Here is a 70,919-nt window from a genome sequence, read left to right on the forward strand (position 1 = left end):
TTGTTACACGGAATCGACCCGTCGACGCAATCAGCCGTACGTGCAGAGCTACACGGTGGCATGGTAGCGATGGTGCGGAGGCCAAGGCTGCGCCAAGTCAACCACTAGCAGCTTCTAGTGCCGCTCTGGCACGTAGTACATTACATACATCGATCGGCAAAGTCAGCTTGTATATACACGCGCGTACGGCGCGTGGCAGCAGTAGCTGCCATTAGAGAGAACAAAATAATTCCAGAAGAAGATGCGTACGCTGCTATACAAACGGGACCCCGAAACCGCGAGTTTCAGACACGGATTTAAAATCCCCCAGTTCTTCTTCCGTGAGCTTCAAATCAACGATTTGCGCGATCGATCGAGTTGAATCAACGGCGGCGATTAAATAATCAGCTGGGGCGTTTCTTGAGCTGGAGTATTACGCTTGCCTATTGCAAGTTTTGCAACAGCAAGGGAAACTGTTTTAAACCGTCGAGTGGACGTCTCCTCGTCTACTGTATATAAAAATATGAAAAAAATTATATAGATAGATTAATATGTGATATATCACTACACAAATATGCAAGTTAAAATATGACTTCCATAATTCATAGCAAAAATAACAAATATATAATTGTGAGTACATGTATACTATTCATAATTTAATTTGTTATTTTTGTTATATACTGTAGAAGTCATTTTTTAATTTACATGTTTATGTAGTAATATATCACATATTGATCTATCTTCATAATTTTTTTATATTTTTTAATAACTATTTAGATAACATTGAGAAACCGACTAATACGAGAGATGTCCCTCCAGAGCTTAAATTCCACGCTCCAACACCGAGTGTACCGTAATGTACTTGCGTAAAATGTCTAATCAAGGCCGTATGTGAAGATCTGCGACGGTTAGGCCTTGTTTAGTTTCCAAATTTTTTTTCAAAAACATCACATCGAATTTTTGGACATCTAAATAAAACATTAAACATAGATGAACCATAAAACTAATTGCACAATTATGAAAAAAATCTTGAAACGAATCTTTTGAGCCTAATTAGTCCATGATTAGCCATAAGTGCTACAGTAACCAACATGTGCTAATGACGGATTACTTAGGCTCAAAAGATTCGTCTCGCGGTTTATAGGCTAGCCGTGAAATTCGTTTTTTCATTCGTGTCTGAAAACCCCTTCCGATATCCGGTCAAACGTTCGATGTGATGTTTTTTCTAAAAAATTTTGACAACTAAACGCCACCATAGTTTGATCAGCTTTTCTCGGCCAAATGCAGCAACCGAGCAACCAAACCTGACTTAGTCGCGAACGCATAAATGATCTCATAAATAGCGTGTCTGGGACGACGTACGTACGGCCGATTTCGATCGGTGCATGCTCAGAACTCGATCGTGTTCGTCCATGCTGCTGACAATTAGGCAATTATGGAACGCCAGTTAAAAATTAACTGTATTTCCCCACGCATGCAAGTTCTTTCCCTGATTAATTAACATACATGAGCATGCAGGACCACCTCCACTGATCATAAAGCCCACAATGGAAAATTTTGCACCTGTTTTAATTAGCTAAGCTCCACCATATGTACATGGTCCATGCATGCAATGCACATAATTAGCTTAGCTAGTCCTTTTTCCTGTGCCTCAAAAAGTTACAAAACATTTCTTAATTATGTGTATTCTAGCTAGCCAAGGTAAGTGGACCCATCAAGCTTGGGATCATGAACATGCAAGCATGTTTGGTAGATTGAGGCTAATTTGTGAAGGTAGACTTTGATCATCTACATGCATGTGGGATGCATGTGGGTGTAGATTGGATTTGTCTTATCGATGCTCTACCATATCGGGGAAGTAGTAATTTTTACTTATACTTATAAGATAAAATTTAAAACTTAAGTTTTGATGATTTTGATATTTTCCATCGTAGTTTAAATTTCAGTATTTGCTTTTAAACACTAAGAAGACGTATGTAAATATTTTACTCATAAATTATTCTTTAATTGTTAATAACTGGTTTCGCTTAAAAGTAAATTGGTGAGGCAGTTAGACATTACAAATAGATGTAACATTTTTGATAAAATGGTGTAACATCTTATTCCATTTGAGGAAAACAATGGATTTTTCTGTCTAATCGGAGTAAATGCAATCAGAAAGATGGTGATAAACTGGTGCATCACACAAAGCAGCTAACGTTTCAGACACGCCATGTTCTAGATCAAAATTGCTGCAAGAATCCCATGCCCCAATTCGACATATCCACAAACCGAATTCCATTTCCGGCACCTTTGTATAAACGACCGAACCGTTGCAAGCCCTTGTCTAAACGAGTCCTATCTGGTGTTTCCGTGAGGAAGTCTTGCACCTTCTCTCTTTCTATCTTCACTCTTCAGTCCACCCGGGGCTCAAATTTGTACATGGCTCTCTGCTTCCATTTCTTCGGCAACTGTCCAGCACTCCAGGCTCCAGCTCCAGCTCCAGCTGATCGTGAGTCGCAGCAGCAAAAAAGAAAGGGTGGTGACGAGGAAGAAAAAGGACACACAACAACACAAACGGATACAGATCACATGAACACTTTCTGCGTTTCTTATAACAAAACAGTACAGAGAACCTTCCATTATTCCATACCTTATAAAGTTGCCATATGTCTGAGTCATCCTACTACCAAGAGGCAACCAATTACCCGACCTATATATATAGCTACGTCCTGATATTGATCACAACCGTCCATTACGAAAATCGGGCGGCCTCACGTAACCAGATGCCTTTTTCGTCACAGCCTTATACAACTCGGTGCCTGTTCGGTTTGAGGAATTTCCTCTTGTTTTCGTATACTTCGTTCTAAAAACAGAATGACTTTTATATAAATTAATCACTAGGAACCTAGCATTTTGTTTTTCCTTGTGATCGAATAGGCGCTTAGGGGTTTGTTTAGAGGGGCTAAACTTTTTAGCTCCATGTCACATTGGGCATTAATTTGAAGTATTAAATATAGACTAATAAAAAAACTAATCTATTATATATAAAGTAATAGAAAAAGAAGCCTTCATGTTGCCTCTCAGGGGCTAAAAATTCTGAGATTAATCGAAAAAAATAAGAGAAGAAAGAAAAAAGGATCAGTCGGACTGAAGAAAAAATAGCAATAGCAATAAAAACAATCGGAGAGAGAAACCAATCGGACAGATCATATAAGGAACAAAAGAGAAGATATATTTTTTTATTCGAACAGCTATAAGAGAAAAAAGGCCCGATCAATAGCAATTAAAAAAGGGTTAATTGCATCCGTGCCACTGCAATTATGCCCGATTAGAAAAATACCATTACAACTTTATGAATCGCATATATGCCATTATAATTTATCCAAAATCAGTTGGATGCCATTGTCTACGTTACAATTGGCTTTGTACTCGGTTTCTGACTGTCAGATTTTTGTATTGCCGAAAATACCCTCAGATTGACCATATGGCTAACTGAGCTACTCGGGTGTGCTAGGCCACCGCAAAAAAATCCCCTTTCCCCATTGAAGAGCTTGGAGGGTGCAGCAGCGGAGGAGCAAGCCAGGCGGCGTGGTGGCGCTGGGGTCCACGACGACGTGCGGTCCAACGGCAGCGACGGCGGCGGTCGGACAACCTCCGGTGTTGTGGGTTAACCGAGTTATGAGGGAGAAATGTGAGGCGCAATCAGTGAAGAGTTCTTGGATCCGATGCGCGGCGGATGAACCTTGACAAACGAAAGCAATGGCGATTGTACAATAGAGAAGAAGAGATCAAGAACACTTGTTGATTATATATACGAACTGCATGTATACATGTTGGCTATGGAGGTGTATGCATGCGTGTCTAATTTTACGCGATCTCGTCACCGTACAGCACCGTGAAGGCTATGTCGGCCTCGTCCCTGGACCGTCCACGCCGTGGCCGCATGAACGGCAGCACCAACGACGCCGTGAACCACGCAGACAAGGACAGCCGGCGTGGGAGGCTGACTTTGCATGCTCGATCCATGGCTTGAACTTGCAGCCGCCTGCATGCTCACATTTGCCATCTTCGCCGGTCGTCGCACTTTCCGGTCACTGTCATGCCTTCACCCCTCACCGCCGGTCGCCGCCGTACTTTCGCCCATCACCGCTGGCTGCCGCCGTAGCTTCGTCCCTCACCATCGGCTAGGGTTCTTCCAATTGGGGATTTCGGCCGGCTAGGGTTCTTGAATTGGGGATTTTTGGTTGCTCTGTTTAGTTATGTCCAATTACCATCCTTTAATACTGTTTCAGGTGAGGGCTATTATGTCCATACGAATATACGGTATGCCAAAACCGAGTACAAACTTGATTCCAATGTAGATAGTGGCATCCAGCTAATTTTGGGCAAATTATAATGGCATATATATGATTCATGAAGTTGTAATGATATTTTTCTACTCGGGCATAATTGCTGTGGCATAGATACAATTAACCCATTAAAAAAACAATCGGACAGATTATATAGAAAAAAGATTTTTTTTAATCGGACAACTAAAGGAGAAAATAACTGTTTTTTAATCGGACAGGAAAATCCCTGTTAAACAATCACAAATTTCACCTCCAGACCAGTATGAGTATATGTTAAGCCCATGAATTAGCGCACGTAAAATCAAACAAAAACTCAACCATGTGAAGCCTATACGAAACAAAGACACGACAAGATGTTTATGTGCATTATAATGATCAGTCCACCGAATCTTATATATAAAATAATAGAAAAATAAGTCAACATGTCCACTTTTATGGGCTAGAAAATTTCATATTATTGAAATTAAAATAAAGAAAAACAATAAAAATGAGTCCATGCGTAATAAAGTTTAGAAAAATCTGAACCTCAGATTAAAATATTTAAAATAATTGATATTGGGGGAAGAATCCATCTATAAATTAATACAATTTTGGAAACATCTAAAATTTCGGTTAAAAAGAATCGGATAAGAAATACAATTTCAGAATTAAGAAAAATAATAAAAAAGAGTCCATACACAAATAATTCTCGGTTTAAAAAATTTAAAATAATTGATATTGAGGAAGAGTCCATCTAAAAGTACAATTTGGAAAGATCAAAAATTTTGTTTAAAAATTAGGAAATATTAAGAGAAAAAGTCAATATATAAATATAATTTAGAAATATCTAAAATTTAAATTATAAATTAAATATTATGTAGAAATGAGTTATGTACCAGTACAATTTAGAATACAGGTAAATAGAGTTCCATGTAAAAATATAATTTAAAATTTTAAAATCAAATACAATTAGAACCTAATTATTATGAAGATAAGATACCTATATAGCTACCATTTATAATGATGCTAGCCGCGCAGTATGCGCGGACCACCCTGCTAGTTTTATAAATGAGAGCTAATCCGCGAGACGAATTTTTTAAACCTAATTAATTCATAATTAGTAAATGTTTACTGTATTATTACATAAGCTAATCATGGATTAATTAGACTCATTAGATTCGTATCGTGGATTAGTCCAAGATTATGAATGAATTTTATTAATAGTTTATGTTTATTATTAAAAAAATTAATAGTTTATGTTTACTATTTATTTATAATTATGTGACTAGTAACAAAAATAACTCCGTAAAACGAACACCCCTCGCAACTAACACAGCTTTCACGTTGCCGAAGCCGAAAGTGGGGGGGGGGGGGGGGGGGGGGAGTGCGTTGCGGTGTGGGCATGTCACGTACGCGCGCGAACGCCGACACCGACGCCGACGCGCATACGAGCTGAGCTGACGGCCACTCGACGCCCTCTCCCCGCGCGCGGCTCGATCGCCCGGTGGATCGCGTCCTACGGGTGTGCGCGTGCAGTGTGTGTGTACGAGCTTTCCTAGATGAGGAGGCCACACGACGTACATACGGGACGCGACGCGACGCTGCAGCGCGCAGTCCCGCGCGCTGGGTGAGAGCGGAGGTTGGCGAAGACGAGGAGCAGAGCTAGTGGCTTCGTTCTTTTCCCGGGCTTTTCTCCCATTCATCCACACCCGGTCTCGCTGCGGTGGGATCGATCCTATTCTTAGGCCGCGGCCGGACCAAACCGGGACGGTTAAGCGAGGGCCGCACGTTCGCGCGCGGGGGGTGCTCTATGGCCGCGGCCGCAACGACGACGACGACGTCGTCCACCGCAACCACCTGCTCCTCGTCGTCGACCAGCCCCATCCAGCCGGCCGTGCCGCACCGGCGGCGGCTCAACGACATCGAGCGCGTCGACTACGCGCACGCGGCGGCGGACGACTGCGCCGGCGTCGTCGCGCTCGACGCCTCCGCGGACGACGGCGAGGGCGGGCACGGGCACGGGCCCGTCACGCCGCGCAGCGGGAGGGCGGCGCTGCTGTTGGCGCGCAGGAAGCGCGCGTGGGTCGTCGTGGGCGCCGTCGGGGCGGGAGGGCAGGCGTGGATGAGGGCCGTCGTGCTGTGCCTGCTCGTCCTCGTCGCGGTCGTCGGGTTCCTGGGATCGCACCGGCGAGGCGGCGGCGCGGGCTCTGTCGCCGGCGGCGGCGGCGGCGGCGGCGACGACGACGACGGCGGGAGGCTCGTCAAGAGGGTGGAGGTGGCCGATGCCGACGTGATGGGGTGGACGGAGGAGAACCTGACGGCTCTCACGCGCCGCCCGCCCGACCCGCCGGTGCGTACGTGCACTCCCCATTAATCACTCGATCAAGTCTCACTACTACTACTCCTACTTCACTTGATCATCTCTTTCATTACGATGATCATTTAGTCACTAATAACTAACTATGCATGCCCCCTCTTCCGACATAACCACACCTTCTCGACCTTATTTTTACTGGGCATTCAGTGAACTCTCTGAACTGAGTTCCTTTCTGATCAAATGGGAGTAGTGTTCTACAGAAAAACACATTTTTTTTTTCAGATATGTCCAAATCCAAATGGGGTCAGTAAATTAGTTGCAAAACCTTGGTCGATAGAAAAAGGAGATACGGAAGTGTGCTTTCATCTAGGACCTTTGAGGACATTGCTTGTATTTGTTGTTAGCGTTATTCAAACGGCACCAAAAACAAGCAGAAACTGTGTGACGTTAGTTGCAGAGTCTATAATCGATGCATCCCATTTATCTCTCGACATTTTTTTTTGCAAATGATTTTCTTGTTCTTTTCGGTGTTTATTTGTCTCTACATACAAGATACATCGCTTTAGTCTTTTTTTTTTCTGGTCGCTGTTGAGCAATAGTGGCCTCGCGTGCCAGTTGTCACTCGTAATTCATAAGTCGTAATGAGATGTTGGTGCGATGTTGATGCCGCCGAGGCTGATTTAGTAATTTGTAGTAATTGAAGTGATGCATTTCAATTCAAGGTGTAAACAGAAAATGTAGCGCATAAACAGAAAATGTTTTGGGTGGTAGATATTAATGCACAGCACATTTGTATTCTTTAAACTAACGCTAGTTTTATTACAAACTGAGTTTAGTTGACTAAAACGGATATAACTTTCCATAAGACATCTTAACATTGCGATGTCTTTTGCGGCTTGTGATTGATATTCTATTACTTTGTAAGATTCGTCTTTACCCAGTTGGCAATTCTCTTAGGCGATCGTTTTAAGTCAGAATATATATTTAGAACCCCTTACCTAGTAGTGGTAGGGACATCAAGATTTATGGTGTATTGGTTTAGGACGGAGCTGGCAGAGACTGTCAGAAAGCGATCTTGTGTTCATGTTCAGACAAGAAATTTCATTCCCGAATGCAAGACATCCATTCAAATGTCTGCTGTGCTGACTCACCTTTACTCAAGTTTCCTTTATAACATCGACAGATACCTGAGATATGGATGAAGCCAGACAGTGAGGGTTATAGCCAGTGCATTGAACGCCCAAAGAATCATCGCAGTAAGTTTCTCTCTGTAAATCTTTCACTCCAGTCTGTTCCAGCTCCAGTTCCAATCTCAATTCTCAAGTTGAGTATCCTTACTGCAGGGACTAACAATGCAACTGTTGGCTATCTAATTGTTGATGCAAACGGGGGGCTAAACCAGATGAGAATGGGGGTACGTATCTGTTTAAACAGTTTAACATGCAATGCTTTTCGGCTAACTCTTACTCCTTGGAAACTATTCTTACAGATAAGTGATATGGTTGCAGTGTCAAAGATCATGAATGCATCACTAGTAATTCCCACTCTAGATCATCAGTCATTCTGGACTGATCCAAGGTTTGTATCTTTTCTACTGAAGGTCATCCCTTAGGCCCTTATAAAAAAACCAAGGGAAACTGACCATTGGTCCTTGAATATAGTGATTTCAAAGATATATTCGATGTTGAGCACTTCAAGGAAATATTAAAGGAAGATATTGTAATTGTGGATTCCCTTCCACCAGCTTACAAAAGGGTGAAACCCTATATGAGAGCACCTACCTCTTGGTCCAGGGTAGGTGTTCAAAACATTTGTTCCTGTGATTGCACAGAAAAGAAATTCAGAAAACGTTTGAGTAGGCTAATGAATTGATAGCTCTATTTTGCAGGCCTCCTTTTACAGAGATTTTTCAAGGATACTAAAGAGGTACAAAGTAGTGAGGTTTACCCACACAGATTCACGTATAGTGAATAATGGTCTTGCCCCTTCCCTCCAACGTCTCCGTTGTCGTGCGAATTACAAAGCACTTCAATACAGGAAGGAAATAGAGGAGCTCGGTCACACCCTAGTAGATAGACTTAGAAATGGAACGGATCATTATATTGCACTTCATTTAAGGTACTGAAAACTCAAAACATTCGGAGACCACCTTACTGCATTTCCTGCAAAGAAACCGTTTACAGATCAGCAAGCATCCATTTTTCTTTCTTGATTGTTTTACAGATATGAGAAAGACATGTTGTCCTTCACTGGTTGCAATCACAACCTGACAATTTACGAGGCAGACGAACTTACGGACATGCGACTCAAAGTGAGGCACTGGAAGGAGAAGGAAATCAACAGTGAGGAGAAGAGACTCCAAGGCGGCTGTCCCATGACTCCTCGCGAAGCTGCAGTCTTCCTTAAAGCTATGGGGTATCCTTCCACCACAAAGATATACATTGTGGCTGGTGAAATATACGGTGCACATAGCATGGATGCGTTAAAAGTTGAATACCCAAACATCTACACACACTACAGTCTATCCACAGTAGATGAATTAGAACCGCTTGAGTTGTATCAAAACAGGCTAGCTGCGGTGGATTATATAGTAGCTCTTCAGAGTGATGTTTTTGTTTATACATATGATGGAAATATGGCCAGAGCAGTTCAGGGTCACAGAAGATTTGAAGGATTCCGGAAAACTATAAACCCTGATAGGTATGTATCTTCATATAATAGAAGTTTCTTTTCCTGGTTGCAGCCTTTCAATATATATTTTTCTATCTATAGGCTGAAGTTTGTGGAGCTCATTGACAAGATGGACGAAGGTTCTATAGACTGGAACGAATTTCAAACTGAGGTGAAGAAGCATCATGAAAACAGACTTGGAGGTCCATACGACAGATTACCAGGTGAAAGTCCAAGGCAAGAGGAATACTTCTACTCAAATCCTATCCCCGGGTGCCTCTGCAGAAAGGTACAAAAAAACAAGGTGAAATAGATTTATCTCAAAGGGAGATGATCCGGTCTTCAAGAGGGCATGAATTCTTCAAAGGAAAACAGCTTCAGCACCTGCAACATGGATGGAGACGACACTTCCTCACAAGTCACAGATTGCATCACAAGGAAGTCCAAGTAAACTGACAATTTATCCTAGGCTGGCTGACCTTACATGTAGTTCAGGGCATGGGGCCAAGATAAGTGCTGCGTTTTCAAAGATTTGTCCATCAAAGGGTGAAAGAAGAGATCCTGAAGTGCTAGAAGAATTAATGTATCATCAATTATAGGAACAGCCAGAATGAAAGCTCTTCATTGAGGCTGATTGTAGTTAGCCGACACACATTTCTCATGTTCTTGACGCTATCTGATTCGTTGTAGTGGACATCTTACCTCCAGATGGATTCATAACAGCGATGGAACAAGCCGCCTTCAGTATAAACGAAAGACAAACATACTTTAGTAGGTTAGGTCAGATCAATAAATATTTGTAAAGCTAGCAGAAATGCCAGTGATATGCCAGATACATCAAATTTAGCTTCCAGTAATGTGGTTTCTGTTGTAATCACATCTGCTATTCTTCAGGAGAAACTACACACTGAGATTCAGAAGTTAATTGGAAAGGATGCATGAAACAAACTGAACACCATCAAAGGAAGGTGGCCTCACCTCACCCATGAGACGTCCCCGAGGCAGGGGCTGAAGGTGAAGGCGGCGGCGGAGAGGACGGCATGAGGAGTCAGTACACGGGTGTGAGCGAGGCCAGTGAGGTTGGAATCCGGCACCGACCACGACGCTGCGGCGAGCTCGGAGGAGGCGAGGAAGCCAACTTGCCGGAGTCGGGTACCCTACGCCGGCGAGCTCGGCGGCGGCGCGGGCGCTCCTCTTGACACGGCGGAGACCGGAAGGCCGAAGAACCGGAGAAGACTCCTTTCTGGGCCAACCCATTTCTCTCAAGCAGGTAATACGGGCCGCGGGTAATCCACATTTTCGTTCTGGGCCAAATAATTTAGGTCCGTAGTTTCCTTTCCGGCCCACATGACATGGGCCGCACATAGTCCGCACCTATGATCCGGTGTAGAATTTTTTAAATTTTAAATTTTATTTAATAAATAATTTACAAAACTATATTTTCGTTTTGGGCGATGACCACGCGGTGACAATTTTACAGTTTGACCTCTTTGTAAGGGCAATAAGAGCGACAAGATGGTAAATTGCAAAACTATGCTCCTACAAGAGTTCGACTTCTAGTCTCGAGGATAAAAAAGAGTGAAGATAACTGCTTAGCTAAGATAATACTTATGATTAAATAATTAAATATGTTATATATATACGTATCAAACCACGATTCAATCGACCACTTCACGGTCTCACCGTTCTCGTGCAAGCATGGCAATTTTATAATTTGGAGGACGGCAAGGAGCCAAACTGTAAATTTACGATAATGCCATCGCCCGTCGCTGACCCACTCCACCTCCATGCCGTCTGTCACGTCATCTGGCCACAGGGGGCGGATGGCAGACGCGCGGCCCAGCTGGTTGGAGGCGAGGCGGCCCAGATGTCCACAGTAGGCTGATGGCATGGCAGACACGCAGCTCAGCTGGCTGGCGCAGGACGAACTGGCCCATAAAGGCGAAGTGGTCATAGTGGGCTAACGTACCATGGCGGGCTGCAGTAGGCCTAGTGGGCCAACGTACCAAGACATCCGCTTGGAATGTTAGGTTTCCCAGTCTCCCACCGGCCGTCCGGACGATCTCGCCCCCCGCGCTAGGGTTTGGGGAGCAGAGGCGACTCCCAGCCGCCGCCGTCAGGCACCTCCCAGCGGCCGCCGTTGGGTCCCCTCCCAGCGGCCGCCGTTGGGTCCCCTCCCAGCCGCAGCCGCCGTCGGGCCCAGTCTTAGTCACCGCTGCCGTTGGGCGCGCTCCCAGCCGCCATTGAGGTCCCCGTGGCAGCAGCAGGTACCCATCCTTTATCTTGTAGCGCTAATTTCTCCTCGCGACTCTTGCTGCTCTATGCAATGGATTTTGCGCTGTGGATTTGTGGGCATCATATTCGGTTGTCTCTGCAAGATGCCTGGACGGCATCAGCAACAGGGCAGAAAAAGCTTCAATAATTTTAGCAATTTTAGCGTACAACAAGCTCTTGTGGATACAAACTGTGATATTGTTGTCATTTAAGAATAAATGAATTGATTGGCTGGGATATGGTCTTGCATTTTGTACACTGGCTTTGGTCGCCTTGGAGTTCAGTCTTATGCTGAATTAGCAAGAATGAAAGGGTTGTCATGTGCTTGATTTGTCCTTCACAATCATGTCTGTCGGCCGACCAGACCAAGTTCACATTGATAAATTTTAAGCTTGATCAACTAATCACGAGTAGCTTTCAGTTAATACTACTAAAATGATCTGATTTGTTGGATTTGGGAGTGGGTACTTTTGGTATTGTTAGAGGTATCTGATCTGGTCTAGTTAAAGTTTTACCTAAATTTCTTGCACAACACACAGTAAATCAGTTCAGCAAATTATGCTAGTGATATGTTAGTATGAGCCATGAAATTTGGACTGCCTAATCAAACTGATTCTGATTCTCTCCGGATTCTGATTCAGGGAGAATTAGAACATAATCAGGAGCTCTACCAAACAGGCTCGAGGTATACTAGCGGTGATTCCTCCTCCCTCCTGTTCCCTTTTTTCTTCCCTGAGAGCAACAGTGATGTTACATCCATCTTAACTCATCCTTGCACTATGAGTCCAACGGTGAAGAAAGAAATTGGGGAATATGTAGTCTGAGATGCTCTGTTGTTCCTCAATTTTCTTACATTATTCGTCTATTTGCAGATTTATGATTCTTCATAATGCCTTTGGTTTATAAAGAGACTGGATATTTCACCCGTTGTTCATTTTCGTTTTCTTTCAAGTTCTGAAGTGTGAGAGCAACAATGATGTTACATCCATCTTAACTCATCCTTGCACTATGAGTCCAACGGTGAAGAAAGAAATTGGGGAATATGTAGTCTGAGATGCTCTGTTGTTCCTCAACTTTCTTACATTATTCTACTATTTGCGGCTTTATGATTTTTCATCATGCCTTTGGTTGATAAAGAGACTGGATATTTCACCTGTTGTTCATTTTCGTCTTCTTTCAAGTTCTGAAGTGTGAGGGCAACAATGATGTTAGATCCATACCCATCCTTGCACTATGAGGTTACCCATGAAGAAAACATTGGGGAATTTGTAGTCTGAGATGCTCTCCTGTTCGCGTTGTTCTTTAATTTGTTGATTTTTGGCTTTGGCTTTGGCTTTATGCTTCTTGGTTCCTCTTGTGGATACTGACTTCAGTGTCTTTCCATGGCTTGGTTGTTAGATGGGGAAGGCAAAGCGTGCGTCGATTTTTATCAGGCTTGTTTCAGCAGCTGGAACTGGGTTTTTCTATGTCAAACGCAAGAATCCTCGGCGGATCACAGAGAAGCTTGAATTTAGGAAGTACGATCCACGAGTGAACAAGCATGTTCTCTTTACAGAAGCAAAGATGAAGTGAGATGCACTGGGCTTCTGTCTTCTCCACAATGTACGGAGCTCAATAACCTGCAAGAATTTCGTTTAGGAATCTTTGTACTGTAAGAATGATATGCCACCCTGTTCTAGGGTACTACCAGATTTTAATGCAGACAATTTCAACAAGCATGAGTTCGATCATGATTAGCAATATGTTTTTGTTATGCCCGTGGGTTGTGTTTTCGGAGTGGACTGCAGCCCTTGAAACCAAAAGTTTCTGTTATTCTAATCTGCCAAATTCTAGTAAGGCAAAATCGTACGGAAACTTGGCTGAATCCATTCATTTGTAGTGTCTATTGACCTACAGCAGATTCACTCTACCTGGAAGTCAGCTTGAATTCGATCGCACGGAAACAGAAATGCTATTTGACCGCAATCCGCGCAGAAACAGAAATTCTTGCCTTGCCTTTACTTTCTAACGCTGGTTTGGAAGGCACTATATAAAATGCTGTGAATATCTTACAAAATTCTCTTCCAAGCTATAAATTCCTTTGAAGATCTTGTAAAATTCACCCGTTCCAGATAGTGCGAGCCTACGGTGTTGAACTTTGTTTAACCGTTCTAGATACTGTGATTCTACGGTGCTAAGCTTGAACCTTTCTATACGATACCGTATTACAGTGAATAATAACTTCCCCGCAATTTACCTGAGCTAGCGATATAGATGCTACCAATAGTCCTCATCTCTGGACTTTCACGGATTTGATACTGACTGGATTACCTCTGTTTGATATTATAAAATGATTAGGTTTTCCATAGATTCATAAATATGCTAATGAATAAGAAACATATATAAAACATATATATAGATTGATCTATGAACGAGAGAATTGATGCGATTAACCAGCATGCATGGATGTACCTCCATTTCCATCGTTTTACTGTGAAAATAAAGCACTGCATGCACGCAGCCAGGGTGTTCTTCCATGAGTTGCTAGCTCATGGTTAGTGCAACTGTATCCGGTGTTACGTAAAGGCCATGGCTGGTGGGCCGTTTGTCTTAACTTTTCTAGGCCGAAGTCTTCTTGTGTCGTCTCGGGCTTCTCCGGTCCGAAGCATCCAAGGAGCAAATGGGCATACGGGACAAAGCAAATTTGCAGCTGTGTCTGTAGACATTTCAATGGATCAGCAAGACAGTAACTTTTATAGCAACTAGTGTCTTTACACACGGTGGCACTCTGTAAGAAATACCAGCAGAATTTTCCAGGGAGAAGAAGCATTTGCAGTGGACCTAAGTCGCTTGTCAGGTCCAAGAGAGAGCCGACGGCAGCTGGCTGAGGCTGTAGCGAATGATTCCGACTTGAACGAAGGCCAAACTTGAGCCTTTCCTGTTGCCGGACGTGACACAGCCTGCTAAACTGGGCTTGGCCTTAGCTTCTGATTCCTTTCTGTAACAGCGACGGCCCTGTGACCTGGACCACGTTGCCTTACCTGTTTACGATGTGATTGTTCGGTACTTTTGTGAAAAAAAGTGGAAGAACATATTTATATAAAAATAATTTATAAATAATATTTTTATATATTTATTTTTAGTGACATAAAAGGTAATACTGAAAAATAAACTACGGTGAAAAAACCTTATAATCAACTCCAAATATAAGGTGAAAAATTTAAATTTTGACTTACAAGCATAAACAGAAACGAAAAGACGTGGTGTACCTGTTTCAACTGAAAACGCTAGTCATTCGTCTTTTCCCTTATGCTTATGTTTATAAGCTAAAATTTAAATTATCAAATTTAAATTTAGAGTTAATTTTATGGTTTTTTATCATAGTTTTTTTTGTCTTTGCTTTTAAATCATTAAGAACACATATATAAAAATTATTTTTAATTATTCTTAATCATTAAAAAGGGTTTTGTATGCTGGTAAAAGCAAAATAACGAGACTGTGAGCCTCTGCTACTATTTCACCCCAAAAAACCTACGAAGTTCTGCAAACAGGATAGCACTCTTTTGGGTAGGCTAGGTTGTTTTCTGTCCTCCTATTGTTTGAATGACATCTGATATAGTTTTTCATCTTTTAGTGTTTTTTTTATCTCTAGTGGTTGTTGGTCATGGTCAGATGTTGCAAAGTATCTAGCATGCGTCAGTAAATCTCATGATAAGTCTCCAAAGATTTATATTGAATTTCAATCGGAACTTCTCTTGACCCAATGACGCAAGAGCCACAAGGGACTGTCCGCGTAAATTGCAACTAATATATGGTACAATATACGAATAGATTGCTTCGTAGCACAAGTGCAAAATTGCAAAGTAAAGCTCATCTTATTCCAGGACATCTGAACACACTGTAATTCGAAATGGTGGGTACTAAACCGATTGTTAAAAGGCTGCTGCATTATCTACTTCACAATTTAGCAACTGAGACCATCGGCTATATACTCAATCTTTACAGGAATCCTGTTTTTATAACAGGCCTTGGACAACGACGATAAGGCCCTGTTTAGTTCCCAAAAAATTTCACCCAAAAACATCACATCGAATCTTTAGACATCTAAATAGAGTATTAAACATAGATGAAACGAAAACATAATTGCACAGTTATGTGAGAAATCAGACGAATCTTTTGATCCTAATTAGTCCATGATTAGCCATAAGTGCTACAGTAACCAATATGTGCTAATGACAGCTTAATTAGGCTCAAAAAATTCGTCTCGCGGTTTCTACCCGAGCTATGAAGTTCGTTTTTTCATTCGTGTCCAAAAACTACTTCCGACATTCAGTCAAACGTTCGATGTAACCATTCCTTAAAAAAATTTGCCATCTAAACATCACCTAAATTGGAAGCTGCCATATGCATATGCCACACACTGCCACTTCATGACACCTGCAAGGTAGCTAGCTAGCTAGCTCTGGATGAAATAAATCTAGAGGATTCCATGATCTCGCTCGCAGTCCTGCGCCGTCAGCACAGTTATAAATGTAAGGTCCTAGCTTGATCGTCTTCAACATGCCTTGCCTCCAGTTGGCATCAGCAGCTGCAACCTGCGTTGCAATCATGGTGCGAGTGAACCTGCAGCCTAATCCTCGCCATGATTCTAATGTCTCCTCGTCCCTTTGCCACGAAATGTTGCCCCTGTTTTTATCTGCTGCTCATCTTATTCATCATGTCCTTCGAGGCATTAACTTCTAACTACAAACATTTAATCCGAGTGTTCGACAATTGACATCCATGATTCCACAAATATATGGTCCTTACCAGTACATATTTACATGCATTTATCGTGCTTGATTATATTGAATTCTCGAATCTGCGTGCCTACCTTATCAGCCTTTGCATTAACTCGATCTCTGATTCTTTCACGCTTTAAGCAATGGCACTGCTACGAGCCTACGACATTCACAGTGCTTTTGCATCAATACTACTAAATGTGTTACAAGTACGTACTTGCTAGCAAATCTCTAGCCATTATAGACTGTATATATCTGTTGCTGGTACACCTCGTCAGCTCTTTCCGTTAATTTATAGCCTGCCATGGTTGCTGTCTGAATTTATGGAGGCGCAAGCTAGAGTTCCTCTTTTAGATCTGACGGCCCTGATGGAGCAACATAACTCGGAAGATTCTTCTTCTCTGCATACTGATAGTATTATATATATGGATAATTGCCATCTTGTTTGGCTACCTGCCATTAATTGGTTGCAAAAATTCCAATATTTGTCTGCTATCTGTACATATCAAGTGCAACAAATGTCTGAGAAAAGTGTGGTGAAGGTCACCAACCAAACCATCTGTAGTTACTGCACACAAATCATTAGAATCACTCTATCTATGCTTCTGTTGGACTAATTATTTGTTTGATATGTAGTGGGTAGGTTTCAATGCTCAGTGGAAATAGAAAGACTGAACATGCAGCTAACAGCCTAGGACTGAAAGAGTAGGTATCAAGTCTGGTTCAAAAGCATGCACTTGTTAGCTAGAAAGAACTTAACAATTAATCACACCTTGCTTATAGATTATATGTGACTTAATTGATGTTGTTAGTATGGTTGTAGCACAGTGTATGTCTTGTTCCTTTGTTAATTATTGCCATGGTGGGAGGGTTGACACCTAACCACTGTTACTCCCCTTTTCTCTTTCAGGGCTTCAAAGTTCAGAGAGAGGGTAGCATCATGATCATGTTGCTTTAGTCAGAAGAAAGTCACACACATCCCTACTGATCTTTGAGTTGAGAACTTAAGATACCATGCCTATGATCTTCTATACAAGCAAGTTGCATGTCCCTACTTATGGTCACTGGACGGTGGGCCATATGTTCATGGGACCCCACTGTCGGTGACATTATGTAAGGATAGAGAAATTAGAGAATTTTATGTATGTGCTCCTCAGGCCATGGACCATGCATGTATGGGGTCACGGATGGCTGAATGGAAACAGCACGAAAACATAAAATATTTTTAACTTTGCCGTTTGGATAGTAGCAGGGTTGGTGATACTTTGCGTTTGTGGTGGTTAAGCAGTTGACACGATGTTCCTGATCGTTTTCCTGCTTCCATTATTTCCCTAGATTCCTGCTACTATTGACACAATGTCTTTGCAGGTTTGCCCTCGTTTTAGCAGTTTCCTATTGTGCTTCCAGTTCCATGCATGTCACTGAACTAGTTATAGTCTGAATTTGATCAATATTTTTCTACTACCTTTTTTACGAAAACAGGAGCTTAGGCAGCGTTTAGATAGCAAATTTTTTTGCAAAAGATGTCATCTCACACGTTTGACCAGATGTCGAGAGCGGTTTTCGGATACAAATGCAAAAACAAATTATAGATTCCGCCAAGAAACTGTGAGACGAATCTTTTGAGCCTAATTAATCCGTCATTAGCATATGTTGGTACTGTAGCACTTATGGCTAATCATGGACTAATTAGGCTCAAAAGATTCGTCTTAAGATTTCTTCCGTAACTGTGCAATTAGTTTTTTGGTTCATCTAGGTTTAATGTTTTATTTAGGTGTCCAAAAATTTGATGTGATGTTTTTAGAAAAATATTTTGGGAACTAAACAAGGGCCTTATTTTCATAGGATATAAACAGGGTTATAGTCTTGCATAACAAGTGCATTGTTATTGAAAAACTTGCCTACGACACAAGTGAGCTGCCCTTTTGGCATTCCTGTCCTGAAATTTCCTTCAGATCTCCCGTCATCAGTGACAAGCATTTCTCCTGGCACTCTGGCAGTTTATATTATTACACGAACTGTCCTGACAAATTATGGCTCTTGTTTCGGTAATGGTAATTTTTCCCTGACTCCGAGCGAAGATAAACGTAGCATATCATTATAGTATTAGCTTAAAAAACACAATGATTCAGTTAACAAGACATATACATGACAAGGTGACAATTAAACACCAGAATTACTGCCAAACTTCCAATCAAATATATTGCGGAAGAGTATATTTACGGTACTCTGCTATTCTAATACCAGTTTCTCATCAGTATAAAGATCTCAAACGTTAATTTATAATTTCTAATATCGTAAAATATTCTACTCCGTAGTTGCCGTGGTATAAATAGTCTAAATTAGTTCAACTGCAACGAAGGCATAGCATCTTCTACAGTAAATGGGTAGCATGACCCAGCTCTCCCGCCCACATCCTCCCCAGTTCTCCCACCTCCCCACACCTAAAAAAATTCTAATTTCTCTGATTAACTTAAATTGAATGCATTTTTAACATTTTTTTATTTTAATGTTCCATTTTAAAAAAGTTTCTCCTTTTCTCCTTCACTTACTCAGCCAGAGCACCTTGTTTTTCTCGGCTGTAAAATGTGTTCGGTGATAATTATAACTACCTCAAATAATTTAAGTTCATGACAATAATGTGAACGTTCGTTTCAAGCAAAAATGTTGTCGTTTTTCCATTTAGTAAGGAGAATCGACTCACTGCATTGGAATGTGATTCTTCTTTCAAGTTCCTACTTAGGTTGTCAGTAGGTGTGTTTATTTGGTACTCCATCCGTTTCATAATGCAAGACTTTTTAGGCTTGTCTAGATTTATTGGAGGTTAATGAATCTAGATATATATATATAAATTATATACATTCCTTAATTGATGAATTTAGACAAGGCTAAAAAGTCTTACAATATGAAACGGAGGTAGCAATTGGTATAGCTCTAGTTGTCATTGGTCAAATCCATGTAATTTTTTTCATGTACGTAGGTTAAAGTAAGTTTACTCTATTTAATTAGTATTTGCTAAATAAATTTCTCATTTTTATCTTTAAAGGGCCATCTTTTCGGTTTTCGAGGAAAAAGTTAAATGACATATTTACGAACAGAAAATAATTTATGAATAAAACTTTTATATATGTATTTATAGCGATCTAAAAGCCAAGGCTGAGAAAAAATACGATGAAAAAAATCTTAAAATCAACTCCAGATTTAGAAATACTTCTCTTTTTTGAAGAGAACAATATAAAAAATCATGTACTCGTAATGTCTGAAAAACAATATTTTGATCTTTGTAGCACATGGAGAATTGTAATTGATGATTATGAACAACGCGAGAGATCTAAACACTATTATTTCTAGATCTAAACACTATTATTTATAGCAATAACTGCGTAAATAGGTTATAAATGAACATGACATACGAATGGTTAGGTTCAAAGCATGAGATGATTCAAAGGTATATGGTGTCTCGGTGCCTGTTGAGCTTTTGATTTCAACTATATACTTATTGTTGTGGAAATTTGTATGAATATAACGGAAGAAAATTAGTTGCTTGTGTGGTTAGCATATTGCTTCTGTCAGTTCTGTGGTAACTCTCTTCCAGAAATACTTGCATTGGTGACTAATTAAGTAGATTAGCTACACTAAATAGGTTGTTAATGTATATAATGTATGGATGCTTGTGATCAAGCTATGAGAGGGATCCATAGGCTATTATTCTGCTGCCTCCGTCTCATAATAATCTTATTTTTCGATTTCTGTGTCCAACGCTTTGACCATTCGTTTTATTTAAAAAATTTATATAAAAACTTTAAAAATTAGTCATGCATAAACTATTATTCATATTTTACCATCTGATAACAATGAAAATATTAATCACAAAAAATTGACATAAAAGAAAGAGTTAAAATATTGTATCTAGAAACTGAAAAATGAGCTTAATATGGAACATAGATAAGTTGTCTTAATGCATGTTAAGCTTTCGGTGACACCGTGCATCGTTGTGAGAATCTGTATGAATATAAGATAAGCAAATTGCTTGCTTATATGGTTAGCACAGTTATTACTGTTTATGAAATAAAGCTATTGTCAAGTGTAAACATGTGTGTATATTTGTATATATAATTACATAAGTGGATTGATAAGTCCCATCCAAAACTAATAATATTATTTGATAATTAACTATTAGATTGACTACACTAAGTAGGTTGATAGTATGGATGGTTGTGATCAGAGCATAGAGGGATCCAATGAATATTATTCTAAATGAGGTGGCTCAATACATGGTAAGTTTTTGATAACTACTATATGGGATATATAATTATATATCAGATTAGAAATTAAATAATTCAATTTAGTTTATATTGGTAAAGAGGGGCTGCAAATGCAACTCTTTATAAAAGCATTAGGGCCTTGTTCTTTAGTTAGTTAAGTAATCGGCACGACAAAACGCAGTGACAAATTAATATATAATTAATTAATTAATACTTATAAAAAAATAAAAAATATTGACATAGTTTTTAAAAGCAACTTTCGTATAGAAACTTTTTTTTAAAATAAACATATAGTTTAGCTGTCTAGGAACCATGCGTATAAAAAACAAGAGAATCTGACTTACTACACGGCTTATGAGTGTTTACCAATAAGAACCCAAAAAATCACTAAATCTATACATATATAAAAAGCATTTTATGATCCGTTTTGATCCAGAATTCTTTGCTCATTATTATTATTATTATTATTATTATTATTATTATTATTATTATTATTATTATTATTATTATTATTTGCGGGGAAGATGTACATTAATTAACTACAGGAAGTATCAAGTCATCAAGAGCACAAAAGGTTAAGGTAAACAGTAAACACTATTCCCTGAATGATTTCTGTTATGATTACGAATAATCTACCCAAAAACCCCCCATTCTCCTGATAGCAACACACCACCAGCAGCAACACCAATTTGGTTATAGGAAATTAGGAAGCAACAAGGTACGAGTAGCATAGTACAGCAGCTAGACCGCTAAACCCGGGCGAGTTATCCAGGGGGGCAACCACTCCCGCCGCTCGATCGAAGCCCGGCCACACCTGCTGCATTATTTGCGTGCAGTGCAAAGCTCTGTAGCAACTGAATCATGGCGGACTCCCCTTCCTGCCTGCCTCCCCTCCAAAGCCATCCTCTGCGTGCCCTAGTGGCGAACTGCCGATCCATCGAGCAATGTATGCAACTTTGGGGCACATAATTATACGATCATGTACTGATGTACTGAGTAAAAACCATGGCAACTTGGCATGGCCAGTACTTGACGACGTACTTACTCCTTTCTCCAAAAAAAACGGACTCCGGTGCATTTTACTGGTAGCAGAATTTAATTCATATCATTGATCTATTTTTATGAAACAGCTAGGATTAAATTATAATATCAACGATATTAGGTGTAGCAGAAATTTAAAAGGGTAATATCGTCCTTTTTATTGTAGTCTTTATTGTAAATAAAATAAAATTACGAAATACCGTTAATCAAGTAATTAACAAAGTAAAAAATACATTTTTTCTACTGGTAGTATAATACTATTAGTAAAATGTATTGGAGAGGTGCTAAAAAAATGCTTTGATCCTTTTGTTACTATCTTTTACACTCTGCTAAGTACAGGGGAATCTCCCCAATCTCTAATTATCTCTGCTTAAATGCATGCGTTAAGCTGCACCATGTGAGTCTGTGATGTATGACACTAACCTATACAAAAAATTGTGATGCAGTCATGCTGACAATCAATCAAAGCAGATGCGTTTTGTTGGGTTTCTTTTTCTCGTAAAGCTGGTAACCTCATTATCTGGGAAATAAGGCTGTCAATCTACTTCGTTGTTTGCTGGTTGAGTACAGATTGAGCATGCTTCACTGAAATCATGAACTGGTTCTTCCCGAAAGAAATCATGGAAGGCTTGCCATTCACTCATCCACACCGGAGCTTCTTTTCGATCGATGATAACAGCATGGGTCTCATGAACTTGTCTGACCGAACGATCTTAAATTATTGCTCTGTGATCCTCACAATTGAGTGCAGGAGAATTTGACAAACACAAGATTCTTTGTAACTGATCTTAATAATAGAATGGCTATTGGTCAAACATTTTCTCCTAACATTAGTAAGTCATTGATAATCTAGGAGGGCCAAGACATGATAGGCATCTGCCTTTCCCTTGACATTCTTCTGTTGTTGCCCACTCTTCCCTGCTCATTCTCATAAGTTAAGGATTCTGCATGATTTTTACACAACACGCTAAGAAACAAACATTCAAGTTTTCACCTGACAGGTAATTAACAAGTCCCATGGTAGGAAGGCCATGAATCATTTTCTTTTAATTTCTTAAACAACATTGTTAAACCTGTTGAACCAGTCTATAAAAAAATACTCCTATTTTGTTGATGCCAAACATGGATAGGAAATCTATCTATCTATCTATCTATCTATCTATCTATATATATATATATATATTATGTTTTTATCTGCAGAATATTTGGCAACTGGTCTGAGAAATTGACAGATCACGAGATTTTTTTTCTCTGTTCTAAAAAAGATTTTTTTTCTCTGCTTTGTTGAGTCGTCGGTGTTTGCCTACTCCACGCCACAACATCCATCATCCACAGCTACACCCTTCCTCTCTCCAGGACCCATCCGGCAATCACCATGGCCATACCGCCATAAGACGATGAGCTGAGCTGAGACCAACCCTCCTCTCTCACTCTCTCCTCCTCCTCTCCCCGACAAGCACAGGGCTCGTCTTTTCCTTTCTTCCTCCTACCTCACTCTTTCCCCCCTCTCGCTCACACTGTGCGCGCCTGTGTGGGTGTGGCCAGTACAATCCGTTCTCTTTATTCCCCCTCTCCCCTTGTCTTGTTGCGTGGCCTGCGGTTATGGATCAGGAAACCTCACGAGAACCCCGCCGCTTTGGCCGTCCGGTGCGGCGTTAGCGGGCTCCGGTCGCATTTGGATCGCCGCTCGCGATCGCATTGCGGCTGCGTTCTTTGATTATTTCCCTTTTTGTTGTTGTCCGTCGAGGTTTGTTCTTTGGAGGTGGGATTCGGAGTGGCGGCGTTCTTTTTGTTGGTCTTCGAGAAGGAGAAATTTCTCGTCTTGGTGAGGTGGGATTTGATCTCGGGCTGTCTGAGATGATATGATTGTTGGGATTTTGTTTGGTTTTGATTGAGTTGAGGTTTCTTTTATCTGGATTAGGGGCAATGGCGGCCGACGGCGGGCTGTCGGCGATCGCCGCCGAGGACGAAGACATCGAGCGCGGCGAGCGGCGGGGCGTGGGCTCGTCGGCGGAGCGCGACGAGGAGGAGGAGGGAAGCCAGTACTTCACCGACGCGGAGGACCACCAGTCTTGGGCCTCGCACTCGCGCCACAACTCCACCGCCACCGCCTACGAGGACTACATCTCCACCTGCGCCTCCGTCCGCGCGAGCTCCTTCGACGGCGAGGATGCCGGCGAGCACTGCAGGAAGTCGTCGTGCGTGTCGGAGTGCTCGCTGGACGACGTCGACCTAGAAGCCGGTCTGGCCGATATCGTCAAGGACAGCCCCGACAAAGCTGAGAAATGCTGCCGCATTTGCCACCTCGGCCTCGAGAGCGCGGCGGCGGAGTCCGGCGCCGGCATGACGCTCGGCTGCTCCTGCAAGGGCGACCTGTCCTACTCCCACAAGCAGTGCGCCGAGACCTGGTTCAAGATTAGAGGCAACAAGTAAGCTTCCACTCATTTAATTCGGTATAATCCACTCCAGTTCACTCTCAACTACTATTTGATTAGATGCAATGTTCGAACTGACGAACTCCATGTGTTAGCTCGGATAAATTGACGATCCAATTTAGTTTATTGGATAAGGCATCAGCGTAAGAGTGAAGTAACAAGATTTATTTCAGATATACTAGGGCATATGGGTGTATGAACACATGGTTAAGGAATCTTAATAGGTGGCTGTTTTTTTTTTCCTTTGCTTTCTTTAGGCGCACAAAGGTAAAGGAGCAAATGGTGAGGGAAAAAAGGCAAAGTAGTGGATTAATTAGTAGTGTTGTAGGTATCGGGAAGGTTGAGATCATTGGAGAGGATAAAGTTAGGATTCGTTCTTTCAATCTGCTTTTTTCACAGATTCTCTGCGGCATCTGCTTGCTCCTCTGAGTGTTGTGTTGACCAAATTTGTTTCTTGATAGATGGACATGGTCTAGTACTCTTGTGCACCAGTCTATGTGACATGCCTTTTTTTCGTTTGATTTGATGGTGCAAAGGAGGTGTGATTGTGTCATCTTCCATTCTAAAAATATTTGCTTTAATGAAATTGTAGTTAAGAAAGAAGAACCATAATGTAATCCACTTAGTTTCAGTAATAAAATTTCCAACGTATCAAGATATCCTATTATACACAGGGGATAGTTGTAGAGATATTTGGCCCTAATAACCATGGGCATAGTTGCCATCGAAGTGTAAATATGAACTGGCAATACAAACTAGTCTGCAAGACGAAGATTTCTCAGTGCTGGTGCTTTCTTTCTCGTAGAAATCGGCAGTGTAAACTGAGAGAGAAATCGGCAGTGTAAACTGAGACATATGTATCTGTTTTGTTCTCGACATTATTATTTACCTCTTTTAAAGAAAAAACATAATTGCTTAGATATACTTGCCTCAGCTTGATCACTAAAGATTTGTGCAAACTACTAGCGAGAACATTTGCCGACTAATGCAGTTTATGCTAATGAGTTTAGTTCAACCATATAGTTACACACTTACACTTCAGTTTGAACCAGATATTGTCAATACGTACCATTGAAACAGTAAACCTTGACAGCTAGCTTATTTTATAAAAGTTATTTTGATTCAATTTCTAGAGCTAAGTTTATCAAAATAAGTCAAAAAGTTCATAAAAAGAATATTTACTTATGTAACATCAACTTCACTAATATCAATTGCGTTGATCATTTTTTTCAGACCATGATATGTACCAATAGTGATCTATGAAATTCTGGTCACTGCACTCGTTTGCAATTCTTGGATCTTTTGGACAATTCGTCATTTTTAAGCTTTAGCCCCTATCCAATTTTCTGTTTGTGTTATAGACAAGCGCTGCGGTAGTTGCAAATATATCTAGACTTACTGAGGAAACTCAAGAAAATGGACCATATTTGTGCATATGAACATTGGTCAGGCTCTTATCTTTACTTGCCTGTGTATCAAGATTGCATTGATCGTACTTTTGCACTGCTGAAATGACTTATTTTTTAAAACCTTACTCCCTCTGTTTTATAATGTAAGACTTTCTAGTTTTGCCTAGATTAATATAGATAGTAATTAATATAAACATATATATAATTATATATAATCATCAAGGGATGAATCTAGCCAAGGCTAAAAAGCCTTACAATATGAAACGGATGTAGTACTTGATAAGTTGATATCCTTAATATTTTTTACAGCTGTAACACTCATTCGATGACACAGCTTGTCAGTAACCTTCTGCAAATTCAGTACAATAGAATTAAATGGCCCTCAATAATATCAATCTTACTTTTAAGTGCAAAGGTAGTAGCTTTGAATGCATTTAAACTAAATGATCTATCTTTGTGTTTGCCAGGATATGTGAAATCTGTAGCTCTACCGCATGCAATGTGCTAGGTCTTGGTGATTCAGAATCAGTTGAGCAATGGAATGAATCTAATAGCACAGTACCTGTGCTATCACCACCAGCTGAAACTCAGCGATTTTGGCAAGGGCATCGATTCCTAAATTTTCTTCTTGCTTGCATGGTTTTTGCCTTTGTCATCTCATGGCTCTTTCATTTCAATGTCCCGGGCTGAGCTTCAAAACATATGGTCCTCAATAAAAGCTCCAATGCCATTACTACAAACATGTGGGTGAGATTCAGCAAATCTGAAGAACAGGCTGAGATGAAGCGAAGTTATGAAGTGGTAAAAAAATATTAGGTGGGGCATGTTGATCTTAACTGTGTCAGTGGCAATTGTCTCACCTTTATCAGGACTCCATAAGAACATAAACCGGAAGGGCAAGTTCCTCCCGTTTCCATGATCTAGATGGAGGTTGAAACAGAGAATGAAAGATGTGTTGTTCCGTCGCTAATGCTGTCATGGTTTTCTGGAAAAGATTGTGTTGTAGCCATTCCCTAGCTTCTCAGGCAATTTTTCATTTATTCTGCTGATTTGGTGTAAGTGTTACCTTGCAAGAGAAATTTGTGCTTAGTTCGGAAGCAAGTCGCCAGAAAAAAAAAACATTATTGTCAAATGCCTGGGCTTATCTGCGCGCATGGAATTGTCAGTTTTGTGGAAATAATCCTGTAATGCCCTGTTGTTTGTTACAGCACATGGTACCATAACGTGGATATGGTTGACCACAGAATGACTTGTTGAGGTAACAAAAATGACCTGTTTGTGGCCACTAGTCGGGAATTCATGAGCTTGTAGTATAAGGTAGTCATCTCTCCGTCTCAAAATGTTAATATAAGTATGTATAAGGATTTCTAGATTGATCACAAATATTTTGTCTCATAAAGAATTTATTTTTTCATTTGTTCCAAAAGATTTCAACTTCTAACCAATTAGTATTGTATTAGAGTTTATGAAAGTGAGCAAACACATTAGAGTTCGTAAAAGTATGGAGTTTACAATAGTGAGAGATATTATAGACTTTTTAGCTTTGTATTGGTATGTGTGGATAGGAGAAACATGAAGTTCTTTTTTTAAAAAAAAAAGAGGTAGTACAAAGTTTAGATTAAATGATTTACTTTGTCATTTTGGTAAGTTATTTTTGGATTCTTATATTTCTTTTGCAAGCACTGGCGTTGCTTGGAATTATTGGAATAATGAGAATCATGGGAAACAATATAGAAATAATTATATTATGTTAAAAAATTTAATCCTATCAAAACTTATATATAAAAAGAGTGGAGTGCACCAGCGGTCCCTAAACTTATGTGTATGTGTCATCTAGGTCTCTGAACTCTCAAAATATAATTTTGGATCCTCGAACTTGTTCGGGGGTATCATATAGGTCTAAACGGACTCCAACTCGCTCCATCCGTTGACGGTGGCGCCTCATGAAGTGAAAAGATGGGTCGGCATGCATCGTCCATCCGACTAATTAAAAACACCGAAAATATGGATGGTCCCTCATGAAGTTCATCCATTGCTCCATCGTCGTCAGGCATCGCGGCCACTCTACCATTTCTACTCGATGATCACCAGTGGCCATCCATTGCTCCCTGACTCCATCCTACTAGTCACTAGTCAGGCGTCGTGGCCACTCTACCATGCATGACCCATACATGCATCCATTTCATCCGGACAAGGATATGAAGCGATTTTTAGAACGCGGAAATAGAAAAAAAAAACATGATTAGAATGTCATGGCACCTTAATTTAAAATAAAAAAAACCAGAAAACTACCCGGAGAACTGTTTAGATGGAGCAAAAGAAAAACACATGATCTAGAAGTGATAGGTAGACGCAAAGAAAAAATTCCAAAGGTTGGAGCTCATATTAGGAATCCTCAAAAATCCCCGTGAAACATGCCACTATGTAGGAATCTGAAAGGAATTATAAAGATCATATCCTCTGTTCTAAACAGTCTCACTGGGATTTTCTAATATAATTCAAGTCCTTAGAAAATTCTGTGTTTTCTTTTGCTCCAAAGTATATAATCGTTGGTTTTGGACTATACATTCATCTCTACATTGTCTTTAAAGCATATCATCATTAACCATTTACGTAAATTCATAATGGGGCACTCGCTTTATCCCGTAATAAGTTCATTTTTGAGCAACTATTGCATTGGAGTTTGTAAAAATAGAAAACATGTGTATTAAAACTAGATAAAGTGATGGGAATTACATTGAGATTTGATAAAATAGAGAATATCTAGACTTCTTTTGCTTTTGCAGTGGTATATGTATGATATGTGAAAAATAAAGTTATTTTAGTGCAGAGGACATCACCGAAAGTTTTACTTAATTTCTTGCTCCAACCATTGATTCACATGCCAGTTAAACAATACCGACTCTATTTCAAAATATAAATATTTCTAGATTGTTTAGAATAGATTAAGATCGATAATAAAAGATTAAAGATACATCTTAATGAATGAGGATACGAGGGTAGGTGGGATAAAATAGAAAGAATTTTAAATAAAAAAATATTATATGAGATATGTAGCATTGTTAATAGTGCTAGAAATGTTTAGTGCATCCACGATACGCATGAGAAAATAACCTTAAGCAATAGAAAAATCCTTATAGCCTACCTTTATGCATTTGAACGAGAGTGTACACCCAAATATTGCTATAGTGAACCTTGAGCTTAAAGCCACACCATAAGAAATAATAAATTAGGTTGTCTTTTCAATTGTATGCATATACTGATGATTGGTGCTTCTTTTGGGGCTCCAGCTAAGGCCTTGTTTAAGGACTTGTTTAGTTCCTAAAATTTTTTTCTAAAAACATTACATCAAATTTTTAGACACCTAAATAAAGCATTAAATATAGATGAATCAAAAAACTAATTACACAGTTATGGAAGAAATTTTGAGACAAATCTTTTGAGCCTAATTAGTCCATAATTAGCCATAAGTGCTACAGTAACCAACATGTGCTAATGACGGATTAATTAGGCTCAAAAGATTCGTCTCGTGGTTTCTAGGCTAGCCGTGAAATTCGTTTTTTCATTCGTGTCTGAAAACCCCTTCCGACATCCGGTCAAACATTTAACACGACACTTCTCCTAAAAATTTTCTCAATCTAAACATCACCTAAGACGAAGAAATGACTCTAAACACCATAATGTTTGTTATAGGTACAAAGACATCCATATGGGTCCCACCTTATATCTATTATAGGTTTTAAATTACATTTTAAAGAAACGGGGTGAGTAGTTGTAAAAGCAGATGAAACTGAAATTCTTATATCGAAATAAAAGAAGTGAAAAAGCTTGACACGTCGCCAATTCGCCATTCAACCCCAACAAACAGCCGAGTACTCATCATCGCGCTATCGCTCAACGGGAGACGGGCCTGCGCCTATACCGGCCGCACCCATACGTCGCCGCTCACGGGACGCCGCGCATGCGGCACGTGCTGTCCCGTGAGCGCGTCGACAAGGCGAAAAGCACGGGGCCAAGAAGCCGGCAAAGCTTCCGGGGTCCGGCACCGCCAAGAGACAGTTGCTCCAACGCCTCACGCGGTCACGCCATCTACATTCTACAAAAGCCATCGGCAAAAGGAACCGAAATGGTACAACTACAAACGAGACGAACGGCAAAGCATCAAACAGCTCATATGATTTTAAGCTGGCCAGTATGTACATCGCGATCTAATTTGATGAGCGTCGCAATGGAGGAGGGGGGGGGGGGTTAGAACAGGGAGAAACCGCGACTCCGACGAACGGCACCGAGATTCTGATTGTCTACGGAGGCTTTTGATTTAGAGCACCAAATCGTCCATTCATTTCGTTTCGTTTCATCTGCGATCATGCCTACGGTGGAAGAGTAGTAGAATCGACAGAGGATGCACTATGCAGATGGACCGGACCGGGCGGCTGTTTTCGATCACCCAGAGGATTCTCCTCGGGAGCGACGCGAAAGACAAACTCCCGGTGAAAAGCAGATGCCGCTCATGTACCACCACCATTGGCAGCGGCGTCGGAGAGCGTGCTGTGGGTGTGATTGATGTCTTCGTCGTGCCTGCCGTTCATCTGCGCGCGCTGTCGCTGAAATGATAGAAACAGACGCGTCAGAAAAAAAGTGCAAAGTGACAGGTGCAGCAAGGACAGTTTGTTCCAGTGTCTAGTAACAGTACTCCATCTAGATGGAGGTTTTGTTTAAAGTAACTAATCTAGGGCTGCGTTTACGGAGAGAGAGAGGTGGGTTAGTTATCTGGCACGGAAGAAATAGTAATAGATTAGTACATGATTAATTAATTATTAATTATTAAAAAATATAAAATAGATTAATATGATTTTTAAAACAACTTTTCTATAAAAAATTTTCATAAAAAATACACTGATTAACAATTCGGAAAGCGTACGCGTGAAAAAAGAGAAGAGTTAGATATCTCACTCGTGTGGCCGAACACGGCCTAGGTCCTCGTACGAGCCACGAGGTTAGTTGTAATCAATCTTAAGATTAAGCGCATCATAATCGCCCGTCCCATAAAAAACAATCTGATATGACATATTTAGTATCACATCTAGATTCATTTTTTAAGAGCAAGTTTGGGACTTGCTATATGGGAGTGGATTGTGCGAACTTGGCAAAGACGAGGGAGGAGAGATGTCAAACCATTGGAAATTGACTTTTTCTCAAATTGCCAAAAAAAAAATCAAGGATAGAGAGGAGACATGGCAATCTGTTTGAGTTGCTCTAAGGACTAAGGGAGTAGTGAATATGGGCAAGTTTTGGGAGTATTAGGGGGTTAAGGGTGTAGTGAATATGGACAAGTTTTGGGAGTATTAGGGGGTGATTGTTTGTCTTTTTTAAGAGCATATTTGCAATAAAAAAATAATTTATAAATAAAAGTTTTATAATATGTATTCTTTGCAATCTAAAAGATAAGATTGAAAAATAAAATTTAGTGAAAAATCCTGAAATTAACTCTAAATGTAAGGTTAAATTCCAATTTTGGCTTATAATCATAAGCGAAAAAACGGGGGTGTTAAGGTATAAGCACTTCAATACCCGATCAGTAGGATCGCCATGGTTCCCGTTTAACAGCTTATGGAACTCTTCCTTCAGTCTGCTGTCTTTCTCCTCCTTCAACCTGCCATCCTTTTCTCTGGTACTCAATGGAAGCAAAGGTACTCCATTTGTACGGTCCGGCATTTCTGCAGAGATATAAGCAAAGCTTGTTACAAGGTGATACCACAGAAATCTTCAGAGAAAGGTAAAGTACAAGTAACAAATGAAAACTGTACCTGCGAGTTTGCTGTCGACGAAGAATACAACTAAATTAACGGTATACCTGCATGGTAAAGGTATATTATAACAGAGGAGGTGGCCAAATAAACAAGTCAAAAAGAGTTTAACATACCAAGCAACAACAACATCCACGGAGTAGTGTTTGCGAGAAGCAATTATAAGAAGACTCTGTATTATAGCCATGAACCAAGCAAGGAGCTTAATAAACCTGAAAAAAGGTCCGCCAGTTGAAATTTAGTTCAGGTCTTGAGGAATACCCTTGGATACAGTTAATGATCAGGGTCTCATAACTTGACAGCGTTCAAACCAGAAAACATTAGTAAGGTCATACCTTTTTGAGCCATATTTGTGGTATGTTCGAACAAAAACAAGAGTAAAAATCATGTGAGATGAAAATATCAGATCACCACAGCCAAAAAGTATTCCACGAGGAACTGCAAAGAAAACACAAAATTCTGTACAATCAGGCTAAATTCCTTGCACTTTATCAAACCAACAAAAGAGACTTACAGTTAATCAGGAGCACTTCGAATACATTGTTGGGTGGTGGAAGAGTAGCCAACTTTGAGCCCTACAAAAGTAAGGCCATCGATGAGATCAGAAATGGTGATTGACAGGTTTACAAGTCCAAATGCAGTACAAGAGTGCATGCAGAATTTTTTTGCTAAAACTGAAACTAAAGGCACCTCACGACAATGGTAGTTTGGACCCGGAAGCTGGGTGGAGTAGAATGTAATAATCCTTAATACCTGAGAAGCCTGGACAAGCAAATATTCAGTTACTTTCCAGTGGCATGCGTAAGACCATATCAGTGGAGAAATAGGAAGAATGCACTCACAACTAGAAAAGCTAGGACCCGGCGCCAGATTAGGACAGTGTAGAATCGTTTGCTATGATAAATAAAAGGATGAAAAGTCCACTGCACATAAAGATACTTGTACGACTCAGCTTGATAAGTAGCAGCACAAAAATGGAATTGCATAAATGCGTGAAAGGAATAACTATATATAAACTTTAATATGCCATGGCCAAGAAGCATATTGACCACCATGTCCTCTCAAAAGAGAAAATGATAATTGATCAGACCTATTATTTATTTATTACTGCTTTGTAGGTATCTAGGTCTGAATGGTCTGTTTTTTCTTGGTTATACGAAATTATCAGTATTAATTAAACAGACAAATGAAAATGCTGCATATAACATGAGTAACAGTAGTCATGACATGTATGTCATAGAATACATACCAAAACAAAGGAGATGAAGATGGAAGAAAATATGCTCTCACTCAGATAACCTTTGTCTTGCCCAAGCTCCTAAAATAAGTAACAATTGGCTGTTATATATTGGTAGCAAATTAACCGATAGCTAAAAGGATAAGGAAATTACTTACTGGAAGGGCCATAAATCCAAGGTCCTGCAGAAGTGGACCAGGTCGATGCAAGTAATGCACTCCTCGAGCAGCCAGCCCGTGAACATACTAATTATAGGGAAAATATTTATGAATCTCCAAAGTAATCCATTAATCAACTGACAAACACAGAAGAATAAGTAACCCTATATAGCTACATGCAGAAAGGAGGACTGAACACAGGAAATTTCCATCGCAGTAAAAAATGAAAGATGTGAATAAACGACAAACAAATTGACCTGTCAGAACTAGTTTTTCCTGTATTTAAGTAGTGATGTACAGATAAAAATTAGGAATTGTGATATTCTAACAATACATCAACTTGTTGACTGAGACTGTCAACCATGATAATGTGAATGTGCAAGACATGAATCACAAGACTTGAGAACACATCTATCTCAGAATGGCAGTCTCATAAAAACACTAGTCTAAAAGTAAATGTTGGTATAAGATATTGGATTAGTGAGTTGATGGATCAGAAGACACCAGCTACCGTCAGAGAGGCTGCTAAACAACCCAAAACAGTTGGATTGAATAGCATTAAGACACAAACTTGTATTTTGGTAGATAAACTGGCTGGACCAAGAATGGTGCCATATTGTTTTTATTTTGGTAGATAAAGTTGGATTGAATGGCTGGACAAGGAACTATTTTGGAAGGTGAACTCAGTTGAAACAGAGAGACAGGCCATTTGGATCATTGCACAAATGTCTTACAGTAAGAGCATGCTCAAAGCATGCGTACCTATGCAGTTTGTCAATAGACCAGCCAAATTTTATGACACTAAAAGGAGAGTTTGGAGATAGCAATCACGGGAAAAATAGGGAGGAAACATTCACAATATGTAGAGCAATAATAATCTTAATTATTTTCCCATGCATGACATGATAATTAATGCGGTAAACTATTCAAAGAAACATAATCCATATTAATTTTGAAAAACAAGATAAATGACATGCTCCAGCATGTCCCGGGAAGAGAAGACGACATAGGCAAAAGTATTCATGAATAAAAAGGTATCGATCATCGACACAGAAAGCGACAATTCACCTCTATTATGCAGCATGTACCACATAAGAGTGTAGCTCCAGGTCAACAAGCATTTGAACAAAGTGTTTGCCCGCTAATTTATCTTGTACTACTCGCCAGTGAATTATTCCAGCAAATTATTCATGTCATGCATACAGCACGACTATTCCTCAGAGGTGTGTGGCATGTTATATCATTCTATTGGTATTTCAAAACCAAAAAGGCAATGTGTTCCCAGGGTATCTTTTCTTCAGAGGGCAGCCCTCTCTTGTTCTTTCCTGAACTCCTGGTCAACCCAGACAGAGTACAGAATGTGGTCCAATATACAACATAGAACGCATGACTAGCTGCAAATTTACCTATTTAAGATCTCGCCTAGTAGCATATTGGTTCCATCAAACAACCTAAGGCCCTATTTTAACACGGCTACACGAAACCCTAAAAACGGCAACATTAACAACAATAAAAAATGCAAATCGAGTTACAAGAGGGGGCAAATTTGGCCACCTCGCATTAACACGGCATTAAAAACCTGTTAACGCACACCACTAGCAATAACCACAGCACGCGCGAAATCAGTAATTCCACGCGCCCCACCGGAAACTAGGGCAGCAAACTGACGAGCTCACCTGAAACACAACTCCGGCGAGGAGCAGTCCCCACTTGTCGCGCAGAAGCGCCAGCTCCACCATCGTCTCCGTGGTCACCTTCCTCCATACCTACACGCTAACAATTTTTCTTTTTTGCAAATTCACACGACGCGATCGACGAAAACCACACCGAAGCAACACAAGAAACCATCCCCCAGAATCGAATCGAACCGAAAAGGAAGAGACCTTGGAAGCCTCCCGCGCTATGTAAATCGTCATGGCCGCACCCCGTGCGACCCCTGCTCCCGCCCCGGCCGCTGCAGCTCCTACTGGGCGACGCGATCACGTCCATGCTCCGATCCGCACATCACGCCTCGGCCCGCCGCATCCCCGCGCGGGATCGCCGCCCGCTCGGCCCCCCCAAACCGGATTACAGGACGCCGACAGCCAGAGCGAGCGGCGGACGGGCCACCCAATTTGGCTCCTCTCCGCCGCCGATGTGGATGGGTAAAGAGGACAGCGGGCAGCTCGCTCGCTCCTCCGCCTGGGGTTTTCCACGCCGCGGCGGCCACGCGTGGGAGGAAGCGACGCGGGCAAGGGCGGCGGCCGACGGCGTGAGCACCGAGACAGACTTGACTTGGGGGTGAGTTGTGGAGAGATCGAGAAAATGGAAGAGGAGAGGGGTGGATTAGTGAAAATGTTGGAGAGTCGAGGGGTTTTATGAAAGAGAAAGCTCGAGGAGAGGTTGGGGTGCGAAGGTCGTGCGGGGTTTTAAGCTAACTGAACCTTTCTTTGGCGAAAAAAAAAAATAACACCTCTCCTCGACTAATGGCGTGTTTAGTTTACAAAATAAAATTGCTGGGTCATGTTTGATCGAATATCAGAAAGTGTTTTTGGACATGAATAAAAAAATTACATAGTTTGCTTTAAAACCGCGAGACGAATCTTTTTAGTCTAATTATGCACTAATTAGGCTCAAATGATTCGTGTCACGATTTCTCTCCTAACTATATAATTAGTTTTTTCAGATATGTTTAATGCTTCATTTAGATGTCCAAAGATTCAATTTAATGTTTTGGGGCAAAAAATTTTTGAACGAAACTAGCCCTAACTTAAACACCATTGTTTGATCCAAGACTGATGATGGAAGTAAAGAAAATAGTTTTAGATTTTTGGTTTTTATACGTCTTTTTTAAGTATTCCAAAAAGTAAGACTGGGAAATAAAAACAATTGAAATATATGTATTAGTCTAGCATATAATTACTATATTATTATAAACTAGCTAGAAAAGTAATGTGTTTCTTTGTAGGCTCATAATTTAATACTGCATTCAGATAAAAAGAAAGATGCATAACTTGATGTTTAAATTAAAAAGGTGGTGATCCATCGATATAAGTGCACACAAAATGTAAATGAATATATAATTGAATGCAAATACAATTCTGATTATGGGCATACTAACTTCATTACAAAATATAAACATTTCTAAATTGTTTAGTATACAATAAAAAGATGTCAAGACATTTCATTTTAGTCATGTTAGTTGTTAATTTTTGAATTTTTAATTGATCTCTTTATAAGCATCTGATTGGCTCTAAAATAATTTAAATGATTGAAATTATGAGAATCAATGTAGAAATATTTATATTATGGTCAAAATTTGAATCATAAAATGATTATATTTGAGACGGAGAGACTAGAAGCTATGAGTTCTAAAAAAAAACAGAATTCATTTTTAAATATTTGTGGTAGGATTAAATAAACTAGTTAGGTGGCTCGCGCATTTGCGTGGCTAGTTAAATAAATGACAATGGTCATTACATAAATTTATTAGAAGCTAAAATACTGGGCATCAAATCTACATTAACATTGATCGATCCATGTTTATCATGTGTTTTGCAAAATCTAATTTATTCCTAGGAGATCCAACTAAATCTAATTCCATACACAAGAGAAATCATTAATTCTAATATTAAATTGTACCCCATCGGTTCTATATTAGTAGATATTTTGTCTATATCTGAATTATCGATGAATATATTATATATGTGTCCAAATTTATCGATATTCATATAAACCTAACCTAATCTAGGGACGGTAATAAAATTTAAACAGGGCTTATTATAAATTGGCGAGCTGTCAAACATGCCCTTGAATTTCCTGACCACGGCGTTCCATCCTGCCGTACATCGTATTTTCTAGCAACACCGTAAATGGAACTACGATAAACAGAATTATTTTTCGTCGATACCTTTCACAGTTCGGAGGATTCAAGATGCAAGTCTCCTGGTCCAGTGGAATCGGCAGTTGCACGAGGCCCCACGGCCACGGCGTTGTAGATAGAGGTCCAGATCGAACGCCCTGTCCTTGTTGCGGATACCGACCCAAGCGACGGAGTGGGCGGATCATGCTACGTGACAAGTCAGTGCTACCGTCCCACGACGAGACAGATAATTCGTGCTCGCGTATTCTTTTTCTTTTTCTAAAAAAATAACTGCTCGAGTATTCAATATCGTATCTACCACATGCAGTGATACCGTAGTTGTCATTGATACTGTATCTAGCGGCAGCTGCAGCAGACTGGGCAGCGATACTTCTACTTGTAGCTTGCATTAATACTGCATCGAATATAACTTATTACTCACACGTCCTTAAATATTTGATGTCGTTGATTATTTTATACATGTTTGAGTATTCGTCTTATTTATTTTTTTAAATACATAAAAGTATATTTAACAATAAATGAAATGTATAAAAATAATTAATAATTATGTATTTTTTAATAAGACGAATAGTCGAACGTGTATAAAAAGTCAACGACGTTAAACATTTAAGGACGGAGGAAGTATTTTTTATTGGATTATTGCTCGGTTTTTATGTGTGTGTTTTTCTAACATCTAAAGATATAGTTTTTTTTGCAGAAAAAATGTACCAAGAAGTTCATCATCTCACTTTTTAAAAGTATATTTTTAACTTTATAGTATTGAATTTTATCATTTATACCATTTAATATAGATTAAGGAATAAGATAATCTTTTATTATTTCACCTAGAAAAAAATGGTCCAAAGTCATGAGATTATTGGTAATTTGGTACTATAGTAGTCATTTTTGTTATGGAACTCGGAGCTTAATTACTATAGTAGTCTGCACGGAAATGATGGTGTTGCTTGCAGTACATACATGCATTTGTTGACTTTAAGCATGGATCATTTGAGTACATGATCTGCTAGTTGTGCAACATGCAGATGCAAAAGGGGTATAACGACCACTAGGAATCCTGGATCTCTCGCAAGAACAAGTGACATGTTAGGTTGTTCTCTGGCATGATGTTTGCACCCAGTGGAAAATCAGCTGTGACCTGTGACAGTTAGGACAGAGTTAGCTAGCTCGGTCAATTCTAAATGCCAGAGTTAACCATGTGACGTTGAACTACGGTGATGCCGGGGGCAAAAAGTCAGCTCTGATTCGTGCCAACAACCCCCGGACCTCTTCAATCTATCTCGCATGTTGCCATGTGTGACTGAAAAATGCATGGTTACATCTTGGTTCGTCAACAAGGGCGACACTGCAATCATGAGTTTTGTTGGGCGTGTCTGCGCAAGAACACCGGTATGTTCTCTTGATTGAAGTCAACAGGTTTTTGAGCTTTGACCATTCAGAGGATACCGTGTCCACTTGTATTATTTGCATTGTGTAGTAGGAGTAGTTCTTAGTATTATTTTTTTTAGCATTGGCAAAGGGTGAGCTCACAAGACACACAACTACATGAGAGTGCCGAATGCCCAGCCAGCACGCCACACTGCTTGAAACAAAGACAGTTCATTTTATTGATAGAGAAGAGGTAAACATCGATACAAGAACCGGTATTCTCGATCATTCATTCATCGTTTACGCTTTTTTCTAATAAATTAAAGCATGGGAAAGGGTATAACAGAACTGTTTTTCATGCTATGATGACAATGAAATATTATTAGATAAATGGAAGAGAAAAATAGAAAGAAGGGAAGGTCATCTTTTTGCATTTTACAAGCATAAACGAAATAACTTATTAATGATTAAAATATAATTATTGTTTTTTTATAGTTTAGTAAATTATAACTTTGTTAGGTAGCCTCTAGTTGAGTGGTTAGGTAGCTCTGTTAGCACCCCTTAGGCCAGTCTCATTGACGGTTTTATGAAGATGTCATACATATTAATTAGGTGACACGTCAGCATAAAAGAAAATATCTGCATGAAACTACAAGAAGAGAGAGGGAATTAGTTTTATGGCCATGAAACCTGTGGACACCATTACAAGTCCTCAGTAACGCAGTGAAACTTGTATCGAGAGGCTTGAGATGTTTCATGTAATCAAAACTTTCTGCATGCAATCAAACTTTCGGCAGTACCTAAATATTTTATTTAGCTTTGGAAATGGTACAATGAAACATTGTACTGTGAGTATCTATTTCATGCATCGTTTTATCGAGTTAGCTATTTTGAAAACTGTGCAGTGAAATTGAATATCGAGTCTGACCTTAGATCCTAGGTTCGACTCTACGTTGAATGCTTAATGCTCGGGTAGATTGCTTTAGAAAATGGAGTTTTTTTTTTTGAAATATTAGAAATGGAGTTGACGCCGTCCTCTCCATCCATGGCAGCATAACTAATATTTGGCCCTGAAAATATCCGTACAAAACTACAAATGCTGAAAACCAATATTTGTATAAGCACCCGTTTCCTTGGAAGAAAAAACCGAGAGGGAGACCTGGAAAAAAAATCTTGCCAGCCTGCCAGGTCATACATTCCAAGAAAAAAGAGGTAAGGATAAATCTGTGTTTACAAAACAACGGTCATGCATTCCAAGGAAAAAAAGTGAAGATAAATCTGTGTTTACAAAGCCTTCGTTTTTGTTAGGAGTACTTTGTCTTCAGGCCAGTTGGGCCTTCAGACAGTACTAGCAATCCTGTTCTCAACAAAAACGGGGCCCTCCTTCGCTCCTTCGATGGGCCTCAAGACAGGCCCGGCTATTCCCTACCAACAACATTCATACTTCCATAGCCTCATACGTCAGAACAAAACGACAGCCGTGCACACAGTATGCTGTGCCGTGCCGTGCCCGGCGGGGAATGCGTCCCCTGACAGGGAGGCGTGCATCCTGCTCTGTACTGTGCTGATGTGCAGTGGACCCGCACAGCATGAACCCATCACACCAAACGATCGTCGTTTGGGGTTTTTTCGCTCGCACGATGTCCACCATCAACGTAGAGACAAGAACAAACATCGCACTCCTACATGGAGGAGAAACAAGCGAGAGATCCTAAGAAAGAAAATACGAGAAAAAAAAAACTAGCACTGCTAAGACCGCAGGCTGAGGTAGATCAACATGGCCTGCTCCAATCGGGCCTGGGCCTCCAGCCTTATCAGGGCTTCAAATAACCACGAACTCCTCTCATTACTGTCTCCTCCCTTTTAAAAACCTAAAAACTCCATGAGATTAAAAAAAAAAAAACTCACGTACGTGCATCGCGCCGGGACTTCAACGTCAAGCTGCTCCTCCCTCCGACCCGAAAATGCATTTTCGTCGCGAAAGCGACGTCGCTTTTTATCGATCGTTAAGTGCGCACGACGCTAGTTCCAGCAAATTAAGAAGCCAATCCACGCTGCATGCCCTACGCACTCTACTCGATCACAAAACTTCGGCGAGGAATCGAGATAGCCGAGGCGTGAAGCAGACGCGATCCGGCCGCGGCGGGGCCAGTGGCCGTCCATCTCCCCCCCTCCGCGTCCGCGCGCGCGCCCGAAGCGAGACATGCGGGGCGCGTGGCCCGTCCGTGCGCGCGCGCGGAGAGTTTCTTATTAAAAAGCCGCGACATGCCGTCGGCGGCGGGCGTACGACAGCGACCTCCGGTGGCTTGTACTCCAGCGCCGCCACAGTTGGCCCCGCCGGGCGGCATGGCCGGGGGGTGGCGGTGGCGCGAGGAGGCCATTAATCAGTTGCGTGTTGGCGATACGTGGTGTGTTTTCTGCAGCAATGATCAATCCAACCCGGTGTGTGTCGAAAGTCATCTTTAAATAGGGGAGGGTGCCAGGCTCCGTGATTGTCTAGGAGCAGATTGCTGGATATGGAGCCCATATCCATGCCATGGTCCATGCATCGTTGATGATTAGAGCTGGCCCAACTTGTTACTAGTTGCAGCGTCCGTTCGACGGCAGCTTGGCTCGCGCTGGCGGCGTAGCGTGCCTTATAAATGTTGGTGCGGCTCGCCATGTTCCGCAATATAGTTTATCGAAACAAAAAAGTTAAGCACACGGAGAAACCCCATGTTCGGGAAGGCATAGCCAAGTGGTCTAGATCACACTGGCTGGAAAGGTGAGCCTCTCAGGAGTACACCCCATCAGCAGTAGGGCTCTGGAGTCTGGACAGGACAATAGTGAGTGCCGCTGGACCAGCTAGCCTGTCAGTTGTGTCACGGTCAAACCCCATCCTTGAGAAAAAGCTTAAAACAAACCCTTCCTGCACAGTATACCATAGCGCTAGTAGAGTAGAGCAGAGTACCTCGTTATGCACTAGTGACCACTGTCCTAGCTAAAGAAATCACCCTCTAGACCTCATATTGTGTCCTTAACAATTAACAAAATCTGTACTGGGTGTACAAAACAATATAGAACATGGACAATCGGGTTCACATGTATAGTCCCTAGTGTTTTGTGGTCGCGCGGTTATATTAACAAACTTACCCTAATAAGCTAGTCTGTGCTAGTGTCAATGACCGTCGGCTACCATCTTCAACACCGTCAACCCGGGTTCGCTAAACTGAACCAACGAAGAAGCCCGGTCGAGCAAATTATGACCTTTTGAAACATCTGCACCCCCATCTTTTTTCACTTCTGCGTCTGCTTATAGCAAAAATTTAATTTTTCAACTTTAAATTTATAGTTGGTTTAGCTATCAACAAGCTACATGTTTACTTAGATCAACGCTAATCAGAAGGCAGGCAATGCATAACCAATTTATTAGTTCTCAACCACACTTGAATTCAAATCCACTGGTGACTCAGTAATCATTTTCATTTTATGATACTTCTTGCAACTAGGCAAAAAATTGGTATCAGAGAGCAATGTAATTCTGCTTATATTAATGGGGGTGTTTTTCTTATATTAATGGGGGTGTTTGAGATAGCTAGATATTTGGATTGAATTATCATTTAGTTTTTTAGTTATTTATGGTATAAATGACTAAATTAACTACTCTAATTAAAATTAAAATCTTGTTTTAAGATGCTAGACGGTGAACTTTATATATATATATATATATATATATATATATATATATATATATCTTTTGTACGAAATATGTCATTTAGGAGCTTGAAATAGGTACTCATTTAGCGGCTTGAAAAATGCACCAGCGAAAATAAAAAAATCATAATTAGATTTAAACACAGTCAATAATCTAATCAAAAAGATCCAATAACCGAAAGCCATACAAGGAGAGAGACCCATTGCTGTTCCTATGCGCTCCCGTAGATTTTTTGGTCACCAAAGACAATAGCGTGGACCCCTGCAGGGTCCTCAAAGGGAAAGGCGCCAGAGTTAATTAACTGGTTGTCTTACTAGATCCTAGCTGTTCCTCTGCTGACAGTGGCGGTGTATCTCGGTCCCCTCTTGATCCTCGGTTTAGTCCTGACGAGGAGGAGACTAAAAAAAAAAAAAAACCCCCGGGCCACTGCACCTGCCGGTCCAACAGCTAGCAACAGCTAACCGCTGCCCCGCAAGCTTGTCATCACGCCCAGATCCAGGGACATTCTCTTTTCTCTTTGTCGGCGTCCACTCCATCGATCTACCCTACCCATGTTCATACACATTTGTCTCGCCTCGCCTGCACCAGCCACCAACGTGACACCTGAAAAATTCATACGATGAACGAAACCATCTAATGTGTAGTTGCTGAACAAAGTCTTAACAGATCCTCCTCCAGGATGGATACGTTTGAACAAAGTTGGATGGGCCGGCTTAATAATGTATGAATACACTGGGGGAATTAGTTGACAACAAAACAAAAGAATTAAGGATTAGTTCCGACCTGTTACGGGCGTTCAACTATATACTCCCTCCGTCCCAAAATAAACTAATTTTTTACTTTTTACCTTTAATTTTTGACTTTTCGTCTTATTCAATTTTTTTTGCGATTGATATTTTTGTTTTTATTAGATGATAAATCATGAATAGTACTTTACGTATAACTAATTTTTTTCTAATTTTTTTAAAAAAATTCAAATAAAACGAATAGTCAAACGTTGTTGGACACGTAAACCAAAAAAAAATTTGACAGAAGGAGTATGCACGTCGAAGCGACATTTGCAATAAGGTGGTTGTGATCTCCCCGGTGCCTGTCACTATACGTACGCACGTATGTTACGTACGTACGTACATGGTGTTGCCAAACGGCAGCGAATTTCACACCTGCTTTCGAAGTTTCAGCGGATGTTTGGTTATCGAGGCACTGGTGGGTAAACAACACCGAGCAGAAGAGAGCTCTACGTTCCAACGAACCATTGAACAAGTCGTTGTCGCTGAACAATGATATGCTATAATTGTTATCCAAAAGAAAATGAAAACGTCGGCCGATCGCGAGTGCGTGCTGAGGCAATCAATCATTCGTGCGAGTTCATTCAACTAAGCACAATCAGTGGCAAAGCTTGCTGCACAAATGGGGTCCCAGACGTACTACCGTCCTATGATTTGTTAAGGGCCTAATATCATAGAATCTAAGAGATACTACCTCCATCCCGAAATAAAATTATTTTTTAGTTTTTTAATATAATGTTTTGACTCTTCGTCTTATTTAAAATTTTTTGCGATTAATATTTTTATTCTAAATGATAAAATATGAATAGAAATTTATGTGTGACTATTTTTTTAAATTTTTTATAAATTTTTTAAATAAGACGAATAGCCAAACGTTGAATACGGGAAAACGAAAAATAAAATTATAATGAGACGAAGACAGTAGCAAATAGCCAAGAGTGCAGACTGAGCACTCTACCCTCCACTTGCCAGCTGAGGCAAGTTTCTGGTTAGAGGATTACAGATTACTGAAACTTCACCTTCAATTTAACAATTTGATATTTGTCACAGCCATTCATCCATGTGACGACCTAGCCAAAGAACAAATAATGAACGCCCACCGTCATCCTGATTAACAAAGCCAGAACTATAGGTCCGTGATACGGAGTACTTCTTTATATGCGCCCCCTATATCCAGAACATTTGATTACATCCGCACAAAGCAAGGTTCATGTACATAAAGATTGCAGAAGGATATGCATTGCACCGGACAGCAGCAGAGCATGTATCCTCCTCTCATGTCAATTCGCTCTGGAAGCTCGCTAACTGGATTGGGCCCCTACGTGACTCTCCGGGAGTTTTACTCCCACTTGTGCAAGGAGTGTGTAAACTCGCATCCAATATGGCCATGACGTAGTTGCAACAGGGCGTATCTTGCAGCCTCATCTTTAGGTTTATATTAAGTATAAATAAAATGGATTATTAACAATAAAAGAGAATTCGCTTGTAAATTTTTTATATACACGATTTTAGTTGTCTAAAAGTAAAGGCTGACCAATAAACGATGATAGCCAATTTTCAAAATTAACTTCAATTTTATGTTTTAAAATTTAAATATTAAATTATAAACAAATGTAAGTTAAAAGATGATGGTGTTGGACAACTCAGCCCTTCGATTGAGTCTAAAAGAATACTCCGTATGTGCAAGTGACCGGTATGTTGTACTAGTACCATACAGGCTATGACGCCAGATAGAATCCTCCTTAAGCTAGGCAGGCAGCAAGCATTTCTAAACTGATTGGTCGGAGCTGATTTAAAACAGATTACAGGGTGGTCCCGGAACGTTAGTAGTAGTCCTGGAGTAGTTTGGTTGCCAACCCAGTATGGCTATTCACCACACGGTGCAATGAGGATGGCAATTGGCAAGTAGTAGTAGCAGTAGTGGTAGACGGTGGTGGTGGCCCTCCTCGCCTCACCAGATGACCAGACTCACCTCGGCTCCTTTTCCCCCGGCTCGTCCCCAACGTGACGGGCACATGGCCGCGGGTTGCCCCCACACCGATCGATCGACCAGCTCACCCTCAGGTGCGTGCAACCACCTTTCCACCGATCACGACACACCCCCCATCCCGTCCGTCCGTTCGTCTCGGCGCAGGCGCAGCCCACACCGACATCGTCGTGCGCTCCACCCAGGCGCAACGCAACCCCGCCGCGCGCCCGCTGTGACCCGCGGTTTGATTAAAGAGGGACCGTGCGGGTGCGGCAGGGGTGGAATGGGATACCGTGCGGTTTACCCTAGCGGGAAAAAGAGACAAGATCATCGTAACACGGCCCGAGGCCGAGGCAGGGAGAGAGAGAGGGGGTCTACTTTCGGGGGTCGAGTCGGTGGAACCCGAGGAGGTAAGGCCGTGCGCTTTCTCTTGGAAACACGCCTTTTTTCCCGGCGATCGATGGATGTGCGCCATGCGACGCAACGCAGTGTGTGGGGGGATGGAAACACCGAGGGGTACCGCCAAAGAGACGAGAGCTTTGAGTCTTTGACCGGGTCAAGAGAGCAAAAGGACGCATGCGAACGAACAGAGTGAGAGCAGAATATAAACCGGCCATGAATACGCATGCAGTCCAGTCCAGTCCAGTCCAAGAGGAAGAAGGGATGATGACATGATCCATCCAAAAATGCTTTTATGGCGCCATTGGAACAGAGCGAAAGGGTGGCTCTCTTCTCCCGGCAAAACTGTTCCAAGGGCCAATAAAAACGGCAGAGCTCCCTCAGACGGGCGCGGTGATGGCTGCATCGGCCGGGCGAGCCACCCGTTCCAGCTAGACCCACGCTGGATTCATGCGAAAGAGCCAGCCAAGCGAACCCTGGGACTGGGAGGAGCGGACCGCCCAGATGCGTCGTTTTCTCGGTGAGCGCGCAGTGGACTAGCGGAGATGCAGTCAGATCCTGACCCACGGTCAGGCAGATTCCTAGGTGGCTAGTCGCCGCACAAACTGTTCATCCCATATGGACATATGTACTGTACTGTGCACCACTACACATAACCATTAGAGTAGCGGCAACCAAGAGATTAGAAAGAAACCGTATTAAGCAATAAAATACTCGCCATCATTCATATATTAAGGTTTGATGGTACAAGTACAACTGTTGATTAACAACACCCAGCCCAACTTTGCTGCTGCTGCTAAGCACCGAACGACTGCACCCCTAATAAGAATCTTATTGCGCCCAACCAAAACAAAAGGGTAGGGCACCTAACTAGAAGCTAGTACAAGAAAAATGGCAATAAATCCGTAGTTTCTTCTTTTTTTCTTCAGAAACGAATGCCCTTATTCATGGAGCCCACGGCAAGGCTTCTTTTGCAAGTAAAAGACTGCAAAAAGGAGGGAGAGGAGAGAGACCTTAGCTGGGTGTGCGCTGGGACTTCACTTCTTGGCAAGCACCCAAAGCAAGCAAAGCCACGGATGTAGAAATGGGTTTATTTTTGGCTCCCCAAGATGACCCATCCATAAACCACTTTGATACCTTGTCACTTCTTTCTTTGCAAGCTGCAGGCCGCTAACATTTCTTTCTCATTCCCCAAAAGAACCACTTATTATTATTCCTTCCAAACCACTCTGCCAAACCACCAAACTGAAGACATGGATTTCTTCTCTGTTCGTCGTCTCCATCTCCGCCGCTTTCCGTCCACACCAAAGAAACCAATATATCACCAATCAAACAAACAAACCTAACGCTGATGCTGCTACTGCCTCCTACTTCCTCTTTGGCTACTACTACAACCTAACAGACGAAGAATTATTACTAACTTTAATTAATAACATTAAGCTTGACGCAACGCCAGATGAAGGGGGCCGCCGGAATCTTGGTGGGATCATCCTCCGTCTTGTACAGCCGACAAAGAGCTCACGAACTGTGGCAGAGCGTCGGCGCCGGCGATGGCACGGGGGCACCAGCACGCCGCTTCTGACTCGCGAGCATGGCGTTGCTTCGACTAATCAAGGCATCTGTGGGAAAATAAGACGGCATAAGCTTTGCTTGCCATTTCCGTTTGGGGGAAGGCATGAATTGAGCAGGCTGCGTAGTTTACCGTGATCAAGAACGAATCCACCGGGGTAGCGAGGCTGGGCGCCGAGGTCGTCGAGGTTGAGATTGAGAGCTTGCACGACACGGGCGGGGACAAGAACAGTCGAGCAGCCTGCAAGTCGCGGAAAACACCAAAGGGGAAGAATATTGAGCCAAGGAACACAGGGGAATCCGCCGGCAAAAAAAGAAACGGCCAAAATGGCGTTTGCGAGGGACGCACCTGTCTTTTTCTTGGGCTCAGCCGGGGAGCCGGCTGGCCGGGGCAGGAAGACGCCTGTGCCGTTGCGCTCGCGCTTGGCACCGGGCGGGGCGAGGAAGACGGCGCGCATGCCGCCGGGCGCGGGTGCCGGCGCGTGGTGCTGCTGCTTCTGCAAGGGAGGCCACGCGGCCGGGCTCATGTCAATAGGCGCGGTGACTCCGCAGCCGGCGGTTTTCGCTGCTGCGTTCTGGCGCGCGCCCCACGCGGCGGCCGCGGCGAGATGCTGATCCCTCTGCAACTTCAGAAGCTGCTGCTGCTTGAGGAGATGAAACTGCAAACAGAAACACAGAAATGTCAGGGCAAGAGGAACAACACGGAAAGAGACGGTGCCACTGAAAATTTTCAGCAAGAGCAACGTACCTGTGCAGCTTGAATCTGCCGCTGGGTAAGCAAGTGGGCGAGCGGATGGTAGTAGGCGCCGGGCGGGACCTTGGTTGCCGTGGCCGGTGGAGGTACGGGAGGCGGCGGCGAAGCCTTGCGGGCAGGAGCGGCGAAGCCACCGTTGGCGGGGAAACCGTATGGATTGTTCGGCACCGGGATACTGTTGGCAACACGCATCCGGGCCACCTGACCCGCCGCCTCGTAGAGCATGTCCCACGGGTCGGCCGGCTTCTGCTCCAGCGGCGACGACGGCGGCGAGCTCACCTGAGACGCCCCGCCGTTGGGACTCTCCTGGCCAGACTTGGGCAGCCCGCACAGCGTCGACTGCGGCGAACCAACCGTCACCTCCGCCTGTAAACAAGAAACCAATTAGACACCCCGATACATGCACACACAACAACCACGCAAAGAACCAAGAAATCAAACCACCTTGGGAGGAGGGCGGCGCTCGTCGTCGTCTCCGAGAAGCCCAGCAAGGCGGCGCGACAGGCCGGCCAAGCAATCCTCCTCATCGCTCTCGCTCCTCGCGGCCACCGCCGCCTTCTCCTCCTCGGAGAAGAAGTCGTCATCAAGAAACTCATCCGGCAGCCAGAACTCCTCACCGCCGTCCGACCACTCCGTCGCCATTCCCTTCCAACACTTGCAACAATCCCCACCTCCCGGAGAGTTATAGCGAGCCGGTTTGGTGGGCGAAAACCTGCCGCCTGAGGACGAGAAGAAGTAGTCGTGACAGCTTCGACCGTACGGACAGCAGCCACAACCAGCTATCCGGCTGGTCCCCCACGCAAAGGAGGTGGCGGAGGGCGAGAACGAAGCCGAGCGCGCCGCAAGCGGAGGCGAGAAGAGAGGTGTTCTTATCACCGTAAAGAGGCGGACGGAGAGAGAGAGGGGGGTGGGAATGTCGCGGGACGGCGAGGGATTCTCGCACGGCGAGTCAAAAATGCTGCTCGGCCTCGCCGCGACGGGGCTATAAAAGAGAAGAGCGAGGAGAGAGAAAGAGGCGGATTAGATCTCTCGCTTAAATCTTTTTTCCCTAAATTAAAGTGGTTGAAATCAAATATTTTCCGCCATTAAATTCTTTTTGGAGTGGTGTGCAAGTGGGAGTTGAGTGACGGCGGGTGAACCGTAGCGCCCCCAAATGCCCCTCCCCGCCCAGTGTCAGCGAGGGGATTTCGGGTACCTTTGCGCGTATTTTTTGGGCCGTGCAAATGCAAGGCCGGGCGAGTTATTACGGGGGGTTCAGTACGTTTGTATAGTACGAACTCGTCTCGGATCTACTCCTATATTTTGCCGGATCTTTGTGTGTGTGAGATGCGTCATGTCAAGCGCACTTCATCCACTCCACCGATTGTTAAATGGTGGTTCAACCGATTTTAGGAGGAGAACACACTACCCAAATGGAGCAGGAAGCATAGTTTTCTTTACACTACACTGGAGACAATACGCATTACCCCGCTGTACCACTATCGTCAATCACTGAATGTGAAAATTTCTTACTGAACAATACCAATCACGGCGTATTCACTGCGTGTTCCAAGCGTACCTAGTATGATTGTTAAGTGCTTGGCACGTTGGCGGGGGGGAGTAATAAAGGAATGGTGCGTGCCATACGGTCACGAGAATTGCATATTCTCAGGACGATTTTTTTTTTTACAGCCATTAAAGTTGTGAGCGCTTTAAAGCGGGGGGCGTTTTGGTACGGTGAATGGAAAAAGAGAAAGGGCGAGAGAGATATGATGTGGGTGGTGTCGGGCACATGTCACGTAGTTGTAGCAGCTGTAGGAAATTGCTGCGCGCCGTAACGCATTGCCACTGCCTCGTTTCCATGACGAAGACGGAGAAGCCCGCCCGTTAACCCGCTATGATGCGAGTAAAATGCGGTGAAACTGAACCCCGGTAGCCCGTTTTGGCGAGGAGCCAGAGCCACGGATGAAACGACGCCGACGAGCCGCTGCCTCGGTGACTGGCCATGGAATGGCGGGAGGGGAGTTTGAGTTGTGGGATACCGGGGAGTTTTGCGTGCAAGCCTGTACGCCTGCACCGTTGCGAATTTTTCTTGTTTTTGGTTTGAATTTGTTGCGTTTAAATCAAGTTGCCGGGACAAGGCTCCGCTGGTCGAAAATTGCAGCAGGGTTTTCCCAGCGGCGTGTCAGGATCCCCTCCCCTGGAAGTGGTGGCAATGCGGATAAGGATCAGCAGGCAAACGGCAAACTGCCGGCACGTCGCTCTCCCCCGTGGCCCACATGTCAGCGAACCACTCTCCGGCCGGTGGGCCCCGCCTGGGAGAGCGGCTTCTCGGATTCCTGTGAATCTCCGCGCGCCTGGCTGACGCACGCCACGCCGGAGATTCCCGATACGGCTTGGTGCCCACGTCCCTGTCGTGCGGGCCCCACGCGCGACGCACGTCCCCCTCCCTCTCCGTCAATTATAACGGCGGCGCGGTTGTGGCGGCCGTGGGGCCACGGCAACCGCTGTGGCCGACGTGGTGGGACCCATTTGTCCTGTGACCTTGCCGAAACTTTCGTGCCGAGAGTTTTTTTCCGTCATTTTCTTTGGAGGTGTTTTTTTTCGCTTTTTTTTCTCAGGATAAGTTCTTTGCCGTACATAGAGGTAATGAAAAAGTGTCTGCTATGCGTACTAGCCAGGGTTATTTATCTTGACGATAAAAAATTCGGGAGGCCATGAAAAAGTTACCCTGGAGTTGCTCCTGTTTTTTTTAAGTGCTTATGCATTTTCTCTCTTTTTTTTTTTTGGGCCGGAGTCGTGTGCCATCCGGATCAGGAGAGGAGAGTGAGGCGTTGAGCTGGTGGACGTGGGAACGTGCTCACCCACCAGTAAATGAATGCTTCCTAAAACAGAAGAATATTTTATTTTTACTTTTTTTCTCGTTTATCCTAAAGAAGTTTTCTCTCCCGTCTTTTCACTTCTGAGCAAGCAAAAAATTTAAATTTTTAACATTAAAAAAATTTTCAAATTTTTTTTAGTCATAACCTTTTATATCAACAGGGATACCTATATAAAGTTTTATTTATACGTTATTTTTCGTTTATAAATATGTTGTTTATCTTTTCTGATGCAAAAGCCAAACATTCACCCTTAATCTTTTAGCAACTATTAATTGAAGTTTGTTAGTTCATGAAACAAATGTATTGAAACTTGAAAAAAAAATAAAGTACAGATGTATTGAGATTTCGAAGTGAATTTTATATTAGTGGTTTTATAATGATTTGTACGAGGCAAATTAAAAATAAAGTTTTTTGATAGAGTAATATAAAGTATTTATCCTCGTCTTTTTTGCTTTTGTTTATATTTATAAGTCAATATTTGAATTTTTAATTGTAAATTTGCAGTTGATTTTGATTTTTTTAACCGAAATTTATTTTCATGGCTTAACTTTTTTATCACTAAGAATTACGTATGTAAAAATTTTATTTATAAATTATTTTTACTTATAAATATGCAAAACAATCACCCCGTTGTGTACGATATATCTTTGAGGGTTATCCATCCTATTACATATTGGGTCCATTACAATATATATATATATATATATATAACGAAAAAAAGCTAAAATAAATACACAACGGTTGATTGCATCCTTGAATAGGAAAAGAAAGCCCCATGCATACCCGGAATACAATAGATGTGATTTGTTGCACCGTTCGCGTGGAGGCGATGTTGCTTATGGTTGAGTGATTAACTGATTATTGACGATGACACGAATGATATTATTAGGAGGGAAATGAAAACATAAACCTGCAGTGATGCAAGCCCGTGTGTCTGTGTCGGATCCTGATTGGATGAGCCCCTATTTCGTGACGCGCCCGGAGAGCGACATGCTCCCTTTTTTTTCAAGAGCGACCGATGCATTGCTGAAATGCTGATTGCGGTAGTACTTGCGCTTGTCGGTACAATAAGTTTTTGTATCGAATGGGCGCCATGCACGGTCGCCTTCTTCTTTTGAAAAACAAAACATGGTATTTGTGTTCGCATTGGATGCTCTCTGCTGCATGGCAAGGGAGACGCAACTTTTTCCTAAAGCAATATTTGTTTCGAGTGGAGAAGAGAGCAGTGAGGGGCCCGAGAGCTCTTCCCTTCTTCCCCCCAGCGATTCAAGCAAGCACCGTTCATAAAAGATGGGGCATTACTACATTAGTGGTGGTGGTACATTAGATTACTCGCAAACCTTGTCTCTACATTGGCAAGACATGCAAGAACACCAACCAGGAGACAAGCGAAAAAATTTTAACGATAAAGAATGTGCAAACAAAGACTCGTCGGTTTGACGAGCATTTTGAAGCTCGAGTAAGGGAGAGTTTTTTTTTTTCTTCCCCTTCCCCTTTCCATCTCTGTTTTTTGGCGTTTGTCTCCAGGCCGGCCTGCACGCTCCCACAGCACGCGGCACTTCTTCCCCTTTCTGGGCGTCGCTCCGTCCAACCTTCGCGACTCTCCTGCGCGCCGCAGCGACACGCTCGTCGCAACACCACGCTGCCTCTGGTGCTGCTGCTGCTGCGCGCTGCGCGGCAGTGCCGGCTCGTGAGTCGTGAGCTAAGCTGGTAGGTTGCGTCTACCACACAAATTTAAATTTTAGAATTTAATTTGAATATGATTTTATGGTATTTTTATCGTGGTTTGTTATACACATTTTGCTTTTGAGTCGTTATGGATACGTGCATAAAAGTTTTACCTGTAAATTATTTTTCGTTTGTAAAAACGCGTTTTCGCTTATTCCTTAGGAAGGAAACAATGGGAGCCCTAATCTGCATGCGCGTGTAGTGTGAAGTCAGAAAAACGCAGCGGTGCCGCTAGTGTCATGGATATTGGCACGTAGCTGTAGTATAATAAGGACTAGTGTTTCTCTTTAGATGGATAATTAGTAGTGTTTTGTACTGGCGTTGGCACCAAATGGGCGTTGTTAAGAGGGGTTTTACCGAAGGTACAGTTCATAAGAGATACTAGGACGATCAGTGGAGACGGAGACCGTACGGGTTCTATGAAAACCGAGAGCATTGTTTGCTTGGAGGTTGTGATTGACCGGGGCAGCGGCTGTCAGTGAAAGATCGATTTGGTTAGTTGTATTTATGCCAGGGGCCTGGCGCTACATGCATCTCACATGTCGCAGGGCCAGCTGTCCCCGGTCAAACCCAGTTTTGGCGCCTCGTAGCTGGCTTTCCCGCCATTTGTGGACAGGCCGGGGCTTTCCCGCGCAAATGGGGGCGCCTCCTCTCCGCTCCCTGTTGCAGGGGCACAGGCTGAAAGAAAAGATGGACGTAGCACGTAGATGCTGGGATGTTTGTTTCGAGAGAATCTTTGTTTATATGCACGTATATTATAAATAGTAAACGTAGGCTATTAATAAAATTCATTTATAATTTTGAACTAATTCATGAGACGAATCTAATAAATCTAATTAATTCATGATTAGCCTATGTGATGCTACAGTAAACATTAGCTAATTATAGATTAATTAGGCTCAAAAAATCCGTCTCGCGGATTAGTTCTCATTTATAAAATTAGTTTTTTATTAGTCTATATTAAATACTTTAAATTACTGTTCAAATATCCGATATGACAAGAGACTAAAAACTTTAACTTCATCTAAACAACCCCTACATCTGTCCCGTTGAAATGTATAGGCTGACACATACGTGGATCACACTGGTACCTAGGGGGTGATAGATTATCTTTTTTCAGATAAAATAAAAAAGACATATTTATGAATAAAATATAAGTTAGAAATAAAACTTTTATATACATGTTTTAACAGTCTGAAGCAAAATCTAAAAATAAACTATAATAAAAATACCTCAAAATCAATTGCAGAGTTAAGATGAGGTGCTAGTTTTAAGCTTTTTTTTTTAAGGATGATATAATGTTTATACCCAATATTTTTTAGATGAAGCCAGTACATAGTTTTAGAAAGTAAGGTCTTAGCATTCTCTTGAAGATATTTTAAGGGCTACCGATAAAAAGGGATAAGCATGAGCTCCTTTGAACTCGTACGATCGGTGGTGACGATAAATACAAACAGAGGGAATATATTTTTTAAAAGAAAAAAAATAACGCAATATTGATCAAATCGGTATAACATCAAGGGTGATGTGTTTGATATTTTCGCGGAAGAAACATGGGCTGCATATGGCATTTGCAAGAGATTTGGCCAATATGCAATTTATGTTCCAGATGTCGCAGAGTCATAAATAAGCTGAGTGTTCTCATAGAGGTACTGTACCTGTACTAGGGATAGTACTGCCATTGGGATAGTTAGCGCACGCTACTTGCGACTAAAACGAAGTTGAATGTAAGAACCGGTTGAAATGTGCCTCCTACTTGTTTCCAACAAATGGCGCCCGTACCTCTTGCCCCAAAACGAGCACTGCTCTTTCGTTGACCTTCTAACTCCAGCTGATTTTACATGAAACATCGACTTTTATATCTAAATATTAGAGTTTGTTTTAGGTGATATCTTTAATTAGAGTCTGTGTGTAATAAGTTAGTTATTAGATAATGGCTCCAGGTTCGGATAGTTAGTTTCTCAGGGTATAAATATAGCACCCCACAGTTTGTGAAGGACATCAATAATCTCACGATCAATACATCTTCAACACATCGTCAACCTTTTCGACAGGAGTGAGCTCTTGGCGTGAGGTTTGTCAGCTTCGCAATGTAATTTGTGATTGTCATCTCGTCGATTGGATAGATAGGACTGTCTCGATTTAGTTTGATATCCTGTCCAGTTGTTCGATTATTTATCTGAGGCTTATTGTTGTTTTCGATCTTTTCTTAGTTTGAAATAGTAATAGGTTCTCAATCAAGGTTCTACGAGTTCTTTATTCGATCTGTTTATGTGAGTCTTCTTAACTTGATTCTGTCTCGGTTTAGTCCGATCAATCTAGGTGGTCGGATTCATGTTAGTAGATTGGATTGGGTGCTCATGTAATCTTATGGCTGGAGTTATAGCCAGCATTATTGTAAGTAATTCATTGGTTTGTCGATTAAGCTTATAGATCTTCATGTTCTCTATAGTTATATCGAATCAGAATGCATATTGTCTCGGTTTGGTCCGATTTTGGTTTGATCTACCAATAGAAGCTCGTCCGATCTATTAAGTTTAATAGATGAGTTGATAAAATACGCTGGTTTTGTAGTTAATTCCTAGTATGTTACAATTTGTATTGACTTTATGCATGGTTATGTTTAATCTGAACTGTCTTGGTTTAGTCCAATCTTCTCAATTTAACATGAGTATTTATGCAGTTGTCCATGATTGTTATATGCTGGCAATTAGTCTAGTAATCCAGTTTTACTATATTTAACACTCTATCGGCTGCTGATTGAATGTGCGATAAGTGCTAAATCCGTCCGATCGTCTGATTAATCTTAAAACTATCTCAGTTAAGTCTGATATTTTAAGAGAAGTTAGTCGATTGAGCACTTGAGCTATTTAGTGATTACCCTACTCATGATTAAGTCGTTAAGGTATGTTTTTACGTTATACCATGAAATTCCTGTAGAGTCGATTGTTTTACGTATCGGCTAGAGTCATAAAGCGATATTGGCTATTTGGCCGATATAGTCTTTAGGTTAAACAGTTTTTCCAGTCTTTTTCATATCCTGTTAGTTACCAGATCAAACCGACTGGCACGTCCGTGCATTCTAAGAAGTTAGGTCATGCACTGCAGCGATGTAACAAAGACTCCTAGGCCTTCGTGTGCGACACATCATCGAGTCAACTTTTGAAGTCAACAGTGGCAGAATACCCATATTTGGAGTTTCTCTTTCCAATGAAATGACATCTAATTGATCACTCTAGGTAAAGTAGAAAATTGACATGGTTTTATTTCCTCAAATCTAGTTGTTTGACTCAAACATGAAATATTTTTAACAAATTCAAAAACCATTCACACATTAACTGTAACATCCATGCTCCACAATCCCTCTTAACAAAATAATGTGTATCTCGACGTTACAGGAACCAGGGTCCCCACACCAATGGCTCGTGGTACACGAAGACCAAGGCTCGCCTCCCTTAGGAGGGTTTGAGCCACCTGACTCGATCCCTTTTATATGGAGCATATGGGTCTCCCCCTCTAGAAACCTCGGGTCCTAGTAGGGAAGGGCTCTCTCAGAGGGTCCTACGCATGATCATACGCGAACGAGCAGACAATCCCCAGGATATGAGCGTGCTCATTAAGGGGTCGAGCACCCTAAACCTATGAAGGACAAGTTAGCGTCAAACAACCCAACGCTTGCCAGCGCACCAGGAGGCCGTTTCAACTCGGAGATGTCGGATGTGTCGAACTGACGCCTCTAGCATGAGGCGGCACCTAGATGCCAATAGAGAGGGGTCATTTGAAAGGACCTATAGGATAACTGACATGCTCCGCTTACAAGAATTATGGTTATGTCCACCATATTTATCATGCAAGTAAGACACACATGGTGTACACGCTTTTTCCCATACCATGCCTAAAGGCAATGGGACATGCATGTCTAGTCCTATCAATCGCATTGAGAAAACTTTCTTCTCATATTAATTAGGACTAGTATAGTTGTTCTCTACTAGATACCGTGTTACCCCTTGATATCATAGAACGAGGGTCACCATAGCTACAGACAGAGAGACTCACGAAAAAAGGAGATCACTTCGGTAAGTGCCCGAACCAAAAATAGGTCATGCCTGATAGAAGGGTTCCCTCCACCTATATTCCACCAAAAGTCATACAATACCACATGACTATAGTGTTCCGTCTCCACGTCGACTGAACATGTATAAATTATTTTGTTCGTATGATTTCTTCCACATATCCTTCTTCTCTCATATCTATGCAACACGACGACCGCAACCCCCGATTTCATCCACACTCCTTGGGCCGAACACAATAAGGAGGGTCTATTGACCTTCCACTATAGGAGTTCAAGCTACAACAACGCCTTACATTCACTTCAAGCTATAAATCATATTTAGTGTTATCAAGGTCGTAGTAGACAATAACAGTCTCGAATAGAGAAAATTAGGAACAAGGTTATTATTTTTATCTTTACATGGTTGACAATTACATCATTTCTACTATTATAAAAGCTAAAGATGTTTTCGTTGGTGGATTGATATAGTGTCTGACTTCTGACCCTGCACCACCTCTATCTTTTCGCTTCTGCTTATGTTTATAAGTCAAATTTTAGATTTTCAACCTTAAATTTAGAATTGATTTTAGGAATTTTTTCATCATAATTTGTTTTTAACATTGTCTTTTAGTTCGCTAAGAACACATATTTTTATGACAAATTATTTTTAGTTTGCAAATATGTCGTTTGGATCACTCCCGCAACTCTTTCCATGGATATTCATGTGCATATACACGCTTTGAAAACTGAGCAGAGCAAGACCTATGTATGCAAGCTACATCGCAAGACCTAAGACCGTTCACAGTGTAGGGACGTAGCGAGTTGTTTCACCACCCCACGTCCCCTGCCGCCTGCCGTGGAGGAGCGAGGGGTGGGGATGTGTACCTTCGTTAAGTCTCACGCATCTTCCAAGATGCGCGCGGCCTTGGCAGAAAACGACACGGGATGTGGCAGGGGCTTACACTGGGGAGGGTGCCTCTACCTTGTCGTGCCCCAGTCGGAGAAGAGAGAGTGCACGCAGCGGAAACCGATCCCCGACCGTAGCCACCCCGATGCCGTCGTTCTTGAGCGCCGCCGACCAACACCGCCTCGACCGTCGTGCCCTGATCCACGCCGCTCCCAACAGCGCAGATCTGCCCTGCCGGTGGAGGGGGATGGGGAAAGGGAGCGGCGCTGGCGCAGACGAGGAAGAGGGAGCGGGGCGTCGGTGGAGGAGAGAGAATGGCGCCGGTGGAGGGAGAGAGGTGGTGCCAGCTCGAGTGAGGGAGAGGGAGCGTGGCGCAGTTGAGGGAGAGGCACCGACGCCGGTGAGGGTGAGGGAGCCAGTGGGGTAGAGAGGGTAGAGGGTGTTTTTATATTTGTTTTATGGGTCATGGGGGTGTTTGCTATAAAATTTTGGACGACCACGTATGTCAAAGAATGTATAGGGACTTGGATAGATATTATTAGGGGCTGAAACAAAAAACTAAAGCCACGTGCACTGCGAGAACAAATTTTAAGTGTGCATCTTCGTCTCGGTTGGCATTCTCAGACCACTCGTATGAGTGGCCTGCACCGTGAATGGCCTAAGCAAGCCTTTGAGTCTTTGACATGGATATCCAAAAGATTGAGGTCTCCCGTGGACATCTTAAGCATTAGGTTTCTTGTGGAGAGTCGTTTCTGTTTATTGTCATTCAATTTAACTTATTTGGATTGATTGTTTGCCAGAAATTTTCAGTTGACAACGTTGCTTTTGATGACTGGTTCTCATGATATATTGTTCTTACTATTACTATAAATGGTTAGTTGCATCTTCTTTCATATTCATATGGGGCCTTTCGGAAGCTACACATAATTGATATATGTGGTACAATGCAAATGTGTTAACTCCAAATTAATCTACATGGCACAATATGCTCCATCAACTAATCAAGTAGATTGCAATCAACGGAAGGGCGTCGCAGGATCGCAGCAATCGTGCATGCAAATGAAACGTCCATTGCTTTCAGTCAACGACGAGAGGTGGCAAGGCCGGCGGCCGGGACACTGAACGTTAGGGCTCTCGGCTGGTAGCTACTCCATAACATAAAATGTTTGATTATTTTTACTAGCATTGTTTGATTATTTGTCTTATTTAAAAAATATGGAAATATCATTTAATTTGTTTGTGACTTACTCCTCCGTTTCATAATGTAAGATGTTTGACTTTTTTTACTTACAATGTTTGATTATTTATATTATTCAAAAAATTATGAAAAAATTATTTATTTTGATTGTGACTTACTTTATTATCAAAAGAACTTTAAACACATCCTGTCATTTTTAAATTTGTATTAAATTTTTAAATAAGACGAATGGTTAAACGTTACAAAAAATCAAATATCTAAATTACGAAACGTAAGTAGTACTTTATTATCAATATCAAAAGAACTTTAAGCACGACTTGACAATTTTTACATTTGTACTAAATTTTTGAATAAGACGAATCGTTTAACATTATAACAAAAAATCAAACATAAACAACAGTACACATGTGAAGACTTAGTATACTCTACTATGACTGTGTTATTTTCATAGATTAACTAAACCGGATTATATCATTTTTCATGAACACGTTTCATGAAATGCTAACGATATAGAGCTAGCTACCGGTGTACCGTCCCCACCATTGGACGATATCCCTCGTGTGCAACCTAGTGTGTGCGTACATAAAAAGACAGCTAATTAGTATAATGCTAATTAATGTAAGTTAGCAGTTTATCCGTAACTAACATACGCACAAAAAGATATAGTCATTTTAATATTTTTTTCAATTTATATTTCTTATTAGAATTGAGATATTCTAATGTATCATTTATATTTTAAAGTATTATTCTTCTACCGATGAGTATTGTCAGTACTATTGTGGTACCAATCGTTACCGATGGAGTATCAGTTGATACCACCATACTGTTAGTTGGTACCAACCGAGTATCAGCTGATACAACCGTAGTATTAGTTGGTACCACTACGGTATCATATTTAATACTGATGATGTATCATGTTTGGTACCTTGTAAAAATCATCCTATCCCGAAACACGATGATGTGTAATAGCAACCTTTAAAATATCATATCAATCTATTTTTAAACTTTTATAGCTAACAACTAATTAATCATATAATAATCCACTGGTATGTTTTCCGTGCATGTTACTAAGCCCACTATAACAAACACAACATATTTTTCTTACTTCTCCCAATGTGTCAACACACCAATCATATACGTATATAGTCGTCCTTTTAATTCCTTCCATTGCAACACACGGACATTAATAACTTTTGGTGATCTAAGAGCATCCCCAACAGCTCATCTAAATTTGGTCATCTATATCTTGGCAATGTATCTGGTGCAAACCAGGCTTGCTGTGCAACCTTGCAAACTTTCAATCAAGACTACAGGATGCTCATCCGATGGCTAGTGACAGAGGTGGGTCAGTTTTGCACTTAACAGCCCGCACTCATCTCTGTTTTAATCTTTTTTTTTTGCAAATCCCTCCTAATCACAGCATATGTTCGCCCATCCTCCCCGCGTCGTTTTGTTTCTGCAGCACGCACGATCACCGCTGCCGCCCGAGTCCCCGCCGCCTGCCAGCGACTCGCTAGCGCCCCTCCGCCGTGCCGCCCACCCGAGTCCCTGTCGCGTGCCCCTTCGCCGCGCCGCCGCCGCCATGTCGCAAACCCTCCCGCTGTGAGGTCATGGTGCAGGCTGTCGCTGCCGCCATGGAGTCTAGCACGCGCGACGTTTCAGATTACAAAATCCGTGCTGGTTTCAGTTCATCTATCATCCGAATGCATGAAGCCGGGCATATATTCAGTTTGACATATTGACACAGAAAACAACCGGTAGTTCATTCAGGCTATCATTCAGTTACACACCCGTAGGTTTCACTGTCACCACGAGCAAGAAATTTTTTTTATGGTTCCACTTGACTCAATCCCATTATCAAATGACAGAACACAATTCAATTGCATATTTGCAGTCACTATCTTTCAGAGTTTCAGATTACAAATTCAGTACATCAGTGTCAATCTTAGAACACAATTCCATTGCATATTTCAGAGGTTACGACAGGAAGCGCAGCTCGACGGGCCAGCGACTGCGTCGAGCTGGCTGGGCGGGGAGGCAGTCGCGGCGCTGAGCGGCGACGGCGGTGGGAGGTGCTGCTCGGCGGGCTAGTGACTGCGTCGAGTCGGCTGGGCGGGGACGCGGCCGCGGCGGCGGGAGGCACAGCTCGGCGGGCTAGTGACCGCGTCAAGTCAGCTGGGTGGGGTCGTGGCCATGGCGGCGAGCAACGATGATGGGAGGGCGGACGGGAGGGCGGACGGAGCGGCGAGGAGGCGGGCGAAGGTTGGCGACCACCCGAAGAAAGGGGGATTTAAAAAAACAGATTAACAAAGATGGGCTGTTACACGTAAAAGTGAGCCACCTCTGTCCCTAGCCATTGGATGAGCATCATGTGGTCTTGATTGAAGTTTGCAAGGTTGCACAGCAAGCCTGGTTTGCACCGGATACGTTGCCCTATATCTTAGTTTGGATGTTCATCTAAAACAGTTTTATCCTCTATATATTTGTGTGCTCCAGTAGATTATCCATATTAGAGCATCTATATTTTAGTCTATTATATTTTATTGATACATGTAACTACAATGCATTTGTTTTATATTTTATAGTGGTCAAAGTGGGGACAATTGAGTTTTAGATGATGGAGAGAGATATAGAGGACATCGAAAAATAGAGGATGGAATAAATGTTTCGTTGGAGCACTATTTTTACCATTCATTCTTTAATTTTAGATAGATGATGGAATAAAAGAGCTGTTGGGGATGCTCTAAAATCGAGCTTCTCGTGTGCCTGATTTTCGTTTATTCATATTGCAGCACAAATATTTTCTTTTGGTATAAAGCTAAAATAGAAAAATAAAAGGGGCACGGTTTTTCTCTTTTGCCTGAAAATATAACTGCTCCTCAATGTTTTATTTGAACTAAACCTTTAGAAAATATTATCCTACACACTACACACTTGTGTACACTGTACCGAATTCGTTTCAGCTAGTCAACCGTTACGAAAGGCGCTGTATAGTCCCTTCGGTATGTCAAACTAGCAATCAAACGCCACCGCCGTCCGTCTGAATAATAATCCGTAGCCAACTAGCCGCGAACGACGTCAACCATATGAATAGCCCTTACAGCAAGTTCTATTGGCTCCATTGGCTTCAATTCATCTATAGTTAATTTAATTATCAATTTATATAATAGTAACCTATAAAATATAAGTTTTACTCTCATCTTTTACTTTTATACCTCAAGGTACCAATATCTCGAGGTACAAAAGGAAGGATGGGAGAAAAACTCATAAAACATATATTGTTGTGTCTCACATGTCATACACACTGTGTTTTAGAGTTCGTGATGTAGCTGGCTACAAATCTATAGCCCACTCTCTTTTCTTTTTTATTTTATTTTTTTAAAATATATTTATAGCTGATTTGTATAGTCTGCTATTGAAGCCGCTATTCTTTCGAGTGCCGAGTCCTCTATTGCAAGCACGACCGCCGCAGCAGCGCGAATCCACCTCGATACGATGCACGCGCGCGCGCGCACCGTCGGCGTCGTGCGACAGAGAGTATCGTCGTCGTCGTACGTGCTCGCATCCCTCGCAAGCAAGCACCCTCTATCGCGGACGGACGGACGCGCCCGCGGCAGGCAGTGGCCGGGCTCCCATCGTTTTGGTTTTTTTTAGAATAAGCTAAAACGTGTTTTTATAAACAAAAAATAATTTGCAGGTAAAACTTTTATATATGTGTGCATAACGATTCAAAAGCGAAGTGTGTAAAATAAATCATAATAAAAAAACACAAAATCAAGTTCTAAATTAAATTCTAAAATTTAAATTTTAGCTTATAAACGGTTGCAACTACAGACCATGCGCGCTGCATATATCTGCACGGGCGTTGTGGCTATAACGTAACGACGATTGTTGCTAAGGAGTATTAGCATAGCGATTACTGCGTGCGTATGATTGTGTCTTTGCGTGAATCCGTTGGGCGGATGGGTGGGTGGTTGATCGTCGAGGCAGAGGTTGTTTATGTTTTGCTGAGAGAGTTGCTCCCGGTTGAAGTGATCGGGCACCTCATGGCTACAGGAATGGCGATCCAGTGTGTTTGATTATTAAACTCCCAAGATTGTAAGAACGAATTAAGGACGATTAAAACATACAGAAACATTACGTTAGTATTACCTCCAACACATTACGAGATGTTACGTGTTTTCCGAAATTACGCTAATAAATCTAGTCATATATATAAATATGACCAAAATATCTTAAATATAAAACATATGAGTACTTTATAAGCCTACGTGCTAAATGCATGAGCAGATGCCATGGCCAGCTAATTTTTAATCATTGAGGAGAAGCGATGAGTTTTTAGGTACCTCTGAAACAAAGATTCACGTATGAATTTTGTACTATTCAAATTATATATGATATTTTTCTATTTTGTCTTTTAAACAAAGAATTATAGCTTTTTGTATATACCTAAATTGGCTTTATAAGAAATATGATAACATTAGGTCAAATTTGGCTTTATAAGAAATATGATAACATTGTGGGAAAGGTTGTCCGACCGCCTATGGGGTGCCGATCAACCCAGTGGTGTAGTGGCGGTCAAACCAGCGTATTCTTGACGGTCTGACTAGTAGAATTTGAGATTGAATTGAACTAAGATCTTTATCATGTTTCATTTGGTGTGATTGAGGTTTTCTAAGTGTTGATCCTGAAACATAATACAAGAGGCTTAGACCAATTTAATTGGAACAACCAACAACACAATCAATAATTAATCCAATTAGTTGAATGGATTATTTTACCTCTATATTTTGTCCTAATTTATCAGCATTCATCGATTTGCGTTATAAGTTGATTGTCCATGCCGCGATAGTGCAAATCTCGTTTTATGTTTGTCTCAAAAACCTTTCTAACCATCCATGAGAAGAGTGTTTTTCTCCTCTCTATATATCTCAGTAAACTTTTCAGGTGGCTCGCGAGACCAATCTTATCACCCATCTATTAGACCGGCTTCGCTAGTCTGTTTTGGTCTTAAATGAAACAGAAGTGCATCTAGGCTTCCCATGTGGGCTTCTCCACGTACAACCCTTATGTATATTATATTTCTATAAACATAATTATAAAACTAAAAATACAATTGGATTCCATATATAAATCTTAAAATAAACATATATAATTGGATTGTATATCTTACTCTTACTTTGGCTGTAATTTGTATAGAACTTAATATAAAAAATGAATTTAGATTTGATATAAAACTTTTTAACTTCGCTTTTTATAGATACAATTGTATTCTGTATACAACCACATCGATCAATCTACACCGATATAATTTGAACCCAATGGTTAGAATAGTTTCTCTTTTTCTTCAATTAATATGAGAATTTTCGGCCTCCATAGTGAACATTGTAGCTTTATATAATATACTACATCCATTCCAAATTATAAATGTTTTTATGATTCAAGAGGAATGATTCACATAACTCCAATCACTTCAATGATTGCTAAGCTAACTAGGTGCTTGAAAAATAAATCCAAGTAACTAAAAATTTAAAAATTGATCACTAAGTGAATGGTATGAAATCCATTTATCTTACATTAGCATTTGCTAAACAACATAAACATGCTTATATTTTGGATAGAACATATAGAATAGTACATTAAGAGACGTTTTAGCCTCGAAATATTTAAGGATTTACCGCTATAACAAGTGACAGTTTAGCAACATGTCATCTTATTTGTTTATAAAATGTTAAACGCATGAGCAGCAAATTAATAAACACTGCACTGTAATTGTGATAAAAATAAATGCCTCTTTAGCCTCATGTGCTAGCTTTTATTAAAACAATATATCAGAGTAGATAGAAGATTGATCAGTAAAGATGTAACTGAAGAAGCCGCAGAAACATGGTGATATCAACACTTCGCTAAGAGCAATTACTATATCTCTAAATATTTGTCCCTAAATGCCATGTAAGCTTAATTAATAAGGTGTGGAAGAGAACATAAAATAGAGAGAAAGTCACCTTTCATATAAGAAACTACACAAACTTTAAGAGAGACGAAAGAAACGGGTCAATGACTTGATAGCAAACAAATAAACTGAAATTATTGCTGTGTATAGGGGATGTATGCTAAAGTTAATTTGCTGTATGTTTACCTCATAATTAATGAGTACTAAATGATGTGGACAAAATTAGAAGCGACCAATGCCCCTTCAACAAAGTTGCTCTAATGCGCAGAGCCGAAGTTGACCAAACGCGGCCCGGCAAAATCCATTTATGTGGATGGTTCTTCATACTCAAGCGCGGAATGAGATCGTGCTACTACAAAGAGGAAAAATACCGTGGATTTAGACTGTTTTTTAATCGCTGGATAAAAATAAATAGATCATATTTGAGTGCTACAGTAATGCCATAATCCCAAAACTATTATGTTTACAGTATTTGTGTCACCGTTCATATATTTTTTTACTGTTTCTGTTTCACTTAGATGAACAGTGTTTGTTTGTTATAATATAGAGGATCCGGACCCAAGCGAGGAATGGGACCCTCTGTGCTACTGCAGAGAGAACTATACCATAAATTTGTACCTCTTTTAATCGCTAGATCAAATATAAATAAACCAGTTTTGAGTGCAACAGTGATGCTACAGTCCCTAAATTGCTGTGTCCACTTTGTTTGTCACTGTTCATGAAATTATTTTACCGTTTCCCTTAGGCCCCGTTTAATTCACAAAAACTTTTCCAAAAACATTACATCGAATATTTAGACACTTAAATGAAATATTAAATATACATGAATATTAAAACTAATTACACAGTTTCGGAAAAAAATCGTGAGACGAATCTTTTGAATCTAATTAGGACATGATTAGTCATAAGTGCCGTAGTAACCGACATGTAATGACGGATTAATTAGACTCAAAAGATTTGTCTCGAAGTTTCCATGAGAAATCTAAAATTTGCTTTTTATTCATGTCTGAAACCCTTCCAACATTCAATCAAACATTCGATACGATCTTTTTACCAAAAATTCATCTGCTGAAATGCAGACGTCCGGACACATCATGAGCCGGTAGAAATAACGAATTCTAGTATCGCGTGGAGCTATTGCGCAAGCTAGGATCTAATACAAAGATATGGATGCCCCTGCGGCCCTGCCCTGCCCTGCCCTACCGGGGTGGACAAGATCTTGCATTCAAGGTGGTCGGTGAGGCGAAAGAGCGGCGCGCCGGATGAGCGTCAGCCGTGCACGCCCAAGGCGTGACTGTTGCTGTCACGCGCCTGCCTGCTCTTTGCACGCGCGAGCGTAGTGACAAGTGAGACGAGCTTGCTTTAATGGGTCGGAAGGGACGGCACAGTCGCGAACACCGGTGCATACCTAGGGTCGTAGTAAAGGCGATCACTGATCAGTATCCTTCGGCAGATTTTGCTCCGTGCTAAAGGCCGCTAAGTGCGATTGGCTTCGCCCGTTACCGGTCGGCGTCAACAGGAGATATCCAGAGCGACTCCATCGCCATCGGATGGTGACCGTGAAGAAGCTACTCCTAATCTAATATTAGCTGTTAGAGCGAATGATAGCGATAACATGAGGTGTTTGTAGGCTGTTATGTTTCCCTTGTCATGATAATGCCATCGACTGGTTTGCACAGTTGCACCCTGTGTTGGGCAAAATGAATGAGCAATTGAGGCCTTGTTTAGTTACTAATTTTTTTTTTAAAACATCACATCGAATTTTTGGACACCTAAATAAAGCATTAAACATAAATGAACTAAAAAACTAATTGCACAGTTATAGAAGAAATCTTGAGACGAATCTTTTGAGCCTAATTAGCCCATGATTAGTCATAAGTACTACAGTAATCAACATGTGCTAATAACGGATTAATTAGACTTAAAAGATTCGTCTCGCGGTTTCTAGGCTAGCCGTGAAATTCGTTTTTTCATTCGCGTCCAAAAATCCCTTCCAACATCTGGTCAAACATTTGACGTAACACTTATTCCAAAAAAATTTTCAATCTAAACACCACCTGAATTACTGCCACCGTTTGACTGAACCGTATCCCCGTTTTGGGTTCTATTTCAAAACCTTTGTGGTCCGCTCGACGGGAAAGAGGTGACAACAGCTATCCACCGTGAGATGTTCGCTAACCCGTCGTCGCCGAGCCGACCACCCCGACCGATCACGCGACGGATGGCGACAGCGAGGGGGCGGCGCAGCGCACCACGACCACAACCCACAGCTGGACGGCGCCGTGCGTGCGTGCGTGTGCGCGTGTCGCGTCGCGTCGGCGGCTCAAAGTTCGATCGACCGGACGCGCACCGAACTAGATATAGGGGATTCGCTTTGGTATTCCACTGCTAATTAGCCTACTGTGCCTTCCATTATGGATCTCCCTTTTTCATTTAGAGGACGAGAGCGCACGAGGGCGGTTTTTTTTTTTCTTTTTTGCCTTTCCGGCGTTGGATTTTCAGTGCTTGATTGTAACCACAAGCTCAAGGTAAGGAGGGGATCACGTTGTGTGACTCGGACCTGGGTGGCACTAGCCGATATAGCCTACCTGACCTGTCGATCATATGAACGGCCCGGTCGAAAGCCTCCTCTGCTCGCAAGACTGGGGCTCAGGCTGCATATCCTGAGTCACTGACTCGAACGAAAGTCGGTGCCTTTCTTGGGTTGTTTGTTCGCGTTTGCATCCGATATGCGAGAGAGACAGGTGCTCCGACATGAACGTGAATAGGTGACGCAATCCTTTCGAAAAGACGATTAGAAAGAAACTACATTGATCGAGGCTATTACTTCCAGATTAAGTTCGGGACCAAGAAGGATTAATCAAGGAGAGGTAGTTAAGAAAACCGTAAAAAACCGGCAAATGCGTTTCCGTCACTTCACCATATTTTTTTCTTCTGAAGTGCGATCCAAGACTTGCGCGGCTGGCTGTCCTGGCACGCTCGTTCGTTCTGACGGCGCCATCACTCACACCCGCGAACCCAAAAAAAGGTGAGAAACGACGAGCCCCGATCAGTCGACGTCGCATGAACTCAGAGACGTCCTTTTCCACCCGCGTCACACCGCAGCAACTTGGCCCGTTGCCTCTGTTTGCTCCGCGGTTGCATACTTGCAGCTCGGCGTTAGGTCAGTTGAGTGAAACCTGAGCCGGGAGCAGCTCAGCTCGACCACGGGACGAAAACCCATTTGGTTGGATAAGGGAGTGTTTGGTTGGTGGGATATATGTGGATGGGAAATGGTCGTTTAGGTTTTTGATTCGTTTGGTTCGTGGGTGAAACTGGATATAGTGGCCCAGAAAAAGAATATTCTATGAAGATGTTGGATGAGTGTATCCGGTCAAATTGGCCGGATTAGCTTATCCACCTTCGCGAACCATGATCATTAGTGATTGTTTAGTGATAATTAGCTTGTTTTGATATTAATTAGTAATTATCAAGTTTAAATTAGTGTTAATTAATGATGATAGATATATTTAATTGAAAATTTATATTAATTATGATAAAATCTATGACAATTAATTTATATTATTATTTATTAGTAATTCAATACGTCCAACCTATCCATCGTCATCCATCCAACTAAACAAAAAATTGGATCATCTAATTCATTTATCCAAACATAAAACTGGATCACCATATTCCTAAAAATATGGATGGCCATATCCCATCCCATCCCGTCTTGACCACCAACCAAACGCACCTAAGATAACCACCTCGTCTTTGCTGAATCAGCTGATGCGGCAGGAAAACCGAAATGCACCCGTTAATTTTTCCCATCGGCTTTGGTTGTTTGTCCACTCGCTGCTAGAGGAGGGAAACCGTTGCAGTATGCTCGACGCCACTGTCATCTGAACTTGCCTGGGCAAGAAGGCATCGTGGAGCATCACTGTCAGGGTTACACTAGTTGATGCTGCTATCCAGCCATGGATGAACCATCGATTGATCGGTGGTGGTGGTGGTGGTGCAGAGAGGAATGAGCTTTCGCGGCGTGGTTACGTGTTGAGGAAAGGTGCCGTGGCTGCGGATGCGAATGGCCGTCGACAGCGAGACGGTTGTTCCCGGATCTCAGCTGTTCCAGACTTCCAGTCGTGCAGGTGCAGGTAGGGTAAGATAGGAGTGTGGTTGGTGAGAGCTCGCTTGCTGCGACCTAACGCCGACGATGGCCGACGTGAGCTCAAATCATTCGGGAGATTCATGATCCCGCCGACACGGTGGTGGTAGCGACGGCGGTCGGACATATTCGTATCACTTCCCAGCTCAGCTGTTTGCGGCTTGCATAGCTCTTGGTTCAGGTATCTAAACGGAGAAAGGCAATGGATGGCTGAACAGTCTGAAGTCCGAACTTTTGGACTGAGACTGCGTTCGATCAGCCGCTGGCTGGCTGAAACTAATTTTTGGCGTACAAAACGAGAAGCTTAATTTGGGCACGTTTAATTAATTATTAATTATTAAAAACATGATAATGGATTTGTTTTAATTTTTGAAGTAACTTTTATGTAGTTTAAAAAGTATGCTAACGAAAATCATAGCGAAAATTAAGCACCAAAAGCTGAAAGGAATGCAGTCTGTGTAGCTTCATTCCCCTCCCCCCGTTTTTTTTCTTCTGTTTATGTTTGTTTATGTTTATAAGCCATATTTAAATTTTTAGTCTTACATTTCTAGTTGATCTTGAAGTTTTTCATCAAAGTTTATTTTTCAACCTTGACTTTGAGATCGTTAAGGATATGTATATAAAATTTTTATTCACAAATTATTTTTTATTTATAAATATTTCGCTAAGCAATCACCCCAACTCAAAACAAAGTTTGTGATGTCTGACAATATAAAAATTTTGACCCAGTTTCATGTTTACTATTACATCTATTCGTAATATAAGATGTTTTATCACTTTCTATATTTATATAGATAATAATAAATTTAAATTACAATTATATTCATTGAACTATTGATGAATCTAGTTATGACCAAAATATTTTATAATATGCAACGGAGAGACAGCCTCAAGAGCTCTGGAATTTTGATATTTTGGTTATTTTTAAATTTTTATTTTATAGATAGACTCTATAAAAATTTATTGCATGAGTGGACTTTTTTGACTGCGTCAACGTTACTAGCGTCAATATATTGAATAGGACAACGCCAATATCGTTGGCGCCGTCCTCCAAGCGTTATAGGTCATGCTCACATGGCCGGAGTATTTCAATGTCGGTGCTAGTAACATTTGCGCGGTAAAAAAATACATCTGTGTAATAAATTTTTCAGACGTCTATTTATATAATAAGTTTTCAAAAAGGACCAAAATATCAAATTACAATCCATAGCTCGGGCTATTCGGTTCCATTCTGCCATTATCTTTCCAGGGCTTGTGGATGGTGCATTATTGGCAAGCTAAAAGCACAAATGCAGAATTTTGATCCTCGAAATGATGAACAGGAGGGAAATATTTGAAATAATAGAGTTCAGCAAAGCTGTATATGATTCCAATTACTACTTGTGTTGTTCGAAGTTTGTGGTTCAAGTATGCAATATCAAAGAAAAAAAAATTAAACAACATATTTGTAAACGATAACTAATCCATGAATATATATATAGCTGAGAAATAAGATTCGAAGAAAAAACTTCAAAATTAACTGTTAAGAATTTAATTTTTGGCTTATAAGCATAATAAAAAACGAAAAGATAAGATTAATCATCTGCAAAGTTACGACTGACAGGTCTAAATTTTTGGACGCGGCAATTTGTAGACACAGCTGCAATGCGCGCACGTACCTCCTTCGCGAGTAAAACTTCAGAATCTAGGCTTCCAGCTGATATGTCCAGGGCTCCTGGTTGGCTTGTGACCAATAAATAATTTGCAAGTCAAAGCAGTGGGGCAGAGTTTGAAGAGTCTTGTTCTTCTCTTTCAACACATTGTTTTTTTTGGTCTGAAAGTTAATACTAATATATATGCACAGTTGCATCCCTATTTTACATTTCAGTAAAAAAAGTTCAGAAAAAAGGCAGTCGGTGACCATGTGTGATGGACTGATGGTTTGTAATTTTCAGCAGAGGATTCAAGCATCAGGATACACATGGGCACGATATGTAAGGATATATTTACATATGATACATCTCTGCCAGGCAACGATGGTATGACTTTTGCTCGCTACAGAAGCTGCTCTTGCTTATAAGAGCAGTTCTTGCCGAGCATTTTTGCTGCTGCGTCCTTTGCAGCTTCAGTGTAGAGTAAGCCATGAGCTAACAAACCTAACTGGGCACTTCACTAGCTCACAGTTCCTATAGATATAAGAATGATCGCGAACTACATACAGGACTTTAATGACAATCATAACTACAGTGGCATGTACAAGATAATAAGATATACACATAGAACTAGGGAGCTGGCAAGGATTTCACAAGGAGCCGACTAGGAGTTTACGCGATAGCTTCATTCCATTTTTTCCAGTTAAAGAAACCTGTAAAACACCACGCAAATCAGTGGTGAAATCGTTGGCTTGGCTTTGCTCAAATAAGTACCCTATCGTGGACATGTAGCATGTTATATGAACTGCATACATATATGTATAAACGTGCAATATGCTGAATAGTAATTGTGAAAGTAATGTAAACTCAAGAGTGCCATGTATATAATTTTACCATTTTTGCTACTAATATGCAAGACTCAAATATGAATAATAGAATTCCTACCAAAATAATATCTTCATCTGTTCCAAAGGACTTGCGGGCCTGATCTAAGCTCTTCATTGACACCCTTTCACGCTGTCTGAAAGAATCAGCAAATAACTGTAACTAAGGTAAATAGAGACATGCTGTCATGCACATAAAGTTTGGGCAAAAACAGCAGAGACATAAGTTTCTCAGTAAAATTATGGTGCCACTAATATTTGCTAATCATACAGAAATATAAATGGGCTATGCCATGAAGCACATAAAACAGTTACATGACACCAAATGATCCTTGCTTCTAGTACCGATCGTTTCGGCATGAAGCTACTTAAGAAGTGCAGTTAATTCATCTCAAAATACAAGTGTATATTAAGTACCTTGAACTGGCGGGGTCCCTTATCTCAAATTCACAAGCATCAGCATCGTACCCACATATTACAACATAATGCCCTGCAAA

General features: G+C 41.5%; 5 protein-coding genes and 3 non-coding genes across 11 annotated transcripts in view; 5 read left to right on the forward strand and 3 right to left on the reverse strand.

The window, feature by feature from the left end:
• The first annotated feature begins 5,869 nt into the window (after positions 1 to 5,869).
• Positions 5,870 to 10,122, forward strand: LOC102709084 (O-fucosyltransferase 19-like). Its single transcript, XM_040524474.1, has 8 exons — positions 5,870 to 6,639; positions 7,790 to 7,862; positions 7,950 to 8,020; positions 8,096 to 8,184; positions 8,268 to 8,400; positions 8,495 to 8,724; positions 8,830 to 9,306; positions 9,379 to 10,122. Exons 1-8 carry the CDS (start codon positions 6,100 to 6,102, stop codon positions 9,587 to 9,589), a joined length of 1,824 nt encoding a protein of 607 aa, XP_040380408.1. The 5' UTR covers positions 5,870 to 6,099; the 3' UTR covers positions 9,590 to 10,122.
• A 2,163-nt stretch (positions 10,123 to 12,285) lies between these two features.
• Positions 12,286 to 12,381, forward strand: LOC121054596. The gene has a single exon (XR_005811984.1). It is a non-coding gene; the product is annotated as a small nucleolar RNA snoR26 (small nucleolar RNA).
• Positions 12,382 to 12,514: 133 nt separating this feature from the next.
• On the forward strand, positions 12,515 to 12,610 carry LOC121054597. Its single transcript, XR_005811985.1, has one exon. It is a non-coding gene; the product is annotated as a small nucleolar RNA snoR26 (small nucleolar RNA).
• A 133-nt stretch (positions 12,611 to 12,743) lies between these two features.
• Positions 12,744 to 12,834, forward strand: LOC121054598. The gene has a single exon (XR_005811986.1). It is a non-coding gene; the product is annotated as a small nucleolar RNA snoR26 (small nucleolar RNA).
• Positions 12,835 to 22,927: 10,093 nt separating this feature from the next.
• Positions 22,928 to 26,840, forward strand: LOC102709370. 2 transcript variants are annotated; one of them, XM_040524719.1, is made up of 3 exons: positions 22,928 to 23,441; positions 23,538 to 24,045; positions 25,928 to 26,840. In XM_040524719.1, the coding sequence occupies exons 2-3, from the start codon at positions 23,543 to 23,545 to the stop codon at positions 26,148 to 26,150; spliced, it is 726 nt and encodes a 241-aa protein (XP_040380653.1). In that variant the 5' UTR covers positions 22,928 to 23,441; positions 23,538 to 23,542; the 3' UTR covers positions 26,151 to 26,840. The 2 variants fall into 2 exon arrangements, with proteins under 2 accessions (XP_040380653.1, XP_006655371.2); XM_006655308.3 differs by having other exon boundaries at positions 22,928 to 23,446; positions 25,928 to 26,839.
• A 2,768-nt stretch (positions 26,841 to 29,608) lies between these two features.
• LOC102707872 (phosphatidylinositol:ceramide inositolphosphotransferase-like) lies at positions 29,609 to 35,020 on the reverse strand. 3 transcript variants are annotated; one of them, XM_015837901.2, is made up of 12 exons: positions 34,546 to 35,020; positions 34,339 to 34,428; positions 32,663 to 32,749; positions 32,517 to 32,585; positions 32,110 to 32,190; positions 31,958 to 32,029; positions 31,782 to 31,842; positions 31,603 to 31,705; positions 31,384 to 31,479; positions 31,268 to 31,297; positions 31,032 to 31,177; positions 29,609 to 30,064 (listed from the first exon to the last, which is right to left on the reverse strand). In XM_015837901.2, the coding sequence occupies exons 1-11, from the start codon at positions 34,576 to 34,578 to the stop codon at positions 31,069 to 31,071; spliced, it is 831 nt and encodes a 276-aa protein (XP_015693387.1). In that variant the 5' UTR covers positions 34,579 to 35,020; the 3' UTR covers positions 29,609 to 30,064; positions 31,032 to 31,068. The 3 variants fall into 3 exon arrangements, with proteins under 3 accessions (XP_015693387.1, XP_006654493.1, XP_015693386.1); XM_006654430.3 differs by having other exon boundaries at positions 31,268 to 31,314; XM_015837900.2 differs by having other exon boundaries at positions 31,268 to 31,314; positions 34,339 to 34,435.
• Positions 35,021 to 45,435: 10,415 nt separating this feature from the next.
• Positions 45,436 to 48,088, reverse strand: LOC102708155 (splicing factor 1). The gene is made up of 5 exons (XM_006654431.3): positions 47,507 to 48,088; positions 47,057 to 47,428; positions 46,658 to 46,967; positions 46,442 to 46,549; positions 45,436 to 46,358 (listed from the first exon to the last, which is right to left on the reverse strand). The coding sequence occupies exons 1-5, from the start codon at positions 47,702 to 47,704 to the stop codon at positions 46,258 to 46,260; spliced, it is 1,089 nt and encodes a 362-aa protein (XP_006654494.1). The 5' UTR covers positions 47,705 to 48,088; the 3' UTR covers positions 45,436 to 46,257.
• A 21,738-nt stretch (positions 48,089 to 69,826) lies between these two features.
• The window catches only part of LOC102708439 (guanylyl cyclase 1), a 3,426-nt gene continuing 2,333 nt past the window's right edge, over positions 69,827 to 70,919 (reverse strand). The window contains exons 7-9 of the mRNA XM_006654432.3: positions 70,840 to 70,912; positions 70,484 to 70,559; positions 69,827 to 70,251 (exon numbers count right to left, since the gene is read on the reverse strand). Of these exons, the coding sequence (XP_006654495.1) occupies positions 70,189 to 70,251; positions 70,484 to 70,559; positions 70,840 to 70,912 (212 nt within the window). The 3' untranslated portion in view covers positions 69,827 to 70,188. The remainder of the gene's footprint in view (positions 70,252 to 70,483; positions 70,560 to 70,839; positions 70,913 to 70,919) is intronic.

The sequence above is a fragment of the Oryza brachyantha genome, chromosome 5 (genome assembly GCF_000231095.2).
Source record: "Oryza brachyantha chromosome 5, ObraRS2, whole genome shotgun sequence".
NCBI lineage: Eukaryota > Viridiplantae > Streptophyta > Magnoliopsida > Poales > Poaceae > Oryza > Oryza brachyantha.

What these genes read in the sequence shown, in the direction of transcription:
- LOC102709084 (XM_040524474.1), top strand. Translation starts at nt 6,100, where the DNA reads ATGGCCGCGGCCGCAACGACGACGACGACGTCGTCCACCGCAACCACC. An exon ending in CACCTACCTCTTGGTCCAGG is followed by an intron (nt 8,401 to 8,494) that starts GTAGGTGTTCAA and finishes TCTATTTTGCAG; the next exon opens with GCCTCCTTTTACAGAGATTT. An exon ending in TATATTGCACTTCATTTAAG is followed by an intron (nt 8,725 to 8,829) that starts GTACTGAAAACT and finishes ATTGTTTTACAG; the next exon opens with ATATGAGAAAGACATGTTGT.
- LOC102708155 (XM_006654431.3), bottom strand. Translation starts at nt 47,704, where the DNA reads ATGGCGACGGAGTGGTCGGACGGCGGTGAGGAGTTCTGGCTGCCGGAT. An exon ending in GGCAGATTCAAGCTGCACAG is followed by an intron (nt 46,968 to 47,056) that starts GTACGTTGCTCT and finishes TTCTGTTTGCAG; the next exon opens with TTTCATCTCCTCAAGCAGCA. An exon ending in TGAGCCCAAGAAAAAGACAG is followed by an intron (nt 46,550 to 46,657) that starts GTGCGTCCCTCG and finishes CGCGACTTGCAG; the next exon opens with GCTGCTCGACTGTTCTTGTC.
- LOC102709370 (XM_040524719.1), top strand. Translation starts at nt 23,543, where the DNA reads ATGGCGGCCGACGGCGGGCTGTCGGCGATCGCCGCCGAGGACGAAGAC. An exon ending in TTCAAGATTAGAGGCAACAA is followed by an intron (nt 24,046 to 25,927) that starts GTAAGCTTCCAC and finishes TGTGTTTGCCAG; the next exon opens with GATATGTGAAATCTGTAGCT.
- LOC102707872 (XM_006654430.3), bottom strand. Translation starts at nt 34,578, where the DNA reads ATGACGATTTACATAGCGCGGGAGGCTTCCAAG. An exon ending in TCGCCGGAGTTGTGTTTCAG is followed by an intron (nt 32,750 to 34,338) that starts GTGAGCTCGTCA and finishes CCCTATAATTAG; the next exon opens with TATGTTCACGGGCTGGCTGC. An exon ending in CAAACTACCATTGTCGTGAG is followed by an intron (nt 31,843 to 31,957) that starts GTGCCTTTAGTT and finishes TTACTTTTGTAG; the next exon opens with GGCTCAAAGTTGGCTACTCT.